Below are 72,089 nucleotides of genomic sequence, written 5' to 3'. Positions count from 1 at the left end.
TTCCGTTGCTAACTTTTATTTAAAAAAAAATCAATTAATCCCACTGAGCAGACACTTGCGTGTGACTCTACGGGCCAAATTGCTCCCCTTTAAGCCGCCACATGTACGCTGGGATTAATTTTCCAGCGCAACTCATTTCCTTCCCCTCTCCTTAATTTCAATCTCTGGTCCTTTGTGTGAGCGCGCGCAACCATCCAAGTTGCAAGCCTTCTTATTACATATACTACATATAATAATTATATACTATATTTAATTGCCAGTCATTTTAATTTTATTTTAAATTAATATTTTAAATTTTTTAATTCATAAATTAATACTTAAAAAAAATAAATGTTATAAAATTTTCACTCAACTAATATATCAGTTAAATGTTGTAATTAATTAATCTCTTAAATATTTAATTTTTATTTGATTAAAAATTAGTTTAATACATATTTGTTATTAAAAATTTTACAATATCATATCAATTTACATATTTTGGTTTGTAAATAAAATACATAAAATTTGCATACTAAAGAATTTTAATTTTTATTTATCCTTTGTTTAATACATAATTAATAAATTTTATTTTTTATTAATTTTTTCTTTTTTAGCGACGGGGTTGTCCCGTCGGTAAAGTTTCTAATTATTAATTTATTTTTTTAATTATTTAGCGATAGAATATTCCACCTCTAAATAATTTTAATTTAATTACATAAAAATTGAAAATTTAGCTACGGGATCACCCCGTGACTAAAAAATAAAAAATAAAAAATAAAAATTCAATGATGGGTCATGCCTGTGGCTAAAAAATAAAAAATAAATAAATAAAAATTAAAAATTTAGCGACAAGGTCACTCCTATCGCTAAAAAATAAAAAAAATAAATAAAAATTAAAAATTCAACAACGGGGTCACTCTCGTCGCTAAAAAATAAAAAAAAAATTAAATAAAAATAAAAAATTCAGCGACGGGGTCACACCTGTGGCTAAAAAATAAATAAATAAAAAATAAAAATTCAACGATGGATTCACTCCTGTTGCTAAAAATTAAAAAAAAATTAAATAAAAATTAAAAATTCAGCAACGAGGTCACTCCCATAGCTAAAAAATAAAAAAAATTAGATAAAAAATAAAAATTCAGCCATCGGGTCTCTTCCGTCACTAAAAAATAAAAAGAATTAAATAAAAATTTAAAATTCAGCGACGGGGTCACTCTCGTAGCTAAAAAATAAAAAAAAAGAAATTAAATAAAAATTCAGCAACGTGGTCACCCTCGTGGCTTAAGAATAAAAAAAAAATTAATTATTTAGTGACGGAATATTCCGAAGCTAAATTTAAAATTTTAATAAAAGAATATTAAAAATATTTAGTGACGGAATATTGCGTTGCTAAATTTAAAAAAAAAATAAAAAAATTTGGCAACGAAATATTCGTCACTGAGACGTCTCTAATTAGCAACGAAAAAATTCCATCGCTAAATCCGTCTTTAAATTAGGAATTTTTTGTAGTATCCAGAGACATTATTGTTAAAATCCCAATTTTATGCGTATGATTTTAAAATTCGAAGACCCCTAAACGATTCAAATCCATGTAAAATTCAATTTAGGATAAAATCCTATAAAATCTCGATTTTACATATACGATTTTACACTTCAGAGATCCCTAAACGATTTTACTATTCAAAGACCTTCATTGATTTAAGTTACAATTTAGAGAATGTTTTCAACGTCTCAATGTCACATAGCATCTGACATTGGAACTTATGCAATAAATTATTATAGTTTGCCTCTAAATTGGAACTTGATTTAACATTGATTGCATAAGTTCCAATGTCACATAGCACCTAATATTAATTGCATAAGTTGCAATTTACTTGATTTAAATTATAATTTTTACCTAATTTAACATTGATTGCATAAGTAAATCAAGACAAACAAATAATTAATTAATGGACCACCAAACCCCAAATCGGGATTTTACTTGATTTAATCAATGTTAAATCAAGAAAAAAATGCAACATAAATCTAATGGAAGACGTTCAAAGAATGCTCTAAAGAATTTAAAGCTATATTTTACCTTTAAATTACCTATATTTTGCCTCTAAATTGCCTATATACCAACCTGCTATTTTTTAGCTATATTTTGGAAGTATATCTTTTGAACTATAATAAGAAATAATTAGGTTATTAAAAGATATTAATTCATTTTCTACAAAATTATGTTATTATAAACATATATTTATAAAAATTGAAGGGTATTTTTAATTATCTCTAAAATTTTACGATTTTACAATTCGATTTTACGATCCGATTTTATGGACATTTTTTCGATCCCACTTAAAATCCTGATTTTAACAACTTTGTCCAGAGACGATAGCGATGAGATGGTGCAGCGACGATCAGTGCTAGGCGACAACAAGATATGCAGCAACGATTGCACGAGGCACTACAGCGGGGTGATGGTAAGATGCAGCAGTGGTCACGCGAGGGGCTGCAAGGCGACGATGAGAGGATGCATCAGCGATCGACAAGACAAAGCTTGCTGGAGGCGACCTTGACAGAGGAGAAAAGAGATGGCCAAGGGCAAGGATAGTGAATTTGCAAATTGGGTGAGAATATTTTTGTCATTTGGCACCTTTAATCATCCTCTTGGTAATCTAATTATTTGCACAAATAGCATTTTTCATAAAAGTATGGCTTTCCTAACAATTTTTAATTGTCGGGAACGAGAAGATGAAAAAATAAATAAATAAATGTGCAATAAAACTAGAAAACACACCATTTTAATTACAAATTAAATAGAAAATCTCTATAAAACTAGATTTCAAAGGCATTCAAAAATAAGAAAAAAAAATGATATATAAAATGAAATTCAAAGAATAATTAGCTAGAAAATAAGAAAGCAAAATGTAGGAATAAACTTGAGAAAAAAAAAATCAACTAGCAAATAGGTAGTAAAGATAGGATGTAGGATATAGATGTCGATACCAATTAGAGGGAAACTTGAGCACAACATCAAAATTTAGTCTTATATATGACATTTTTCTAAATTAACCTATTACCAACAAATCATTGCAAAATTAGTAAAACTCAAAAGATCAAGATCAAGTAGAACTCGAGTGAAAATGCTCCTCTAGTCTGTAAGTTTTAACATTTAATGAACAGGTAAGCAAAATAATCAACATCGATCTAGATTGTGTAGTCAATTGTATGTATGAGTATTAAATTTGTTATTTCTTTTTCATTGCACTTAAAAGTCATTTAAATTAGAACTCTCCATTTAGAATGAATTAAAACATATAGTTATAAGTAATAGTGAAAAAATTATAAAATATAAAATTATAAGGTCTTGTACAATTATCACTCATGCATTGAGAAAATATGCAATAAAAGTCAATTTGACCTCCTCAAAGTTCTTTTTAATGCATATTTATCTATTTATATTATTTTTATGTATAATTTACTAATATATAAATTAAAAATGACACATTCCTTTTAGCCATTCTTTTTTTAATAGAGCCAGTATATAACTAAAAAAAGAGTGATGACCCACTATCCAGAGAAAGTGATTAAAATTCCATCATTTGTGGAATATGTATTAAACAAAAAGAAATCGGTGATCACCCACCACTTAAAGGGTGCAACTCAAATCCCATTCCTCATATAGGATATTCACACACACACACACACACATATATATATATAATTGAACACTGAGCGTAAAAATAAAAAATGAGTGAGCACCCACTACCAAGAGCGAGTGTTTATTTTTCCATCACTCATGAGGTAGCACAATATAGATAACCCAAATTTCATTGCCTCAGCTTTTGCCTATAATCAAACTCAAGACACTTCTGAATCCCTTGTTTGTAAAAAAAGATCTAACTTATTTGATATATGAATCCAAGTGTTATATATCCTCCATACCAATCTCTTGGTAAACCTATTCTGGTAGAAAAATAACTTGTGTTATGTGAGAGTAGTTGATATACTTTTTACAATATTGTACAATGTTTTCACTCCTATAGAATGAGGAAGGTTGTTGTCCCATTCTTGGGTATGGTCACCTCACTACAGCAAGCTTACAAGATCAACTATTTTGAAGAAATTTGACAATATATACCTCCCCATAGTTCTCCACGTACATGACGCTATACTTGAATTACACAAGTATAGGTATGTATCTAACAAACATTAAAATTTAATTTAATTTTAAATTTTTAGCTACAATGAGATCCGTCGCTAAAAAATATTAAAATTAAAATTTAATTTTAAATTTTTTAGCAATGAATTAATTTCATCTCTAAAAGATTTAAAACATGCATAAATTAGTATTTAAATATTTTAAAAAATGGAATAATTACTTTGCTAAAATTAATTATTTTAAAATTTAATTTTAAGGTTTAGTGACGGAAGACTCCATTGCTAAAGTTAATTATTTAATTTCATTTTCTTATGCAATGAAAAAATTCCATCGCTAAAAATGAAAACTTAAAAATTAAATAAATCTGCTTTGAGTGATGGAATTGTTCCATCGTTAAAATAAATTAAAAATATAAATTAATATGAAAATCTCTCAACGGTAAAATAAAAAATTTAAAAATTAAATTAAAAATTTTAACTCTATAATACAAATAATTTTTAATAACAAAAATTTAACTAAATTTAAAATTTTTCATCGACGGAATAGTTTTGTAGCTAAAATAGAAGAATATTTGAATTAATATTAAAATCTTTTAGCGATGGAATAAAATTAAATTTATTTCAAACAATGATAAAAAAAACCCCTAAATTCCATACATTGTATTGAATACCGCGAGTTTCATATAATTCTATGAAATTCACTTTATGTAACTCACCTATATATTTATTATAGTAAACTAATATGCTAAAAACTTGTACGTCCTATTTGATTGGTGGATTAAATAGTGTCACTATAAAATTAAAAACGAGATAAAATAGTGATGAGATAAAATAATATTGTTTCACACTTATATTATAATTATTTTATATTTAATATGTAAATGAGAAGACATTATTTACATTAAATGATAAACAACCAAACTTCTCATTTTCTAAAAGACATAAATATATTTGAATATATTGTATTTTCCTACATCATTCGTAATCTTATATATTACTTGTTGAAAATAAATTATTCAATATATATGGCTACAAATGTATTGTGAAATGTGTAATGCTATCTTAAGGTTTAGCCAATTAAAAGTGATCTATAAAGTTTATTTTTTGGCTATTGGGTATTAAACTATCATGGAATTAATATGTAGAGATATAAGTTATATTTCTAAATTGATGAGGGGCCAATTTGAAAATATTAGAAGTTGTTATTAACTGCTATATAAAGGGGTTATGGTCCCCAATTGATTAAGAAGTTTTTATATCTCTGCATCCCCATCAACAGAGAAATTCTAAGAAACTAGAAATCAATTGGAAGATCAAAAGGATCCATTTTGATCAATCATCACAATGGATACAGGTACGCTTCCGTTTATTGTTTATTTCATTCTTAGTGATTTGACATAAATGTTCTTGAAATTTGGATAATAATTCTACAAGTGGTATCAGAGCGATTTTTGTGTTAAATCATTAAGATTTACTTTTAATATTATGATCTTTAAGTTTTCATCCATTCAATTTGTTCAAAAATTCAGTTACGATGCAGTCTGTAGTCAAGACTGCATCGGTAAAGAATAGCCGCAGCCATATGGCTGCGACATTAAGGAACTTATTAATAAAAGAAATTAAAGTCGCGGCCAGTGGCCGTGGCATTAAGGAAAGCAGCGGCCATCTGGCCGCTGCATTAAAGAAATCAAAAAGGAATTAGCTGCGGCTTCCAGGTCGCGGCGTCATGACAGTTTGTATCCCTAGGGGTTCATCCCCTAGGGTTTCCTGAAACAGTTTTTTTTTATTTCATTTTTTTTCATTAATGTTTCACCAAATAACAGTTTGATTTAAAAAAAAAAAACTATTTTTTTAAAGGAAACAAGGGATTGGGCGGGCTGGTGCAGGATCAGGGACGGGTTGACCCAACCCGATCCAGTTCTCACTCAATAATTATTTTGGTGCAATTTTAAATTCCAATATTGGTTTGCTTATATATATATATTTTAAAATAAATTAATTGAAATAATATGTCGCCAAAGTGACCTTCTTGTGGAAATTAATTTGTTTTAAAATGTAAAAGGTTGTGTGGATGTAACTTGTGTGAATATTTATCGGCCCAAAGGAAGGTAAATGTTTAACATGGTTTTATATGCACTTGTGGTAATAAATGCGTAATAATTGTTCGGTTTACACATGTGACCAATAAATCGGCCCAAAGGAAGATTTATTGTTTGATATGTAATTATTATCAGTGTTTGATTATTACACCAAGAGTACTACTTACAGTTAATATTACTGTCCAAAGACTTGATATTAATGTTGTGCTAGGTATCTTGAGATGGGGCTCACCATTATTTGAATCTATTGATTGATTTATTATGGATATTAATTGAGCATGTTTTTATTTGGTTATTTTGTTCTCTATACAGCTAATGTGTCTGCTACTACAATATCTGCCAATATAAATTCAATTCCCATGCTGAATGGGACAAACTTCAAGGATTGGAAAGAGAACATTTTGATTGTTCTAGGCTGCATGGATTTAGACCTTGCGCTCAGGATTGAGCAACCCGCTTCTCTTACGGATGAAAGTTCACTTCATGATAGGAGGAACTTTGAGAAGTGAGATCGCTCAAATCGCATGAGTCTTATGATCATTAAGCGCGACATTCTGGAAGCCTTTAGAGTTGCAGCGTCCGAAGGGATAACTAATGCTAAGAAGTTCCTTGTCGAAATTGAGAAACGCTTTGCGAAAAATGATAAGGCTGAAACAAGCACGCTTTTGCAACGCTTGATTTCAATGAAATATAAAGGCAAAGGTAACATAAGGGAGTACATCATGGAAATGTCTCACATTGCTTCAAAACTTAAGGGATTAAAGCTTGAGTTGTCTGATGACTTGCTTGTGCATTTGGTATTAATCTCGCTTCCAGCACACTTCAATCAATTTAAGGTCAGTTACAACTGCCAGAAGGATAAATGGTCTCTATATGAGCTCATTTCCTATTGTGTGCAAGAGGAAGAAAGATTGAAGCATGATAGAACTGAAAGTGCTCACTTGGCTAGCACCCCTAAAGATAAGGGCAAGAAAAGAAAGAAATGATATGAAACTGCTCCTATGGGTCCAGCATAGAAGAAACAATAGCAAGACAATAAGGGTTGTTTCTTTTGCAATAAGCCTGGATATGTGAAGAAGGATTGTGCCAAATATCATGCTTGGCATGCAAAGAAAGGTACAATTCTTACTTTGGTCTGTTCTGAGATTAATTTAGCTTCAGTACGTAGAAACACTTGGTGGTTAGATTCTGGTGCTACTACTCACATAAGTGTTTCTATGCAGGGTTGCCTGAGCTACCGAAAGCCAACTAATGGTGAAAGATACATCTTTGTTGGTGATGGCAAATCGGTGGAAGTTGATGTAATAGGCACTTTTAGGTTATTATTAGCAACTGGTTATTATTTGGATTTGAAAGACACTTTTGTTGTACAGTTTTTTAGATGGAATTTGGTTTCTGTTTCTTTATTGGACAGATCTGGATATTATTGTTCTTTTGGAAACAATCAGTTTAGTCTTTCATTAAATTCAAATGTTATTGGTACTGGTTCATTATGTGCATACGATAACCTATATTTGCTTGATACTGTTGCGTTATATCATGAAACCTTGCATGTGGAATCTCGAGGTACTAAACGCAAATTAAACAAAGAAAATTCAGCGTCATTATGGCACAAGTGATTAGGTCATATCTCAAAAGCTAGAATTGGGAGACTTGTGTCTGATGGCACTTTGGATTCCCTTAATTTCACAGACTTTGATGTCTGCATTGATTGCATCAAGGGAAAATAGACCAAAACTAAGAGATTAAGTACTAACAGAACTTCAGACGTCTTAGAATTGATTCATACAGATATTTGTGGACCATTCCCTACGGCTTCTTGGAATGGTCAACAATATTTTATCTCATTCATAAACGATTACTCACGTTATGGGTATTTATATCTCATTCATGAGAAATCTCAATCTTTGGACGTGTTCAAAGCTTTTAAAGCTGAAGTTGAGAATCAACTCAACAAAAGGATTAAAATCGTCAGGTTTGACCATGGTGGTGAGTACTATGGCAGATATGACGGTTCAGGCGAACAACGTCCAGGACCATTTGCTAAATTTCTAGAGGAATGTGGAATCGTCCCACAATACACTATGCCACAATCTCCTAGCACGAATGGTGTAGCTGAAAGACGAAACAGAACTCTTAAGGATATGGTGAGGAGTATGATTAGTCATTTTACCTTACCAAAATCACTCTGGGGAGAAGCACTAAAGATTGCAGCTTATATTCTAAATAGAGTTCCAACTAAAGCAATTGCCAAAACACCTTATGAGTTTTGGACAGGCAAAAAGCCTAGTTTAAAGCCTTTTCACATTTGGGGATGTCCAGCTGAGGCAAGACCTTATAGGCCACATGAAAAGAAATTGGACTCCAAAACAGTGAGCAACTACTTTATTGGTTATTCTAAGTGATCTAGGGGCTACAAATTTTATGATCCCACACTTAGGTCAATTTTTGAAACGGGAACTGCAACATTTTTTGAGGATATTGAGTTTGGGGGGAGAAATAAGGTTAGAGACATTATCTTTGAGGAGGAATCGATTTCGTTTCCTACTGTTATTTTTGATAATGTACAGACTTCTATACCTTTCATTGATCAAGAAAGAAATCAGGAACCTCAACAAGACAATTTTGAACAACTTCCCATTCAGAATGAAGTAATTATTCCTGAAGAACAAACTCAACAACCTCAAGAACTAAGGAGATCCAGTAGAGAAAGAAGAAGTGTTATCCCAGACGATTATATAGTATTTCTTCAAGAACGTGAGGAAGATATTGGAATGGTGGATGATGATCCAATTAATGTCCATCAAGCCATGCAGGATTCTAACTCTCAAAAGTGGATTGATGCCATGAATGAGGAGTACAAGTCTATGCAAGACAATAAAGTTTGAGATCTTATCCCATTACCAGTAGGTGCGAAACCCATTGGTTGTAAATGGATATTTAAAACCAAAAGAGATTCGAAAGATAATGTGGAAAGATATAAGGCTCATTTTGTATTTAAAGGTTTTACCCAAAAGGAGGGCATCGACTACAAAGAGACTTTCTCTTCGATTTCTACGAAAGACTCTTTTAGAACTATTATGGCGCTTGTTGCACATTTTGATCTTGAGTTACATCAGATGGATGTTAAGACGACGTTTCTCAATGGCGACATTGATGAAACGATCTATATGGTGCAACCAGAACACTTTATGTCAGGAGACCCAAAGAATATGGTTTGCAAATTAAAGAAATCCATCTATGGGCTCAAACAAGCTTCCCGTCAATGGTACCACAAATTTCATCAAGTCATTATCTCGTTTGGTTTTGAGGTTAATGCTATGGATGATTGTGTGTATCAAAAATTCAGTGGGAGTAAACATATTTTCCTGATTTTGTATGTTGATGACATATTGCTTGCCATTAATGATATAGGCTTATTGCATGAAACTAAGAGATACCTATCAAAGAATTTTGAGATGAAAAATCTTGGTGATGTCTATTTTGTGTTAGGGATTCAGATACACCGAGATTGTTCTCGGTATATTCTTGGATTATCACAAAAGAGCTATATCAATAAGGTGCTTAAAAGATTTGGCATCCAGAATTGTAAGCCAGGTGACACCCCTGTCGCTAAGGGAGACAAATTTAGTCTCAGTCAGTGCCCTAAGAATCAACTTGAAGTTAAGGAGATGCAGAAGATTCCCTATGCGTCAGCTGTTAGGAGTCTAATGTATGCTCAAGTTTGTACACATCCGGATATAGCATTCATTGTTGGCATGTTAGACAGATATTTAAACAACCCTGGCATGGATCATTGGAAAGCAGCAAAACGGGTTATGCGATACTTGCAGAGAACAAAAGATTACATGCTCACATATAGGAGATCGAATCAATTGGAGATCATAGGGTATTCCGACTCCGATTTTGCCGGATGCCAAGACAGTAGAAGATCCACTTCAGGCTACATTTATCTACTAGCTGGAGGAGCCATTTCTTGGAGGAGTGCCAAGCAAACACTCATAGCATCTTCCACTATGGAAGCAAAATTCGTGGCGTGTTACGAGGCATCCAACCACGGAATATAGCTGCGAAATTTTGTCACTAGGCTACATATTTTGGATGGTATAGAAAGACCACTTAAGTTATATTGTGATAATAAATCAGCAGTTCTGTATTCCAATAACAATAGGAGCTCATCTAAGTCTAAGCATATTGACATAAAGTTCCTAGTTGTGAAGGAAAGAATGCAGAGTGAACAGATTTGCATAGAACACATTAGGACAAACTCCATGATTACGGATCCACTTACCAAGGGATTACCACCTAAGGTCTTTCATGAGCACACTGTTCATATGGGTGTTGTATTGTATAAGGATATCATGTTTTAGTGGGAGTTTGTATTCTCGTTGTTTTATGTTTGTTATAAAGACATTCTTGTATTTGAATATTTTCTGTACAGAAATAAAGTATTCGGTTCATTTCACTCTGATATATTATATTCAGTATTGATCTCACTAAGAAATAAGGTAGGACCAGTTGGAAATAGACATGTTTGGATCACATCACATGTAATTTTCATGCTACACATCCATGATTGATCTATGTTATTTGGTTGTATTGGTATAAGTGACCATTGATGAATTTAATCACGCTAAATGTGACGAAGATCATTTTAATCCTATATCAGTATAATTAATGGACGAGATTGTTCGGAAATACCCTTAATAGTGATAGCAAAAATTTTGGAGCTCATAAGGTTGTGCACATTTGTAAGGTTACATCTGTGGCCTAATAGGAGATTGTTGAAAATAAATTATTCAATATATAGGGCCACAAATGTATTGTGAAATGTGTAATGTTATCTTAAGGTTTAGTCAATTAAAAGTGATCTATAAAGTTTATTTTTGGGCTATTGGGTATTAAACTATCATGGAATTAATGTGTAGAGACATAAGTTATATTTCTAAATTGAAGAGAGGCCAATTTAGAAATATTAGAAGTTGTTATTAACTGCTATATAAAGGGGTTATGGTCCCCAATTGATTAAGAAGTTTTGATATCTCTACATCCCCATCAACAGAGAAATTCTAAGAAACTAGAAATCAATTGGAAGATCAAAAAGACCCATTTTGATCAATCATCACAATGGATACAGGTACACTTCCGTTTATTATTTATTTCATTCTTAGTGATTTGACATGAATGTTTTTGGAATTTGGATAATAATTCTACATTACTTACTCTTCGCAATCTTCACTTAGACATAATATTCTTAATTTAAAATTGAACATATTTATAATAATAAATTCTAGTTCTCACAACCAATTCTATAGGAATAGTAAAGTCCACTTTTTTTTTCTTTACCTTTGTATTGCATATTCTAAATTGGATCAAATTGGTCGTTAGATTGAAAAAAAATTAAATTAAAATTTAAATCTTTTAGTGATGGAATTCTTCCATCCCTAAAATTTAAAAAAATTATAAATTAAATAATAAGTTTTAGTGGCTGAATTATTCCATTGCTAAAATGTGAAATTTATAAAATATTTAAATTAAATTTAAAATCTCATTTGACAAAGAAAATTTTCATATTTAAATATAGAATTTATAAAAATTCAAAATTAGTGACTGAATATTCCATTGTTAAGTTGAAAAATTAATAAAAGAATAAAATTACAAATTAAAATCAAAATAGGGACTGAATTTTTCGCTACTAATATAATAATTTATAAAACTTTCATTTGAATTAGCAACGAAATAAAATTAATAAACATTAAAATTAAAATTAATATCCATTTGAATTAGCAACGGAATATTCTGTCTGCACTCGAATACAAAACAAACAAAGAAACTTATATCCATTTGACTTAAAGGCAATATATATATATATATTCGGTTATAAGACAAACACAGATAAAACATATCCGAATATAAGACACAAAGAATAAAACATATTTGAATACAAAATACAAACATATATTTATATATTCAAATATCATGGAAGACACTCGATCATTGTTTATTTGTACAAAAATTATTAGTGCAAATAAACTTAGAGTTACTTACAAAATAAACTTAGAGTTACTTACAAAAATTATTAGTACAAATAAACTTACAAAATTTATTAGTAACTCTCAGAGATCTTTTTTCTTTTTGGAATATACAACAATGAAACAATCAATTTATTGATATTGGAAGACCTAAATGAGTCTTTCAATATATCATTGATCGTGAAATATCAATTGCTTGTTGAACCCTGTAAATTGCGTGAAAGTAGGATGTTCTAAATTTAGGATTTTGTTTATTATTTATATATATTATTTTATGTTTATTATTGAGTATAAATATATATATATATTTTTGTCTGTATACATATTATTTAGATTTTATGAATTTTTTTAAAACTTTAAAAAAATTAAAAAAAAATCAAACAGCCTCAATAGTTACGCGTAGATGCCCGTCATTGTTTAGCGACGGGAGATACCCATCGCTAATCCCCCTTTCCCCCCGTGCCCCCCTTAACTGAATTTTTTCGCCTTCCCCTTTGAATTTTTCTGCCCCCTTTATAAATCCCCTCCCCTACCCGACTACATTCTATGTCTCCTCTCTTTTCCTTCTCTCCTCGCCCCGTCTACATTGCCTCACTTTCAAAGTTTTGTTTATTTATTTATTTTTTTTTGTTGTAGAGTCTTCATTTAAAAGATACGAGTATCACCAAAATTTATAAGGTATTTTTTTTCTTTGCGCATTATATTTTTAGTATTTTAACTTTTAAATGCATCTTTGAATATTTTTTAAATAAAAAAATCTATTTTAGTTATAAATTACTTCATTTTTTCTCTGTGCATTGTAGTTTTTTTTAACTGTTAGTTATTTTTTAATGATTAACTGTTAATTTTAATTTCTATGTTATTTATATTTATTGTATGTATATTATTGTTTATTTTACATTTTTATAGTTATATATTCTGTATATATTATTGTGTATTGTGTATATATTATTGATGATTTAAATGAGAAATTATTAGAAACTGTTTATTAAAAATAAAAAAAATTATGTCAATTTTTTCAATGAAATATTAATTATATATGAAAAATAAAATAAATATACAATTTATTTTTAAAAAGTGTTTTTAAGTAGTTATTTATTAAAAATATTATAATAATTTTAAATAAAAAGATTAATATTTGTATTTTAATTAGTTCTCATTTGTATTTTAAAAAAAGAAGTACAAATATAATGTTATAAATATATTAAATACAATTTTAAAATTAGAAATACAAATATAATGATAATGATATAAATATTGTTGGTGAGTTAGTTATTTTATTTAATTAAAATAAATTTTTAATTATTAGAAATTTATTTTTATATATTTATATTAAATAAATATAAAAATTTGTGTTTAAATTTTAATTTATATATTTTATAATTATTATTATTTTATTTATATTTAAAATTTTATTTTTTTTAATCAACGACGGAATCAGTGACGCATTGTTGATCTGCGACAGAAACACCCCATCGCTGATTAGCAATGGAAGCATCCTGTTGTTGAAACCATTCATTGTTAAATTTCGTCGTTAAAATTTAGCGAAATTTTTTTTAGTTTTAACGACGGATTTTTTTCATCGCTAAAAACTGAATTTTTTTGTAGTGACTATTATTGTAATGTGTTCATGAAATTATCAAAGTTCCTTACCCTAATTATCCATAAATAATGATATTCATAAATCAAGATGATTCATTTTTTTTTTTTACATAAATCTGACTCGAAATAATAATTATATTAGTAAGTCTATAATTTCAGATTAAAAACAACCAACCATAAAACAAAATTGAACTAACTCAGCCCATACAAAATTCCAGTTTAATTAGGTTGAGTCTCAATTCCAAAATTTATATAACTATACCAAAATTTTATATTCAAAACCTGTAGATGTCCAAAACTGTTTTGAGATCTATAAAAAATAATTTTTAGCTAAATAAAAACACATATCAACTGCAAACAAAACAAAAAAAATACCAAAAACTCATGAGGGCCGAGAACCACCCAAGGACAGTAATTTCAAAGAGAATACCAAAAGCAAGCAAGCAAGGGAAATGATTATTCTAGTACTTCAATTAACAACTATGCCAAGAAAATATAAATTTACTCTAACCTCACAACATTAATTGAATTGGAGTTTTAATACATTACCTCAGAAATAATTGTACAAATTAAGTTTTTTCCTTTCAGCAGAAAGAACAATGGCTAGTTTATGATCTCCCAATTTAGAACAAACATCTCATTATTAGCACCACAAACAATATAGAGCTAAAAATTGATAGAATTTATAAAAAAATTATTAATAATAATACAGAATCGACGGCATAACCATAACTTATGAACTCAGATTTGGATTCCCCCAAAACCCAGCAAACCCACCCAAATCTAGGTTTCCTAAATCAGGGAACCTTAGATGGGTTTGCAAACCATTGCAAATCCAAATGGGTTTACACCATCGGTGCTAGCGATGAATGGAGATGAGAGGGAAAAAAATATATATATATATCATGGGTACCACGAAGATAAAAATGTGGGCTCTAGAGGAAGAGAACGAGTGGCCGACCCATAATTAATTGAAAAATGCTATACCCATTAACAAATTTAACAAATAATTCTCACAAACTAACGTAACACACAAATTTATAATAGTTTTACCCAAATTTATAATAATCATATCTAAAATTAATAATAAATCTACTTATTATTATAAATTATTGTGTTAATTTTGAGTACAACTATTATGAGTTTGAGGAGAACTATTATGAATTTGTGTGTGCCACCTTAGCATAATCTATTTAAAAAAATATAATTTTTTCAAAATCATTGTTCATGTCACATATAAATCCCATAAATATTTTCGTCCACCTTAGCAATTAACCATACAATCTAATGGAGATTTGCCGTATTATAAAATTAAAATTAAAGACAAACCTAGTACATTATTTAAAAATTTAATGAATTTAATTACAAAATTAAAATTAAACGTAAAATTTAACATATTAATAAAAATTAAATATTCAATCGTAAAACTTATGAATTTAAACAGGAAATAATAGTAAGTGACTTTCTAAGTAGACATGGGGCTTATTTGGACATGAGATGAGTCAAGTTGAGTTTAAGTGTGTTGAGGTGAAGAGAGTTTAGCGAGGTAAGGTGATGTAAGTTTGGTCACTACAGTCATTAGACTTTGATTTTTGTTATAATTTAGAGCATTTTTTTTTTTTTATTTCTCTCCAAATTCTGTTAACAAGTGCAAACATAGTATACATTAATAAAAACTTCAAACTTACTTGATTGTGGGGTTTATTTTAATTTTAATATTAAGTGATCTTTGAGTTTATATTAATTAATGTATATTATGTCATTTTTCATTAACAGAATTTGATGAAAAACCTAAACATAGACGAAATTATAACAAAAAATTAAAGTTTAGTGGTTGTAGTAATAAAAATTAAAGTGCAATGACCATTTTGTTATAAGATATAAAATTCATAAGTTAATAGTGTAATTTACCCTATTTATTTCTATTTTCAATGACAAAATGTCACGTTAGTCTTCCTTCTCTTCTAGTTTTAGTTATTGATGAAATCCGTTCTGCCCAACCTTAGAAATATGCATTATGATTAACTCACCGAATATATGTAATATATGGTCGACAACAAAAGCAAATGTGCAAATGCACTCTCTCATGTGAGATTATCTGTGCACGTATTCAATAAATTTACTTTGGTGTGCGCTCAAAGAGTATTGGCTTGATCAAAATAAAAAAGAAGAAATAAAACACAAATGAAAATATGATCGGTGGCCAACATTAGTATTGTAATGAAAAAAATTGGGCTAAGTAGCTAGTGCAACACACTTGGATAAGTGTAACGTATTGTCACGCCCCGCCCATTCACCAAGGTTGAAAGCGCAAGACCCCTAGAAAAAATCCCCCCGTTCGAACAAGACTAGGTCAACTTTTTCTACACTTGCACACCAACTTGGAGGATTGAAGAGACGATCAAGCCCATACAATTCTAGAGAGAAGCTCTCAATTAGAACTCCGAGGATATTTTCTCTTAAACTCTAGATGACTATGAATGAAACTTCCAAGCCCTTATATGGCCCTCAACTTATTAATGAACCATTCTAGAATATTTTATTACTTTCTAACTTCTACGTAACTCTTCATGTAATTACTAGACTTCTCTACATTATACTAGAATACTCTAAAACCTTGTATAATAATATGGAAGATGAAAGAACGCACAAAAGACTTACTAGAATACTTTAGAATAATCTAGAATAGTCGAAGGGATTCCCTAGAATCCTTTGGGACCATTTAGAACTTTCTTAGTAATCCCTAGGGTCTTCTTAGATTTTGCCTACATCATCTCCTAGTAGTTCCCAAGCCTTATCCATACCACTTAGCCAACTAATTGCCTCATGAGTGCTTCCTAGGTCGTCATTGTGCGACAACTATGGCCCTAGCATGCGCCTTGTCTAACTATAGCCGTCCTAGTTGCCTTGCCCAGCCATGCATGCCATTGTGGCCTTAATTGCCATTCTCCTTCAACTTTTTCCCATGGCAGCTCCAACCTCTTGTCATGCATCTTTACCATCTTTAGATGTACTCAAGTAAGGTTCTCAAGGCATTGCCATGCCTTGCCTCTATCATGGCTCACCCTTATGCCTAAAGGCGAATTCCAACTCTTGTCACATGGCCTATTCATTTTGTGCAAACCTTAGGACACTTAGCTCGCCCTTGATCCTCCTCGATCTCTTCAATGCTTGTTTGCCCCATCAACTTACTTCAAGTGATCTATGCCTTGCCCGCCACACAAGCTCCTCTTGGCTTGATCATTCCCTTGCAATTTGGGCCCAACAAATAGGCCAATTTCTAGGTTGGCTTGACATTTTCTCACTAACTTAGCCTAGCACACAAGCTAGCTAGTTCCCATCTTGGCCTAAGTAGCACCATCTTGGCCCTACCAAAAACAATTAAAGGCATCAAAAAAGTCAGCAAATGACACTCTCCTCCACCATCTTCGGATGCACCCAAGCAAGCTACTCAAGGCATTGCCATTCCTTGCCCGATCATGGCTCACCCGGCCCTTTGCCCCACTATAAGTTTATCACATGGCATATTCTTTTTGTATAGCACCCTAGTGCATTTAGCTCGCACTTGATCCTCCTTGTTCTTTCTAAAGCTCGCTTGCCCCATTAGTTTGCTCTAGTTGATCTTTGCTCTAGTTAGATAGTACACTTCCCTTACTTACAGCGAGGTAAATAAGGGAATGCGAATGCGAATCACTTTTGTTTGCTCTAGTTGATCAGTCCTTATGAACATTTACAGCGAATGTGAATCACTTGGCTTAAACGACTTCCCCACCGCAGAGAGGTTGCAGTTGCATGGCCATTCCCCTGGGATGCCAGATTGGTCTGAAACAAGCCAGTTTGTGGCATTCACACTGGTAAGCAACCTTATTGCAAATTTGTATTACATACTTGTATCCATCAATATTTTAGTGCATTCTTGGCATTTCTGTGAAATTTCTACTGTCATAAAAACCACTTCCTAAGAAAACTAGTTTTAGAATCATGTTTCCATTTGACTATGCATAGTGTTGCCCTGATCAGTAAAACTGTAATTGAGGGTTTATGTGTTTGCTTCATTTATCTTCAAATGAATCCTATTTTGCAGATTGACTCTGTGAAGGGAGAATTGCACATTGCCTTCAACAAGTCATTTGCCAGTCACCGTGACTTTGCCGGAATGGCCGGGTTACACATGGGAGAGAGCTGCTGGTGGACACCGGCAAGGCTGCACCGTTCGACTTCCTGTCCAAGGACCTGCCTGAAAAAGATACAGCAATTAAACAGTATGCACTTTTTCTTGATAACAATATGTACGTACCCCATGCTCAGTTGTTCTTCCATCATTCTATTACTCTCCAAATTATGATGCTTAGTTCAAGCCCCTATGCCCCACAAATTAAGTTTCCTAGTAATAGTAGGTCATGTAATTACCGACTATGGCACTGGTCTAGATGAATAAAGTTAGTTAGTGATGTGATATGTTGTACTTAGGGGAAACAATAACATGTTGTACCGAGGCGGTTAGGTTTTCGGTGGGAAAGTTCATGTAATTGGGGGATGGTATAAAAAGACATCGATCCATCTAATGGAGGAATCTAGAAGCATTAATCAAATTTCATTTTTGATTTCCCCCCCTCCTCAATTCTCTCTCTCTCTCTGGATATTTCTTGCGAACCTTGTGACAGTGTGATCTGATCTCCATTCTATCAATACTCAATAGAGACACTACAAAAACATTAATTGTAACAGTGTGATCTGATCTCCATTCTATCAATAGACACACTACAAAAACATTAATTTTTTATGATGATTTTAAAAATCACCATAAAATATGGTATTTTGTGACATTTTTTTAATTTACATTTTGCAGCGATTTCTCAAATTGCTGCAAAATTTATTAAAAAATTTAATTTTGGGCCGATTTTTAAAAAATTGCCGCTAAATTTAAAAAATAATTTAATAATGAAAAATTAAAATTAAAATTTAATTTTATGATGATTTTTTAAAAATCACAACTAAATTCAAAAAATAATTTAATAATTAAAAATTAAAATTAAATAACATTTGCGGCGGTTTTAAAACTCCCACAAAATTTATTAAAAAATTTAATTTTAAAAAAATAAAAAGAAATTTAACAAAAATTTAATAATTTTAAAAAAATATATAAAATCTTATTTTTATTTTTTAATCAATTAATTAATTTAGTTTAATTGAATTAATTTATTTTTAATTTATTCTATTATTCTTTTAAAAATAATCAATTAATTTATGTTTTTTAATTTATATTAAAAAATATAAAATATAATTATGAAAAATAGTGGTTGGATTAGTATATAATTTATATGGGCGAATATATAATAATGAGGCTTTGCAAATCAGGTGGTTTCACGCGCACACGTATAAGGGAGGTTCCATGTTTGAAACTGGGGAAGGGGAAGAAAGAATTTCGGGAAAGAAAGAATTTCTAGTATCGTCACGTGGCGCGCAGGTCAGGTGCGCATTTGCACGTGTGAGCCCACGCTCGTGGGCAGTTGAGCGTGCGGGGACTTCTAAAAATTTAAATTTTTTTTAATTTTAAAATTTCAAAAATTTTTAATTTTTTACGACGGTTCTAAAATCGTCGCTAAAATTTAATTTTTTAAAATTTTTTGTCAAAAATTATTGCAAAAAATATGATTAGTTAGTTCACTTGAAAATTATTGCTAAATACCATTTCTTTTTTAGGAAGATCAATTATTGATCAATTGTCAAATCTCTTAACATCTGACATAATGGCAATTTAATGATGTCTAATAACTAAGTCCAACCTCTGGCAGAGTACAAAAGTTGTAACTGGTGATGTGACTATATCACATACACTTTTGTTTTTCTTTATATAATATATATTTGGGGGATGATATCTTTATCAATTTATCTAATCTGTCAAATATAATGGCATGCACGCTATGTCAATGTTGTGCAACATATTGTTGTTTTTTGGTTAGAAAGAAGTTATATAACCAACCCCGCCTAATAGGATTGGGATTAGAGCTTAAGATTGTGTTGGTTTGGTTGTATTGTTGCTTTTGTGTTATATTTCTTTTTTGTTTGTTGCCAAGCAAGCAAAAGAAAAGGACAATCAATCAAGGCAATTCTCTTTATAGATGTGATTTGAGCCTAAGTAGAGGCAAAATGGAATATTCACAACCCCAAATCACAATTTCAATAAGAACATGTGGCCAATAGCCATATGCAAAATCGTTACTTTCTTTTCTTGGCTTGAGCAGGAATTTAGTGTTACCTTAATCACCTTCATAAGCTTAATTTTTATTTATTTTTAGTTTTTTTGCCAATGGAAAGGCTCAAACTTAAAATATCATGGGTTGGTGAATGTATTATTCTCAATAATCTAAGCAAACCTTGAGAAAGTAATTGGTTCTGGTTAATCAGTGTACTTTATTTAGTATTAACAGCAAATCAGTATTCTTCAATTAAAAAGTAACATAAAAAATTATTTAAGTTTTGTTCAAACTAGAAAAAAACCTTTTAAAATTATTTTTTAATAAAATTTATCGATATGGGGATTTGATGAGTACCCAGTATCCAAAGAGAATGGGCACAGAGATGGGCCTGTGACTATGGGTACCCTCCATATTCGTCCTCAGCCCTTAAAACATATGTGCAGTCATATCAAATGTACTGAAGAGCCAGCATATTGATTAGAAAGCAAAGAACAATTCTGTCAGAAAGGCCTCTCAAACTTTCGCTTTTTGTAGTTCTTCTTTTGAGTCTATCTTGTGCTCGAGTCTATTTTCTTAAATACAACTACTTTTAAATCACATTAAGGCTTCCTGTAATTTTTATAATTTTTATATAAACCCCTTATAAGTTACTTTAACCTTTATAATTTATTTATTTGAACAAATTATGTGAAAAATCATATTTATTTATTTTAACATATCTAAACATTTATGACACAGTTTTTCATCTTAAGAAATAAACTAGGAAAAAAGTTCACACTTATAGCCCAATTAATATTTAACAATATATAAGCCAAAAGAAGATGAAAATATGATAGATAGCAACCACCAATTACCAACTGACGTTCTAGGCTTCTATCCCCCCTGTCATGCTACTTCTCCTTTGATCATTCTTCCCTTTCAATTAGTCCGCAGGAAAAGAAAAAGTCAGCATTCATAGAGATAAGAAAACTAAACTTGTTTTCAATGTTATTTAGGACTTGGGATGTTCTCTGTTTGCTTGGTTTAGGCCCTTTGTTGGGACTTATTGAGTGCATGTATTGGGTAGATAATTTTGTTGGGCCTTTATTTTTGTTGGATTTAGTTTTTATTTCGTTGTTTGTTTGTTTGTTTTCGTAATTCTTTCTACACGTCGGAGTTGTGTGTTCGCCTCTTGCATGTAATCATTTTATATTATCCGTTTAGTTAGTTATTTTAATAAAAGAATTATAACCCTTTTTTTTCTTTCTTTAGTTTTAATGACTCTTACCAACTAAGTACAAAAACTCATTGTGTAAAACCTCTAATATTGTTTTAGTTGTGATTTAAGTGAAACTATTTGGATGAAGAACTAAGATTTAGAGATAGTACACTTCCCTTAACTAAGATTTAGTGCTACTATATTAAAATTCAGCTTTCTTAATGGCTATGTTTTTAAGAAAAGAATAAACTGAGTGCCCTTAAAAGTTGGCCTAAAAGCAAAAAAATGCTACTGAGGATCTGAAAAAAATATAACAATGACCTTTCTTCTCCTTACAAATTTTACATCACTTCCATCTATTATAATTCATCAACTATTAAAATATCCAAAATACCTTTATATGCTCGACAATGATGGCAACAACCCTCCTTCTATCCTTCTCTTCTCCCTCTCTTGTAGATCTTGGGATTAGAATCTAAGATCATGCTAATTCATCATCCAAATGGTTTCACTTAAATCACAACTTAAACAATATTAGAGGTTTTACACAAAGAGTTTATGTACTTAGTTGGTAAGTGTCATAAAAACTAAAGAAATAATAATAAAAAAAAGAGTTATAATTCTTTTATTAAAATAACTAACTAAATGGATAATATAAAATGATTACACACAAGAGACAAGCACATAGCTCCGACACGTAGAAAGAACTATGAAAACAACCAACCAAACAAACAAACAACCAAATAAAACTAAACCCAACAAAATTATCTACCCAATACAGACACTTAGTCAGGCTGAACAAAATTATCTACCTAGCTAATACATGCACTCAATAAGGTCCAACAAAAGGCCTAAACCAAACAAACAGTGAACATCCTAAGCCCTAAATAACATCGAAAACAAGTTTAGTTTTCTCATCTCTATGAATGCTGATTTTTTTATTTTTTTTTCCTTCCGGACTAATTGAATGGGAAGAATGATCAAAGGAAAGTGGGATGCAAGGGGGCTAGAAGCCTAGAACCTCAGTTGGTAATTGGTGGTTGCTATCTATCATATTTTCATCTTCTTTGGACTTATATATTGTGGAACTCCCCATCCGGATCCTCCAACCAAGCCAAAGAACCCTAGCGGTGACCCCAAGGGGAAAAGAAGAAAATAGAGGGAATGATAGACCTGACATGCATGCACACCTTGATTCACATATAACTAAGAATAAATCTAACAGCGGAAACATAACCATAATTCAAGCATGCATCTCAAAACACAATATAAGGTTACAGGGTTCACATCCATACAAGTCAAACTAAAAAGAACAACTCAAAAGAGACAACCCTATCATTCAACTCTGCCTTATGGCAAAGTTAACCTGAATTGCCCTGTACACCATCTACTCAGATAGGTCCAGCACCATTAGACTCACCCTCAACTTTGGCCTTGCCTTTACTTGGAATGAAGAAAAGTAAAAGTGAGTCACAAGACTCAATAAATATATATAAGAAATGAAAGGCTGACAAGAATAAGGAGGCTAAGAATAACCCGCTCCCAAGTGCAAAACTCATGCAAAACATGTTGACCAATCATATTTGAAGTACAAGCACCAATTGCATAACAAAAATATGCACATACTGGATCTTGAGACCCAAAGAAAATGTACTAGCACCCAAGTCTATATCACAAACTTGTTACTAGCACCCACGCATAAACGTCCATAATATAAATCGGGGCACGCATAAACGTCCATAATATAAATCGGGGCACGCCAAAGTGTCCCTAATATATAAACTCAACTCAGGAAACCCGACACCGTACAGTTGTATCTCAGAACTGGTGCCAAAATTATGCAATGCAACATATAAAAGGTGGCGTAATAGACCGAAAGGGATACAAAGCCCCCATAACCCCATAAGCCAAGTATCCTCTCAAGCCTCTTCCACATAGGAAGTCACATGCTAAATGTAATTCTTGTGTCTAACAACAAAAATATTTAAATCGCTGCCATACTCATAACCAAGCACACACTCATGTATAAACCCCCATATGAATAATTCCAAGTCCCTGTATGCATTTAAATGACATAATAATGGAAAATAAAATAAAATACATGAAAAGACTCTTGGCCACAAATCAACCCCCTGGCTCTAAGTTATGAGATCCTATATTCATTTCGCAATAAATTAGAGAGGGAAAGAACTCTTCATAGCCATATAAACAAGACCCACCATATCGGGTATTGAGAGAAATTACAATCTTTCTTTAGATATACAAAATAGTAGGAATTGCTCACTAGACACAACCAAGACAAGCATATGCATTTCCTTATAATATCCAACCAAAATATATAATCCCCTTAAGAACCTTTTAACGCCTCAGCCAACTCCTTACTAGCCATGCATGTACATATATATATATATATAAGGAATTAAAAACCTTGGAGACTCGTCCATACACAGGGTCTCGACCAAATAGCACAATTAAGAGCCCCACCATGAAATAGAATCTTAGCAATATCTATATATAATTCACCCTTCTGTCACTTAACTCAAAGTATACCCATGCTCCTCAGCCATATATATACGTATATATATATATATACACACACACACATAATAGAGAACTAGCCCACCAGACTCTCAAAGGAATCAATGGAAGGAAAAAGGAAAAGAAAAGCTTGTCTGCAGAACTTCTCATTCTTCTTCTTTTTCTTCTTTACTATGCACACCAGACTCTCACTGCAAAACTAATTTAATTCCCTCTTCTCTCAACACCCACTATTTTATATATATGAGAGACAGATGGAAGTGAAAAATTATACGTGACAAGATGGAGAATAAATTCTCCAAGATGCCTCTGAAAAACCAACTTTTGAATCGAGAAAGTGGTCTGGTAATTCAATCTCAAAAAGGCCCATTCGGATGCTATAGTAACTAATTCAAATGAAATGAATTAAACAAAAATGGATATTCTGGACAGATTCGATACCTCTTTGATTTTTTGGCATAATTCTCCCGTTCGAGCTCCGATTGAGGTAATTCAAGATTCTATGGAAAGACAAGAGAAAGAACTACAACTTTCATATTTTGAGTTTTTCAAGATTCGAGCTTGATCATGGTCAAAATCAGGTTGCAAGGTGTAAGTGATTTTTTGGAACGTGGGTCATTCGAATGCTATAGGAAGCCATTCAAATGAAACACTCAAAATCATGTCATTCGAGTGCTACAGAGGACTCCATTCGAATGGAGAACTAATAACACATCTGAATGCTTCACATGCCATTTGAATGAGGCCCAAAACACATACATACACATCCGAACATCACAAACCACATTCGGATGTCACATGCCTCATCCGAATACATCACTACCCCATTCGAATATCTAAATTACAATTCTAATATAACTTTACACACATTCAGATGTTCCAATTTAGACCCAACACTTAATTAATAATTACCAAAAATAAAATATTAAACATCAAGGCTAATCACTCAATCCTCAAAACATGACACAACATTAATTAATTAAATTCGGATCATTACATATATTGTTAGATATTAATTGGGCTATAATTAAGTGTGAACTTTTTTCCTAGTTTATTTCTTAAGATGAAAAACTGTATCATATATGCTTAGATATGTTAAAATAAATAAATATTATTTTTCACATAATTTGTTTATATTTCTATCTCATTAATTCTATGCATCTCTTCTGAAGATGAGATAGAGGAGCTTTGAGTCACCCATAATATGTTCTAAATCACTGCAAGTCTCGCTGGGTTGAAGTTAGAAGATAGTGTGGACTTTTCGATCTACTTTGTACCAAATACGAGAAGAATAAAAGGAAAACTAACTTTAACATAAACCAAAAAGTTAGTGATTGTTTAGACAAGAAATTAAAGTATAGTAATCAATCCATTAAAGAGTACAAAGTTTAGGGACCAATTATGTAGTTTAACCAACTCTTAATTAACAACAGGTACTGAAAGTGTTACGACTGAGTTTGGTCATGTGCTCGATTCTCGATCGTGTGAACTTCGAACTTCTTAATTTGTTTGAGTTTCATGTGATCTTAACTATTAATATTTAACAACACTATCACCTAAAACTTAACGAAGGGTTTACTCAAATTCTCTCTTGGATTGCATTCCGTCATTGCACTGTTCAAACAAACTTGAAACGATAGAGTTAATTATGCTTGGATCGACTTTGGGAATGTAGGGAGAAGGAAAAAAAAAATAAATTAGTAAACCCTTCATGGGACCAGTGAATCTCTAGACTGGAAAGATGGCCATCGTCTTCTTCCTGTTCTTACTCGTGATCTCTGGATCTGATGTTCTGTCGGAACTACTTAACGCTTAAGAAGGATTTCCGAAGGGGGCAAAGGCCACACGTCGGAACAGTGAAGCAAGAAGAAGAAGAAGGATGGGCCACGTTCATAGCTACACACCAGCGCTAATAGTTACAATTTCCATGGATCTACAGAATCAACTTCATTCTCCGCCAAATTTAGTCACAGTACATTGATATCACAGCATCAAAGAAGAAAAAACCCTAGACGACGAGCAAGATGCTTTCATTAGAGTCTTGAACAACAGGAATTATTTAGTAATCAGCCGAAGCAAGAAAGTTACAGTCCATTACACCACCCAGCTTACCTTCTTACGCGACTGACCAGAGTAGCAGATGACCTAGCTGGAGGAAGAGAAAGATGCAGCAACTTCGGAAACGACTCTCTTAATCACCGCCCCTCTCGGCGGCGGGACCCGCTGTCTCCCCGTAGCCCTGCTGGCCGCCTGACCAGATCCATTACCCTGGCCGAACACCGACCCTCTTGTCGGCAGCTGTCCCCGTGTCTCCGTGTCCCGGACGGCCGCCGGACGAGATCCATTACCCTCGCTACTCATGGTTCTGCTTTCTTTCCGTCTTCACGGAGCCCCAAACTAAGGGCTTCTATAAAACACTTGGGGTTTATTGCTCAAAAAATACCATATAGATACATATAGATATATATATATGAATTTTATTCAAAATTTTAGTTTTACATTAAATTAAATTTTTAATTAGTCAGTTGTAGCAATCAACTTTGTAGTTAATTTTAATTATGGACGGTTAATTACCGTTAAACATGACAGACATAACAATTAATGTGTAATGAATTAAATGATGATATAATAAAAATTATTTATTCACAAACAATTAATATACCATACTTTATTTATCAATAATATGGGTTTTAACTCCTTAATCATCATCTCAATCACAGTCTCCTCATTTTACAAAACGAAGCGACCCCTCCATACGCGTGCGCTGACGTGTGTCCCTGCGCCTCTAATAATTGTACCGTAATGGAAGAGGACAAGAACCTCCTTGACCACATGGCAATTATAGAACCACATATATATACATATATATATAATAAAAAATTTAATTTTTTAATTAATTTATATTAAGTTACGTTAATATAATAAATTAAATAAAATAATTATGTGAAGTCTATCCATCTATTTTTTTTAATAAAGTGAACTCCACATCATTATATTTGACTTATCATATCAGTATTATTTAATATAAATTAAATAACGTTATTTAAGAAATCAAAACTCTATATATGATTATATACACTCCAATATTTATTTTTTTAAATAAAAAAAATAAAAATTAATTAAATAATATAAAAAAAAAATTAACATACAAACTTGAGATTTATGTTCCCTTTGACAAAAGATCTTGACTCAGCCACTACATGTGTTTATGTACATAATATTTTCTTAACTTATTCCTATATAAATAAAATATTACATATTTGAGTTATAAAAATAATGTTTTATTTGTTAAATAAAAGCTATTCTGAATGTGTTACATTTGTATTTTGTTTTAATAATGTAGCAAGAAGATATTATTTTTTGGGACAAATTGGACATAAACGGCATTTAAATTCATTTTCTTAAATATCTTTTAAAGTGAATTACGAGCGTATAAGGGGGCGTTTGATATGGGAGAAGTTTTTAAATTTTTGGAATTCATAATTTCTGGGAATGCTCTTGGTAATCTTTGATTCCCAAGATTTATACAATTTTATGTTTTGTTAGATTTAAATATTCTCAGGAATGTTGAGTATTCTTTTTTGCGAATCTTATATTCCTATATTTGGTTTAAATATAATATTCTTAAAAATTCATGTTCTTTTTTTAAAATTACTCTTATTTAATTTTTTGTTTAAAAATGATAAATTCCTTCTACTATATAAAATATTATGACCCACATCTTTAGGAAGTCAAAAAAATGTCGTTTTTATACATTATGTATATATATGCATGTGTGTATATATATAATGTATATGTTTGTATGAATATCTACTTTAATATATATATAATATTTTATAATAAATAATATAAATATATTATAATATATATTTATATTTAATATATAATATATAAATATATGTATATATATAATATACATAATATAAATATATTTTATATATATATAATATATTTGTTTGGAATTATAAAAGGATAAGGGGTATTTTAATTTTTTTTTTATTAAAAATATTTTCAAATTTATAGAAAACTTGAATTCCTAATCTTCTATGGAAATGTTTTTGTAGGAATGTTGTTTAAAAATCATTCTCAGAAATTCTACTTTTTAGAATTTTTTTTATAAAAAAATTATATCAAATATGTGAATATACATTCTCAATCTAATATTCTCATAAATCTTAAAATTTTTCAGTATCAAACGCTCCTAAATATCGAAAATATTGCAACAAATATCGAAAATATTGCAACATAAAAATGACGGCAAATTAGCGGCCGTAGGAAACGTCACCAATGTTTGATGTCACTTCATGCAAATGTCGGAATAAATGGTGGGAAACGTTGATTAGGGTTTTTTTTTTTGGCATTTTTAAATTGCTAAAAATCACCTATATTTTAGTAGTGATGCATTTATCAAAATTCTGTATATAGGTGCTTGTGATGTGCCACTAGATACAAGCTTAATAAATATAGCTTCTGCTGAATAATTAAAAAATATAATATTTAATTTTTAATATATAAAATGTCAAAATTTAGTATTTCAATTTTAAAAATTATTATCTTAAATTCTTATCATAACAGAATATTAGTGTGTGTATGAACGTGTACATTTTCATAAGTAACACACCACTTGACAATATTTAAATAAGTTAACTAATTTAATATGCTCTCTCAACAATTAAAAAATATGACATTTGATGCTTAATATATAAAAATATCAAAATTTTATATCTAAACTATTAAAATATGTTACTTTAAACTTTTATCTTAAGACAGAAATGATGATATAAGAGAGTGAGAGAGCCCTACAACTGAATTTAACATAGAAAAAAAATGGAAATTAATTTTATTATATTTTTATATTAAGCCATATGCGCATGCATTTCACCTATATCAAATGGTAAGAGTGGAAGAATTATCTTTCAATTACCTTTTTGTGTGGACCACCTCCAACATAACCTTTAATAATGCTTTCTATTTACATGTCCCCAAAAAATTCTTATAATATGATATCAATTTATAAGTGTTATTTATATGGATTTTCATCATTAAGTTATTAGTCTCAAAAGAAGAACTACAAAAAGGGAAAGTTTGAGAGTCCTTTCTCACATAATTATTCTTAGAAAACTCTCCCCAAGGCCTCTTTTAGGTACCTTAGGAGACTCTAACAAACTTTTCCCAAATTCAAAAATGTGTCAAACCCATATTCGATATCTCTACTAGAAAATTCGAAATAGATGATCCAAAAGACATGAATGTTCCTTCACCTGTCAACTTTGAGCTCTATAGATAAAAGGTAATCTCTCTTATAAAGGTAAGACTAAAACTTTACTTAGACTATAATATTCTTGTATTTCTATACTCTTTCGCTGAGATTAACTTAAGTATCAGAGAGCCTATGCAAGAGACGCCCTGCAGTTCCAACTGTTGGATATGAGCCCTTAAGATCAATTCCAATGACACAAAAGAGCCCGATGTTGTAATTTTTTAAATATTATTTAAATGACAAGTTCATGTTTTTATTTAAATTGTAATATAGTTTAAATTAAATATATGTTATTTAATAAGTATAATAAAGAATGAATATCATTCTTAAGTGTCAAGAATATGCGTGACGGATAACTCACAATTCGTTGTACTATAAATATATATGATTTTAGTCATAAAGTTCCTAACCTGTATAGTAGTAACTCACAAAGGCCATCATATTGTCTTTCTCTTTCTTCAATATGAGATGCTGAAAGATAAAGTTGATAAGTCTTATATCATTCTGTATGAGATATAGAAAAAAGATAAATAGGTGCTCGTTATAGGAACGAGTTCACTAAACATAACTGTTAACATTGAATCACGTGAATTTTATTTTTACAGGTCAATGATTTAATGTTAACTACTGATATCTAACTAGTCCTTAAACCTAAGATGACATATATAGATATCTGTGTATTGGTGGATTATGATATCAGCGATATTATATGGTTATTCTAATCAGAAACGATTATACGTATCTATGTGCCGAATTCAATAATGCATGAGGTATATATGTCATCTTGAGATTTATGAGGATGATATCCTATGCGACCCAATAATTACTTGACGATAAAATCATTGACCGAGGTAATATGATGATGGAATATGTGTTTCATAAATGTTGTGTCATATTAATCAAAATTGATTTTGAATTTGATGATATGACGAAATTAAAAGATTTGACCTGATAACCATAATCTCATATCTTATCGAGATATAGAATGATGGAAGTACCGTATTGCATGGTATTGTAGTAAAGGTTTATAATACTCGTTTATATTAAATTGGGTAATCATGACATATTGTTAAATGTTACTCATGATTTACGAGAATTAATAATTGATTAATTCTTATTACTAATTTAATTGTGAATCCAGAAAGTCTCACCCAATAAGAAATCACTTTAAAATAGAAGAAGGATAAACCAGTAATTAGGTAATTACTAATTATGGTATATTTATTTATTAGATAAATAATAATAATTAAATTATTATATTATGAATATAATTATTTAATTATTAATAATTAGATCAAAATTTTTGCTAGTACATTAAATCCGACCCAATAGCACTTAGGGTTTTCAATGGTGCTTTATAAATAGGACCATAAACCCTAAATAAAAAACAAGTGAATTTAGATATTAGTTAGAAATTTTCAAAAAAATTATGCTTCTTCTCTTGAGACTCTTAGATCAAAATGGTTTTAGTTAGACCGACTCAACATCCTACACTTGAAGATTTTACGGCAGGTAACCAAACGGTGAAATCGGATTTCGTCAACAAGAATTTTTCCGTCTAGTAGTCTTCGATTTTTGTAAATCATATTTTTTGAAAAAATGTGATACCTATAAAATGAATTTTATTCCGCTGCGCATGATCAGATTAATTTAGCTTTTCTAACACTAACCACTTTCTCTTTCATGGGTCTCCTAGAAACAAAAAATTCGAGACAAATTTATTTTTATATCTAAATAATAACAAAAGTAAAAGCATAAGGACGAAATATGAAGGTATGTACTAGAAAAAAAATGCAGAATAACATTCAAAAATATTTTTAAATCACAAATAATCTCTTTGTAACTGATAAAAGCTACAAAAATTTAGATGTTCCTATTTTTAAAAATGATCTCAAATGATTTTAATTTTAGAAAATAAAAAAAAAATTACGAATTTTAAAAATAGTTGCCATTCCAAATGATAACGATAAGAAAATAATATATTTTTTGTTTTTTAATTTTTTTTCAAAATTAAAGAGAATTTCACTACTCGAATATAAATTTAAATTTTGCATTTTATCTTTGAGTGTATTTAACTAAGGGGTGAGTAAAAATCAAACCCCTTAAATTGATGTGAATCTCCAAATCACATAAATCACTTAAAAGTGATTTTATTTGGGTTTTGAGTTTTAGTAATCCTTCAAACTATCCACCCGTTCAAATTCCAAACAAAACTATGGTTTTTATGGTTTGAGTTTTTTATTTAATCATAAAACTATAAATTTTAATTGAGTATGGAGTAGATAATAAATTTACAATTTTGGGTTTAATAATCTGAAGTAAAGCTTTTGAAATGACGAAAATATCATTAAATGTTTTACATCACATTCAACCATACTAATTAATAACTTGAATGAGTTAGTTTAATGGACAACTCTTAAGTTTTTTTAGATTTTTTATTTTAAAATAAAAAATCATTATTATTGGTATACTACCTCTTTTTTTTATTATTAATTATTATAGTTAAAGCTACTGAGCTAAATTATGATTTAAGTAGTTTCAAACATGTAGTGAACTAATTATAATTTGAAAAATAGATAAATAACTAATGATAATTTAGTCTGAGTAATATTTTCTAAACCGCTTAAACTGATTAATTAATACACACCTATACTAATCTTAATACTTTATATAACAGAACCTCTCCCTAACAAATGATCATTTAAACATCTTAATAATAGCCCGTTAAACTTCAATTAGCATATGAAATATCAATTTCATCACCTGTCATAGCAACTGTTAATCCGGGAGCACTGGAACACACTTATTTAGAATAGAAACACGCGTGAATTGATCAAATATAAAAACAAGAACAACAATAATAAAATTAAAATGTACACAAAATATAAACCAAACCACTCGAGAAAACACCAAGTTTATCCTAGTTCAGATCATTCCTTAAGATGACCTTACATCCATCCTTTAAATCTTCTTGTTGAGACTCGACAGAAAACTTAGGGTTTTGCTTAAGCAATCACAAAATATTTGATGGTCTGAATGGAAACAAACATTCACAGTGCTGGAATCAAAAATATAAACGCAAAGAAACAAAAATAAGAACAGAGACACAAGAGTTTTTACCGTGGTTCACCTCAAACTGAGGCTACATCCACGTTAAGCTCGAGAAAGAAGAGCTCACTGCACTATGAGATGAAAAACGGATTACACGCTCATAAACCCTTACAAACAAAGCCCTCTAACAATTAATGGTTCAAGAACACAAAACTGTCGATCAATCACTTAATACAGATTAAAGGCAAACCTATCGAACCACAAAAGCTATACAGACATGTACAGAAAAGAATTAGGGAACAAACCAGAGAGAACCCTAGCCAAAATGCGAGAGCCTTCAACCCGCAAGAACCAACCCGATAGAAAACCCCTTTCTAATTTTTCTTTCGTCTTTTCTGCCTCTCCCAGTTCACATCTCGAGGCAGCAATTAAAAGCGATCAAAAGCGACTGGGATTGCGCCTCAAAAAGTGTGGATGAATGGACCAGATCAAATTGTGCAAGCACGATTATAATCCCAACAGAAAACGACAGAGGAGTAGAAGAGCAGGAGATGATCGGGCAATGATTGAAGGAGCATAATCAAGCGCCAACTGAGGGTCAGCTGATGGTTGCCACGTGCAGCCATCTAGGGGCTGCCAAATGGCAGCACGCGGTTGCTGCACGTGGCCTTCCAGTCAGCATAGTGTAACGACACCGTTTGGAGCTTCACAATTAACACCTCTGATAGCAGTCTTCTTTCGATTTGAATGAATCAATACAACAAGCCTTTCCACGAGTACAAATTGATCACCCTAAGATTTTAAAGAACTATCAAGATCTAGCTTTTTTTCTCATACAATATTGCACTCACCAATCATGCATCCCACGACTAGCCCCTTCCCTCTTATTTATAGACATAAAGGACAGACAATACAATGTATTTAACTGGGTAAGTTATTAACGATTTTATCCCTTCATATATTAGGTTATTGTTGGAAGACACAACCCACTAATTAATTGCCACTTTGACACTTGACTTGCTTCATACTAACTTCTAAGGGATTTACTCGATGCAAATTAGACAATAAATCTCCACCATTTGCTTTGAATATGGTCCAACCTTCAAATCTCCATTAAGGACCTACATAATTACGTGATCATTCACACAAACACATATGAAGAAGCTTTAAACAATGTTGTAATTTAGATAAAAGAACAACCTTGGTAAACATATTAGTTACATTATCTTCTCATGCAACTTAAATTAGGTTAACTTCTTTCTTCTCAAGAATTTCTCAAATGAAATGATACCTTACATCTATATATTTTGTTCTTTCATTATGAGCTTGATTCTTAACTAAGTGGATAGTACTTTGACTATCACACATAAGATTTGCATTCACATCTCTTCTAAGTAGTTCATAAACTAGACCTTTTAACTATAGAGCTTCCTTAATAGCTTCTTAATAGTTATAGGCAGAGCCGGCCCAACCAATTTGGGGGCTCTAAGTAGAATTTTTTTTTTTTAGGCTTTTTCAAAAGCATTAATTTTTTTATAAAAAAATAAATAATACATATTTTTTTAAGAAAATTTCATTATTTCATTAGATTAAAAAAAAAAGTTGAAGTTCAATCTACTTCAAAATTTACTAATTTTTTATTTCAATCAATTACATAATTAATGTCATTTTTTATTTTTATTTATTATTTTTTTAAAAATAAAATTTAAAAACATCGTTTAATTTTACTAAATTTGTATTCAACATCAAATTCATACTATGGGTAAAAAAATATTATTGGTAGACCTACATTAATTCAATCATTACAATTATTATTTTTAAATTAGATGAGTAATTTAATTAAATATTAAAAATAGCCTAATAATTTTTTTTTAAATTTACATTAGACTTTTAAATTTACATTAGACTCATGAAAAATGTATTATAAATTTATATTAGACTCCATCTCAAATCATCTATGTTAAATAAAAATGGATGGAGATACATATTGGTTGAAAAGTAATAAAAAAAAAAAAAAAGATAGCTAGCTTAGCTATTAATCAATAATCATGACACAATTGTTAAGACAACTTGGTCATATTAATTAAATTTTGATAATTAACAAAAATATTTTTATGATATAAATGTATTTCTTTCTCATATAAAAAAATAAATTTATTTTGAATTAAAAGTGAGTACAAAGAGTAAATTTATTTTGAATTAAATGTGGATTGTCTTTAAACATGTCCTTCTTTTGATAATTTATGTCTCAAAAGTTTATGTTTAAATTTTTATTTATTGATAAATGCTTTTATTACTTATGTAAAAAATATATTTATTTTGAATTAAAGAAGAATTACTTTTAGACATCTTTTCTCTTTCTCATACAAAAAGTAAATTTATTTTGAATTAAAGAGAATTAGTTTTAGACATGTTTACTCTTATTCATGAAAAAGTAAATTTATTTTGAATTAAAGGAAATTATTTTTAGACATGTTTTTTTGTTTTAATTATTTATGTTTCAAAAACTTATATTTGAATTTTTAAATCTTAATTTCTCATGCAAAAAGTAAATTTATTTTAAATTAAATGTGAGACATGTTTTCTTATTATTTGAAAAAGTTTAAACATTTTTTGAATTTTAAACTTCATATTAATCATTTCTTTAATGGCTAAAATGCTTATAAATATCCCCTAGACTCATTTTTTGAGTATCCAAGTACTTTTATTGCATATCTAAAGCACCTGAAAGTTTTCAAACACTCTCAAGAAAAACATTCAAATAATCTGAGGCTTTCGAAGTATTATGTCATATCCATCGAAGAGCTACAAGGCAAGAGGAGAAAAGTTTTCCAAGTCTTCTACGACAAATCCGAACTTCTCCATTTGAGATTACAAATTTATTTATTTATTTAAATATTATTATCTTGTATAATTTGTTCTTAATTGCTTATTTCTGTCCAAGTGTAGACAAATTATTTATAACATTTAAATTATTATTGAGGATTGTATAGGTTTCCTAGATCCGTTAAAATCTACGTGAATCTAGTTTTCAAGTTGAGTTAGGGGGAAAACTTTAGTGTAGTGGTTGCTTAGAACCCATTGTAATCTAGATGTGTATCTAGTTTCTATTGTGAGTTAGTGTGGAAACCTTGGTGATTTTGATTTAGTAGAACCCCAATGGTGGTTAGACTTTGGGAGAGTAGACTAAGTGTGTGTGAAGACACCGAACCACTATAAATTGTGTTGTGCCTCATTGTATTTATTTTTATTATATCTTGTGGTTTATATTTATTATTAATCTCAAATATAATTTATTATATTTATTAAATATATATTTTTCAATAAAATCATTAATAAAAAATATTTATTAAAATTAAAAAAAAAAATTTAATCACTCAATTCACTCTCCCTCTTGAGTGGCCATAGTTAAGGGACAACAACAACAATCAACAAATTAAAACTAGAAAAATATCCACACATGAATATAAAAACCTAAAAACATATGTTATACACCCACAAAAAAAAAGTTAAAGTAAAAAAAAAAATCAAAATTACCGAACACAGAAAAAATATATTAAAAATAAATTTTTGCATTTAATTTTTTAATAAAATATTTATTATTAAAAAATAAAAAATATATAAAGAAATATAAAATTTGAAAAGTGGGGCCTTTCACAATTGGGGGCCTTAAGCAGCCACCTATTTGGCCTTATAATAAGGCCGGCTCTAACTATATACTCAGTTTTAGTGGTTGAAAGAGCAACCACAGGCTACAAATTAGTCTGCTATTTTATGGTTTAATTCCATATAGCTGGAAAAATAGTCCGAGGATGACCTTCTCATGTCCAAATTTGCTACTTAATCTGCATATATGAACCCTAAAATGCATGGCTCTTCTTCTAATTTTGCTCTACCATAAAGCAAAGACATATTGATGGGTCCTTTTATATATCTAAAAATCCATTTTACAACATTCCAAAGAGCCTTACCTGAATTAGCCATAAACATGCTACACACACTCAAAGCATAGGCTAAATCCACCCTAGTACAAACCACACCATACATTTGGCTTCCAATTGCATTAGAATAGGGAATTTTACTGATTTTTCTAATACCCACTTCCTTAGTGAGAGATTGCTCATGGGATAATTTGAAATGCTCAACAAAAGAAATATTTACTTCTTTTGCATCAAGCATATGAAATTTTTTAACCAGTTTCTCGAGGTAAGATTTTTACGACAACAAGAGCTTTCTTTGTTGTTTATTTCTACTTATTTTTATGTTGAAAATCTTCTTAGGTTCTCCTAATTCCTTCATTTCAAAAACTAACTTTTAATGTCAATTTTAATTTCTGAATTTTTTCAACTGATTGACTTGCAATTAGCATATCATCCACATATAAAAAAAAGATATATAAAGATCTCTTTAGGCATATATTTAAAATAGACATAACAATCAAATGCACTCATTTTAAAACCTTGGACTAATATAAATGAATCAAATTTTCTATACCACTACTTAGAAGATTGCTTCAATTCATGAACTTCTTTAGCAAACATACTTGCTCTCTTTTTCTTCTAATTTCAAACCCTTTTGCCTGCTCCATTAGAATACTCTCTTCTAATTCATCCTGCAAGAAGGTAGTGGTTATATTCATTTGATCTAAGCTTAGGTTTAATTGTGTTGTTATAGCAAGTAAGACTCTAATAGATGTATGTCTCACCACAACCGAGAAAACTGAGTGCCCTTAAAAGTTGGCCTAAAAGCAAAAAAAATGCTATTGAGGATTTGAAAAAATATAACAATGACCTTTCTTCTCATTACAAATTTTACATCACTTCCATCTATTATAATTCATCGACTATTAAAATATCCAAAATACTGTTATATGCTCAACAATGATGGCAACAACCCTCCTTCTATCCTTCTCTTCTCCCTCTGTTGTAGATCTAAATAACATTGAAAACAAGTTTAGTTTCCTCATCTCTATGAATGCTGACCTTTTTTTTTTTTTTCTGCGAACTAATTGAAAGGGAAGAATGATCATGACAGGGGGGCTAGAAGCCTGGAACATCAGTTGGTAATTGGTGGTTGCTATCTATCATATTTTCATCTTCTTTTGGCTTATCTATTGTTAAATATTAATTGGGCTATAAGTGTGAACTTTTTTCCTAGTTTATTTCTTAAGATGAAAAACTGTGTCATAAATGTTTAGATATGTTAAAATAAATAAATATTATTTTTCACATAATTTGTTTACATTTCTATCCCACTCTATGCATCTCTTCTGAAGATGAGATAGAGAGGAGCTTTGAGTCACCCATAATATGTTCTAAATCACTGCCAGTCTCGCTGGGTTGAAGTTAGAAGACAGTGTGGACTTTTCGATCTACTTTGTACCAAAGGCGAGAAGAATAAAAGGAAAACTAACTTTAACATAAAGCAAAAAGTTAGTGATTGTTTAGACAAAAAAGTAAAGTATAGTAATCAATCCATTAAAGAGTACAAAGTTTAGGGACTAATTATGTAGTTTAACCAACTCTTAATTAACAACAGGCACTGAAAGTGTTACCACTGAGTTTGGTTATGTGCTCGATTCTCGATCGTGTGAACTTCGAACTTCTTTGTTTGAGTTTCATGTGATCTTAACTATTAATATTTAACAACACTATCACCTAAAACTTAACGAAGGGTTTACTCAAATTCTCTCTTGGATTGCATTCCGTCATTGCACTGTTCAAACAAACTTGAAACGCTAGGGTTAATTATGCTTGGATCGACTTTGGGAATGTAGGGAGAAGGAAAAAAAAAAAAATTAATAAACCCTTCATGGGACCAGTGAATCTCTCTAGATTGGAAAGATGGCCATCGTCTTGTTCCTGATCTTACTCGTGATCTCTGGATCTGATGTTCTGCAGAAACTACTTAACGCTTAAGAAGGATTAATTTCAAAAGGGGCAAAGGCCACGTCGGAAGAAGAAGAAGAAGAGGAGGAGCAGAAGGAGGAGGAGGAGGAGAAGGAGGAGCAGAAGGAGGAGGAGAAGAAGGAGAAGAAGAAGGACGAGGAGGAAGAAGAAGAAGAAGAAGGATGGCCCACGTTAGGAGGAGGAGGAGGAAGAAGAAGAAGGATGGGCCACGTTCATGTTACAATTTCCATAGATCTACAGGATCAACTTCATTCTCCCCCAAATTTAGTCACAGTACATTGATATCACAGCATCAACGAAGAAAAAACCCTAGACCACAACGCGCAAGATGCTTTCATTAGAGTCTTGAACAACAGGAATTATGTAGGAATCAGCAGAAGCAAGAAAGTTACAGTCCATTACATCACCTACCTTACCTTCTTACACGACAACGTCACCCAATATCACACCGATCATCAAGCACAGACATCCACACATCAACAACGACCGCGAACAAGTTATATATATACACAAGTACTGAAGCAGCAACTTACCCAATTAACTAAGAAGCGGAAGACCTAGCCGGAGGAGGAGATAGCTGCAGCAAAGTCGGAAAAGATTCCCCTCATCACCGCCCCTCTCCTCGGCGGGAGCTGCTGTCTCCCAGTAGCCCAGCCGGCCGCCTGACCAGATCCATCACCCTCGCCGGACAAAGCTATAACGAGGTCGTTAACAATTCCCCCGAGGTCGTTAACAATTCCCCTGAACACCGACCCTCTCATCGGCGTCGGTCCCCGTGTCCCACTGGCCCGGACTTCCGCCGGACGAGATCCATCACCCTCACCGGAGGAAGAACCTTTGGCTGCACTCTTGCCAGATTTACTCATGGTTCTGCTTTCACTCCGGCCGGGACAAGGACAATGCTATATGAATATTAACCCTAAGTGCCCAAAAAATATCTATATATTATAGATATATATATATATGAATTTTATTCAATTTTTAGTTTTACATTAAATTAAATTTTTAATTAGTCAGTTGTAGCAATGAACTTCGTAGTTAATTTTAATTATTGACGGTTAATTACCGTTAAACATGACAGACATAACAATTAATGTGTAATGAGTTAAATGATGATATAATAAAAATTATTTATTCACAAACAATTAATATACCATACTTTATTTATCAATAATATGCAAGGGTTTTAACTCCTCAATCATCATCTCAATCACAGTCTTCTCATCTTCTCTGACAAACGACGCCTCTACGCATGCGCTTATGGGGGCCCACTGCGCCTCTAATAATTGTATCGTAATGGAAAAGAATGAGAAGCTCTTTGACGACGACGTGGCGATTACAGAACCACATATATACATATCTAATAATGAATTTTAATTTTTTACTTAATTTATATTAAATAACATTGATGTAATAAATTAAATATAATAATTATATAAAATTTAAAAAAATGCTAAAAATCCCTACGAGTTTATCGATGGAGTTATCGAAAGGGAATAAAAAGACGATTTTGCCCCCACGCCTATTCACTCCCTTCCCTTCCCCTCCCATGGATTTTCCCCATACTCTGTGTGTCTCTCTTGCCATGACCATCGCCTCGCCTCACCACCGCGCCTCGCTATCGTCACCTCATTTCGTCTTCGTCACCTCTCTGCCATCTCAATCTTGTCTCGCCTCGCCGACAGTCAATGTATCGATTGTCGGCGAGGCGAGGCAAGATTGATAGAGAGGCAAAGGCCATGGCAGGGGAGACATACAGAGCAGGGGAATAGTGCCCTGCTTTATAAATTTACAAAGTAGATGGGACAAAATCGTCTTTTTACCACTTTTCTGTGAGCCGCTTGGTAGGCCTATTCGTCGGGCCTGTAAACGACTCTAAAATTTATTCATTTAATTCTTTTTTGATAGAGTAGATCTCACATCATTATATTTGACTTAACACATCAATATTATTTAATAAAAATTAAGTAACATTGATTAAGAGATCAGAATTTTATATATAATTATACACTGTAACACTTACTCTCTCGTATAAATAAAAATTAAGTGATAATTAAGTAATATCAAAAAAGTTTTAACGTACCAACTTGAGACTTCTGTTCGGTTAACACAAGGTCCTGACTCGATCATTGCATGTGTTTATGTATATAATATTTTCTTAATTTAACTTAAACTTTTAATACAGATGATAAAAATTATTCGTATATAAATAAAATATTACATATTCAAGTTATAAAAATTATATTTTTTTGTTAAATAAAGGCTATTCTGAATGTGTTACATTTGTATTTTGTTTTAATAATGTAGAAAGAAGATATTATTTTTTGGGACAAATTGGACATAAACGGCATTTAAATTGATTTTCTTAAATGTCTTTTGAAGTGAATTACGGCCGTTAGCTACAAATATCAGAAATATTGCACCATAAAAATGACGACAAATTAGCGGCAGTGGGAAACGTCACCAATGTTACGTGTCACTTTATGCAAGCGCCGGAATAAATGCTGGGAAACGTTTATTAGGGTTTTTTTTGGCATTTTTAAATTGCTGAAAATCACCTATATTTTAGTAGTGATGCATTTATGGAAATTCTGTATATAGGTGCTTATGATGTGCCAATAGATACAGGCTTAATACATATAGCTTCCACTTAATAATTAAAAAATATAATATTTAATTTTTAATATATAAAACATCAAAATTTGATATTTTAATTTTAAAAATTGTTATCTTAACTTTTTATCATGACGGAATATTAGCGTGTATATTAACGCACACATTTTCGTAAGTAACACGTTACGTGGATGATCAATTGATAGTATTTAAATAAATTAACGGATTTATTGTGTACTCTCAATAATTAAAAAATATAGCGTTTAATTCTTAATATATAAAATTATTAAAATTTTATATTTTAACTATTAAAAATTTTTACTTTAAACTCTTATCTTAAGACACAAAAGACTATATAAGAAGAGAGTGAAATGCTAGAATCGAATCTAACAAAAAAAAAAAAATGAAGATTAATTTTTGTAATATCTCAGAAATTGAGAAATAAATAATGAATATTAATTTGGTGTTTGAAGACATTAGTAAATATTTAGAAATTTAAGAGAAATAATTTATTGTATTTGGGGGTTTAAAGGAAATATTAATTTATTTGGGTATTTGGAGATTTAAGAAAAAAATAATTATTTATGTTATTTTGAGATAATAATTATTTAATTGGGAGTATTTATGGAAATAAGAAAATAAATTAATTTAATGAATTTTTGAAAGTTTTCGGGTGTAAATGCAATAAAGGAGAATTGGAGTTTGGGGGTGTGTGTAGTTAAAGGGAACTGTGGGGGTTAAAATGTGATTTTACGGAATTGGGCTTGGATTGCTTTAAAATTAATGGGCCGCGTATTATAAGTGAAGGAAGCGGCCAGCCTAGCTGGTCGCGTGCGCGCGGGCGAAAGCGAAGGTCGCGGGTTCGATTCGAGCAATAGGCATACGCGCGTGAGGAATTTTGGGCTAATTTTAATCAGCCCTTGACGCCCAAAACGGCGTTGTTTCAGAAAGGCGGTGGTGCCTCCGGCTGCCTCCGTTGCTGCCACGTGGCCTCTCCGCAACCACTCATTTTTTTTATCTTTTTAAAGCCCAAATCGGGCGTCTCCGAGTAGCAAGAAAAAAATGGAAGAAGAATGAGGCGCGAGCAGTGGAGAAAAAAATGGAAAAAGAATGAGGCGCGAGCAGCAAGAAAAAGAATGAGGCGCGAACAGCAAGAAAAAAATGGAAAAAGAATGAGGCGCGTGCAGTGGAGAAAATGGAAGAAATTGAGCAAAAAATCAAGATTAAACTTGGTTTAATCGCGGTTTAATTAGTCAGGTACGTAAAGAATTATGTATTAAATATTCTGTACGGTTGAAATTTCGTTTAGAGGCCAATTTTATTAATTTTGGCAAATTATTGGGATGTTACAGTTTGTATAATTTTTACCGCGTTGGACCAAAACAAGTCTAAGGATATCTTCGTAAAGGCAAGTTCTTTATATCCTCCACGACGTTTCTTTCGTTGGCAACTTATCTAACCTCCCTTCATCTGTTTCGGCTCGTTTATTAATTATGAAATTTTGAATTGTTTGATTTAAATTTAAATTATTAAGCTAGCTTCGAGGATTTTATTAATGAGATTTAATTTAAATTAAATATAAGATTTGTTTTGATTTTATTTACGGTGTGCCTACGTGGGATTTTAGATGGTTAAATTAATTATATTACACGGTTAAATTTAATTAATGTGAGCCACATGTTTTATTAATCGTTATTAAACCTTTTACTTCGCAGCGGGAGTGCAAGAAAGGTCAGAAACGGCCGTGTGAAGGCAAGCTCTTAACACTCTTCTCCTGTTCTTTAATTCATATGACAGACTCCGTGGTTTCTCGTATTTTATCACCTTCCTTACTCTAATTCGGCGCATAGCATTATTTATTGAGTTGTTATCCATTTGTTTTGATTTAAAATTAAATCCGAGACTTCTAGAGTTTTATTTCTTGTGAGCCTACGGGGGTTTGTACCGCCCCCATTCCTTTCGGAATGATGCTGAACCAAGCTTGGGGACTAGGTTCCTAAACGTAAGGGTTTATTTACTATTTTTCTCGGATTTATTTATGGTTTGGTTAGAGCTATCGAGTAGTAGGGCAGGGGTCAGTTGTTGGTGACGTTGGGGTAGACTATTGTACGGCCCTAATGTGGACCGTCGGGTGGACACTCCTAGTCACTGGCCGTTGACCGGTGCCAGGCACTGCTGATTAGCTCTACCAATATGTGATTTACTGCACGTTTAGATTCATTATATTACTGTTCATGATTTGATATGTACATGGGTACGGGTTGCATGCTGGGATATTCATTTATTGAGTATGCTTGGACACGGACATTCTGGCTTGATTAGGTTGCATCCAGCACGGGCATATGCATCACGTGTGGTTTACTATGTGGGCGGAGCATAGCCTGATATCTGGATGTATGGGCGTCAATGTATCACGTTGATGTTCACTACGCTATTGCATTGTTATGTGCATTGCATGGTTACTGGTAGTATTTAGTTCTCGGATGGGAGTACCGTTCCGATAGAGCTTCTGGCTCGGGTGTCGGGAGTACCGACATGGACGGGTGACGGGAGTACTGACCCGGGATGGCGCACGCATGTTTGTTGGAGATTTATGTTGCCTTTCAGGACAGCGGCAGATTGGTATGAGACTTGGGTGCTGTGTGTCTTGTGTGGGCCCCAGGGATAGGTATATATATGCTTTTATTATGCTATGCTATTGTATTGTAGCGTCTCATGACTTGCGTGTACTTGGGGGTTTATTTTAAAAAGAGTTTACTGGATTTATACAGCCTTCAGCCTTTCTTTTCTTATGCTTGCTGAGTCTCTCGACTCACTTTGCTTTCCATCATTTCAAGTAGTGGCAGTGTGGGCCATGGCAAGGGAATCAGCTTTTAGCGGCAGAGTCAGTATGGTGTACAGGCAGTCCCGTCAATCCCTGTCAACTCTGATGTCTAAGTATGATTTATTCTATTATTTTGTATTGTGCCAGGTCTTTCCTCGAGTCTCGTGTATGTCAGCACAAGAGTCTGTGTTTATTTATTTATCATATGATCGCTGTGCTAGTGGGGTACCCGTAGTGCATGCATGTGTTTAGCTTTGCTTCCGCTACTCTCATTTTTGAGTATGCATGCCGGGGTGGTTCTTGTCTCGTATTTCATTCTTTCTCCTTCCGTAAGTGCTCCCGTTCAGGTAGTCCGGATGATTTAGATATCCAGGCGGGGTGCTTACAATTTTATTATATTTTTATATTAAGCCATAAGTGCATGCATTTCACCTATATCAAATGATAACTGTGGAAGAATTATCTTTCAATTAGCTTTTTTGTGGGCCACCTCCAACATAACCTTTAATAATGCCTTATGTTTATATGTTACCAAAAAATTCTTATAATATGATATCGAGTTTATAAGTGTTATTTATATGGATTTTCACCGTTAAGTTATTAGTCCAAATAAATTGATTCTTATATTAAATTAAATTATGAAGGTTAAAGTAACTAACAAGGGGTTTATATAAAAATTACAAGAATTACGAAAAGCCTTTACATGATTGTGTTTAAAAAAAAGTAGACTCAAGCTCAAAATAGATCAAAAGAAAAAAACTACACAAAGGAAAAGTTTGAGAGCTCTTTTCGATAGAATTATTCTTGAGAAACTCTCTTAAAAGCCTTTCTTAGGTATCTTAGAAGACTCCCGAAAACTTTTTCCAAGTTCGGGAATGTGTCAAACCTATATTTGATGTCTCTGCTTGAAAATTTGAAATAAATGATTCGAAAGACATGAATGTTTCTCTACCTATCAACTTCGAGCTCTATAAATAAAAGGTAATCTCTCTAATAAAGGCAAAACTAAAACTCTACTTAGACTACAATATTCTTGTATTCTTACACTCTTTCACTAAGATTAACTTAAGTATCGAATGGCCTACGCAAGAAACATCTTGTAGCTCTAACTATTGGATATGAGCCCTTAAGACCAATTTTAGTAACACGAAGGGTCATGATCTTATAATTCTTTAAATATTATTTAAATGACAAGTTCATGTTCTTATTTAAATTATAATATGAGTTAAATTAAACATATATTCTTTAGTATAATAAGAAATAGATATTATTCTCAAGTGTTAAGAATATGCGTGACGGATAATCCATGATTCATTATACTATAAATATATTCCTAACTATAGAGTTTCTAATATGGATAGTAGCAACTCGCAAAAGCCAACCCATCGTCTTCTTTCTTGTTTAGTATGAGATATTGAAAGATAATGTTGATAAGTTTCGTGTCATTCTATATGAGATATACAAGGAATATGAGTGAGTGCTTGTTACAGAAACGAATTTACTGAACGCAACTGTTAATATTGAATCACATTAGTTTTATTTCACGGGTTAATTATTCAATGATAACTACGGATGTGAAACTAGTCCTTAGACCTAAGATAATATGAATATCTATGTATTGATGAATTAGGATATTAATAATATTATATGGTTGTTCTAATCAGGAACGATCATACGTATTTATATGTCTAGTTTAGTGATACATGAGGTATGTGTGCATTAGACATGAAATCTATCATCTCGAGATTTATGAGGAGGATATCCTATGCGATCTAATAATCACTTGACGATAAAATCCTTAACTAATATAATACGATGATGGAATGTGTGTTGCATAAAGATTGTAAGCACCCCCGCCCGAATATCCCCAACCACCCGGACTAGCCGAACAGGAGCGCCTACGGGAGGAGAAAAAGAATGAACACAAGACAAGAACCACCCCGGCATGCATACACGAAAATAAGGATAGCGGAAGCGAAGCTAAACACATGCATGCACTACGAGTACCCCGTTAACACAGCGGTCACATGATAAATAAATGAACATAGACTCCTGTGTCGATATTCACGAGACTCAAGGAAAGACCTGGCACAGTAAAAATAATAGAGTAAATCCTACTCAGACATCAGAGTTGACAGGGACAAATGGGACTACCTGTACACCATTCCGACTCTGCTGCTAAATGCTAACTCCCTTGCCATGGCCCACGCTGCCACTACCTGGAATGATGGAAAGTAAAATGAGTCGAGAGACTTAGCAAGCGTAAGGAAAGAAAGGCTGAAGGCTACACAAAACCAGAAATCTCTCCCCAGAATAAATCCACAGGTACACACAAGCTATGAGACACTACAACACAATAGTATAGCATAATAAAAACACATACCGGTCCTTAAGGCCCACACAAGACACACGGCACCCAAGTCCTATACCAACCTGCCACTACCCTGGAAGGCAACATGTATCTCCAACAAACCTGCGCGTGCTGTCCCGAGTCGGTACTCCCGTCACTCGTCCATGTCAGTACTCCCGACACCCGAGCCATAGGCTCCCTTAGAACGGTACTCCCGTCCGAGAACTAAATACTATCAGTAACCATGCAATGCACATAACAATGCAATGACGTAATGAGCATCAACGTGATACACTGACGCCCATACATCCAGGCATCAAGCCATGCTCCGCCCACATAGTAAACCACACGCGATGCATATGCCCGTGCTGGATGCAGCCTGACCAAGCTAGAATGTCCGTGTCCAAGCATACTTAATAAATGAATATCCCAACATGCAACCCGTACCCATGTGCATATCAATTCATGAACGGTAATACAATGTATCTAATCATGCAATAAATTACATACTGGCAGAGCTAGTCAACAGTGCTCGGCACCGGTCAACAGCCAGTGACTAGGAGTGTCCACCCGACGGTCCATATCAGGGCCATACAATAGTCTACCCCAACGCCACCAACAACCGACCCCTACCCCACTGCTCGATAGCTCTAACTGAACCATAAATAAATTCGAGAAAAATTGTAAATAAACCCAATAAAATCGTAAATAAACCCGCACGTCTAGGAACCTAGTTCCCAAGCTAGTTCAGCATCATTCCCAAAAGGAGTGGGGGCAGTACAAACCCCCATAGGCTCACAACGAATAAAATTCTAGAAGTCTCGAATTTAATTTAAATTAGAACAGATGAATAATAATTCAACAAATAAGGCTAGGTGCCGAATTAAAGTAAGGGAGATGATAAAATATGAGAAATCACGGGATTTTTCACGGGAATTAAAGAACACGAGAAAAGGGTTAGGAGCTTGCCTTTCTTGCATTCCCGCTGCGAAGTAAAACGTTTAATAGCGATTAATAAAATCACTGCTCACATTAATTAAATCTAACCGTGTAATATAAATAATTTAACAGTCTAAAATCCCACGTAGGCACACCGTAAATAAAATCTCAATAAATCTCATATTTATTTTAAATTAAATACGCCAATAACATCCTCCATTTATATATAATTAATACGCGATACCAAAACGAGTTAAGGGGAGACGTAAAATTCACAAAATGGAAAGAGATCGCAAGGGTAGAGGAGAGCTTGCTTGAATTTAGCTATTTACAGCGTTTCCACGCTTAATCACCACCAAATTAATACACGCTGTAAAATAGATTAAACTCCCAAAATTACTAAAATCATAACTTACATTAAATAAATTTTTCATCTAATATAAATAATTTAGCCAAATAAAATTCTTAAATATATGACGCTTCAATAATTTTTTTACCCACATACCTGGTCGCTTTTCATGCCAAGACAATCCCAAAATAGCCTCATTTTCCTCATATTTCCTTCCTTTTCTTTTCTTTTCTTTTCTTTTCTTTCTTTTTATTTTCTTTTCTCTTCATTTTCTTCTTCTTCTTCCTCATCGAGGCTTCTCCCCTGCCCCTTCTTCCTTGCGCGAACCAACAGCCCCTCGCCGCTGCCCAGCCCCCATCGACTGTCGCCGCCCCCTACCAGCGGCATCATTGGTTGCCCCGCTACCGGCGCCACCACCCACAGTCGCCCCGCTGCTTGCGTCGCCCTCCTTACCCACCTGCAAAGCTCGCGGCCATGGCTGTCATGGCCGTGACTTTGCTTGTTTCCTACCGTTTCCTCGGGCCATCATGACCCAGCTCCGCCACCAACCTCGGCTGCATCTACTCCATCGCCCGCAACCGCCGCCGCTCGTTGCTTCGCTCGGCTGCCATGGCTGAGCTTCACTCGGCCAGTCTCTCCCCCTCTCGAGCTCTCTCTCTCACGCTGCTCTCATTCTCTCTCAATCTCGATCTCTCCCTTCCCTCCTCACTTGGTTGAGCCCCCCCTCTCTCTCCCAATCTCTCGGCCCACTAATCTCTCTCTCTCTCATCTGTTTCTTCTCTGGTTTCCATTTGACAGAAAGTGGCCACTTTGCTTAACCTCTAAGCACACGCGCACAGCCACACAAAATTACAACATATTAATTAGTTAACTAAATTTAATTTATGTAAATTTAATTTACACTTTTATTATTTTTGGGATATTACAAAGATTGTATCATATTAATCAAGATTAATTTTGAATTTGGTCTATGATGATATTAAAAGATTTGATCTACTGATCATGATCTTATATTTTGTTGGGATATAAAATGATGGAATGATCGTATTGCATGTATGTAATAAAAGGTTCACAATACCCGTTTCATATTAAATTGGGTAATCATGATATATTGCTAAATGTCACTCATGATTTATAAAAATTAATAATTAATTAATTTTTATTACCAATTTAATTGTGAATCCAGAAAGTTCCATCCAATAAGAAATTATTTTTAAATAGAACAAAGATAAATTAGTAATTATGTAATTACAAATTATGGTGTATTTATTTATTAGATAAATAATAATAATTAAATAATTATATTATGAATATAATCATTTAATTATTAATAATTAGATCGGGCTTTTTGCTAATATATTAAACCCGACCCAATAGCACCTGGGTTTTCAATGGTACTCTATAAATATGAATATAAATCCTAAATTAGAAATAAGTGAATCTGAATTTAGTCAGAAAATTTTTGCTTCTTCTCTTGAGACTCTTAAATCAAAGTAGTTTTAGGTGAACCGACTCAATATCTTACACTTAGAGGATTTTACAGTGGGCAATCAAATAGTAAAATTAGATTTCATCAATAGGTATTCTTCTGTTTAGTTCTCGATTTTTGTAAATCATATTTTTTGAAAAAACGTGATATCTATAAAATCAATTTTATTCTGTTACGCATGATCAAATTTAACTTTTCTAACACTAACCACCTTCTTTTTCGTAGCTCTCCCAAAAACAAGAAACTTGGGACAAATTTATTGTTATAACTAAGGGATAACAAAAGTAAAAACGTAGGGACCAAATAAAAAGGTATGGATGAAAAAAAAAAAAAAGCACAATATAACTTTCAAAAATATTTTTAAATCACAAATAATCTCCTTGTAAATGATATAAACTACACAAATTTAGATGTAATTTATTCTATTTTTAAAAATGATCTCAAATGATTTTAATTTTAAAAAATAAAAAGCATTTTACGAATTTCAAAAATAGTTGCCATCCCAAATGATAACTATAAGAAAGTAATATACTTTTTGATTTTTAAATTTTCCAAGATTAAAGAGAATTTCACTACTCCAATATAAATTTAAATTTTCCATTTTATCTTTGAGTGTATTTAACTAAGGGGTGAGTAAAAATCAAACCCCTTAAATTGATCTAAATCTTCAAATCACGTAAATCACTTAAAGTGATTTTATTTGGGTTTGGGGTTTTAGTAAACCTTCAAACTATCCACCCGTCCAAATTCCAAACAAAAGTACGGTTTTTATGCTTTAAGTTTTTTATTTAATCATAAAATTATAAATTTTAATTGAGTATCGAATAGATAATAAATTTACAATTTTGGGTTTAATAATTTGAAGTAAAGATTTTGAAATGATGAAAATATCATTAATTTTTTTACATCACATTCAATCGTGCTAATTAATAACTTCAGTGAGTTAGTTTAATCGACAATTCTTAAGTTTTTAAGATTTTTTATTTTAAAAGAAAAAATTGATATTATTGGTATACTACCAGCTCTTTTTTTTTTTTTTATTAATTATTATAGTTAAAACTACCGAGCTAAATTATGATTTAAGTAGTTTCAAACATGTAGTGATCTAATTATAATTTGAAAGATAGACAAACAACTAATGATAATTTAGTTTGAGTAATACTTTTTAAACCGCTTAAACTGATTAATTAATACACGACTATACTAACATTAATACTTTATATAGCAGAACCTTGCCCTAACAAATGATCATTTAAACATTTTATAATAGCCCGTTAAACTTCAATTAGCATATGAAATATCAGTTTAATTATCACTAGTCATAGCAACTGCTAACCCGGGATCACTAGAACACACTTATTTAGGATATAAAAGACACACGCATGGATCAATCAAATAGAAAAACAAGAACAACAATAACATAATTAAAATGTACATAAAATATAAACCAAACCAACTCGAGAGAACACCGAATTTATCCTGGTTCAGAGCATCCCTTAAGATGACCCTACATTCAGTCTTTAAATTCTCTCAGAGCACTCTTCTTTTGATTTGAATGAATCAATACAGCAAGCCTTTCCACGAGTACAAATTGATCACCCCGAGATTTCAAAGAACTATCAAGATCTAGTCTTTCCTCTCATACAATATTGTACTCGTTAATCATGCATCTTGTGACTATCCCCTGCCCTCTTATTTATAGATATAAAGGGAAAACAATACAATGTAGTTAACCAAGTAAGTTATTACCGATTTACCCCCCCAATATATTAAGTTATTGTTCGAAGACACAACCAACTAATTGACTGTCACTTTGACACTTGACTTGCTTCACACTAACTTCTAAGAGACTTACTCGATGCAAACTAGACAACAAATCTCCACCATTTTCTTTGAGTATAGTCCAACCTTCAAATCCGATCCCGCTCTCCTTAAGGACCTACATGATTACCTAACCATTCACACAAACACATATGAAGAAGCTTTAAGAAATGATTTAATTTGAATAAAGGAATAACTTTGGTAAATATGTCAGTTGCATTATCTTCTCCTGCAACTTTAATTAGGTTAACTTGTTTCTTCTCAAAAATTTTCCTAATGAAGTGATACCTTACATCTATATATTTGGTTCTTTCATGGTGAGCTTGATTCTTAGCTAAATGGATAGCACTTTGGCTATCACACATAAGATTTACCTTCACATCTCTTCCAAGTAGTTTACAAACTAGACCTTTCAACCATAGAACTTCCTTAATAGCTTCTGTGATACTCAATCTCAGTGGTTGAAAGAGCAATCGCATGTTGCAAATTAGTCTTATTGTTTATGGTTGAATTCTATAGCTAGAAAACATAGCATGTGGATGACCTTGACATTAAGAGGGATAGAGAGAAAGGTATATTAACCTTGAATCAGTCCAGTTATCTAAAGAAAGTGGTGGAATTATTTGAAATGCAAGAATGTAAACTTGTGTCTATTCCTATGTCTCCTCAGTTTAAGCTAAGTGCTATGAAAGGTAATTTACCTAAGGGAGAAGAGGAGTACATGAAGAATGTCCCTTATTCCAATGTTATAGGAAGTTTAATGTATGCAATGATAGGCACTAGGCATGATATTGCATAGGTGTAAGCCTAGTAAGTAGCTTTATGAGTAACCCATCCAAGGATCATTGGAAAACTGTTAAGTGGATATTTATGTATCTTAAAGGAATAGTAAATAAAGGTTTAGTGTTTAATTCAAATGCTAGGAATAATAGTTGCATAGAAGGTTATTATGATTCAGATTTTGCAGCTGATTTGGATAAAAGAAGATCCTTAACAGGATATGCTTTTACCATAATTGAAAATTTGATAAGCTGAAAAGCAAATCTCCAACAGATGGTGGCCTTATCAACCACTGAGGCTGAATATGTGGTTCTTACAAAAGCCATGAAAGAAGACATTTGGTTGTAGGGAATAACAAATGAATTAGGCTTAGGCAGGCAGGTCCCTAGGGTGCTTTGTGATTCACAAAGTGCTATTCATCTCTCTAAAAATAGTGTGTTTCATGAGAGAATCAAGCACATAGATGTGCTACTTCATTTTGTTAGGGATATTATATTTAAAGGGCAGATTAAGGTAGAAAAAATCTCAAAGAAATTAACCCAGCAGATATACTAACTAAACCTATACCTGTAGTCAAGTTTGAGCAAGCATTAGGTCTGCTCAAAGTGCTCCCAACGTAATTGTGGGAGAGTTACAGGGGACTCAAGTCAAATCCATTATCATTCTATTCTTGAATCAATGTGGAATTTGTTGTGATATGTGATTCAAAATTACATGATGTCAGATTGCATTTCGTTTACGTTTCATTTACGTGACATTTGGATTTAATTACAGTTTCATTTCAGTATTATTTGGTTGTGTTTTAATTCTAACCATTGATCTTCGTGTGGCTAGCATTCTTTCACTCTTGATATATGAGGCTGCTATCCAGATCTCAATCATCACTTTCTCACTGTTGCAATCAAAGAAACCCTAAATCGGTGCATAGAGAGGAGACACAACTTGTGAATCCTCCGATCGGTAAGAATCTATAGTGTATTGCTCTATCTCCAGTGTTAATCGCTTTGTCTTGGGAGGTAAGATCAAGAGACAATAGTGAGTACGGTGTTTACTCAGTGTTGATGCATTCTTATACTTGTTTTCTGATTTCTATCTTCTTGATGCAATACTGTAATTGTTTCGTTCTTTGATGAATCGGTATAATTGATTTGTAATATCTGATTTAGTAGATTGATTAGAGGTGAAAATCTTTGTCTGATTAGAATCTATTTATAGATCTAAATACGTATATCGTGTGTACTATGTGTATTGTGTTCTTGGTGCGATTGTCATTTTTCAATTCGATTTCTTGACTTGATTCTTGATTTGGTTTATTAGCCGGTTAAATTGATTGAGGGAAAATTAATAATTTGTAATATATATATATATAAGATTCGGCAGCCATATGTGACTTTTCTCCCCCTTTCTCTTTCCTTAGTAGTTTTCTTAATAATAATACATATATAATATAACATATAAGATTCGGCAGCCAAGTGAGACTTTTCTCCCCTTTATCTTTCCTTAATAATTTTCTTAATAATATATATATATATAAATATAACATTTGGAATATATATATATAAGATTCGGCAGCCAAGTGAGACTTTTCTCCCCTTTATCTTTCCTTAATAATTTTCTTAATAATAATATATATATATAATATAACATTTGTAATATATATATATATATATAAGATTAGGCAGCTAGAGGAGACTTTTCTCCCCCTTTCTCTTCCCTTAATAATTTTTTTCACCAGGGTCCCATGCATCATGCGCCTCCAGCTTCACTTCCATAGTCTCCCACTCAATTCCCATTGCATTTTTAATTGAAGCTTTAGAAGCAATTTACAATCGCCACTGCCATGTCCCATGCGTAAACCATCTCCACCAATAGTCTCCCACTCTATTGAAGCTCCTCGAGGAAGCTTTCCCCTTTATTAATTAAATAATTAATTTAATTAATTTTTTTATAATATTATATATATAACAATTAAACATATAATATTATATTTGAATTAATTATATATTAAAAATATTTCTTCAAAAATAATATTTTGCTAAAAACATCATTAACTCTTAATGATATTTTATTAATCATTAACTCTTAACGATAATTTAGTAATTTAGTCTCTGTTAACTTTTAATAGTGAAAGTATAGTCAACCAACTCGGATTCACTAATCCAACACATTATCTACTTAGGGTGTGACCTTCTAAGTTTACAATCATATAACAATTAGGACACGTCAACCCTTGATGCCAGCTAAACCATTTGACCTATTAAGATGATCTCTCCAAATCTCCAAAATATCTTGAAAAATCTTGAGTATTCTCTAGTCAGAACTCAAGACGATCCTAATGGTAATGAAGTTAAAGCTTTTTGCAAACCCATTAAGGTTCTCAATTACCGTGCACTATAGTCCCTCTACTACTGACATCCTGACCGAGTAAGAGCCATAGACTAATTAAACTCATAAGACTCGATAATTATGTCGGATTTAGTCTAGGGCTATCGAGATGACATATCGAAATTCTTTCTGACATTAGAAACTCCTTTCCAATCATACGTGCCTTGGCCAAGGACTCCCACAATCACCAACTGACTCAGAATGCATAGGATGTTCACCCCCATCTGATGGAGGACAATAGATCCCATCAACGAGTATCTACCTCCATACACCACTGCACAAAGACCACACAGAGAGCATTCTCACCTCTCACATCGGATGGTTCGCTCAACAATAAATCTCTGACACCAATGCATAAGATAACTCTATCGCTTCCGATCAAAGGACCAGATACACAATCGAGAACCAACAACAGATTATTAATTCCCAAAGCCATGTAATCTATCGCAGGCGTTACATTTAGTGCATGTTTAATTAACACTCACCCACATGTCTACTATATGCATCTCATGCAATGTGGCGTGTGACTCACCACCCCATTCCATTAGCATCCCATGCTAAACAATGGTAGTAGTCTATGTGTTAGTCCATTAAATCTAAGAACTGAGAATACTTTTAAGAAATCCTAAAATAGAGATCCACATCACAGTCTCAACTCCTTAGCAGAAACTCTACCAAAAAATCTAGGAACTCATTCATAATAATGAGAGGGAAAGTTATGAATGAAGATATGATCATACAAGATTTTATCATTAGGCCCATTACGCATATGAGATGTCATCTAAATCTATCATTGGGGCATTAACACTAATAGAAAAATCATGCATCTTACTCTCTCTAACAAGGTCTTATTCATCCTTTCAGTTAGGCCATTCTGCTTTGGATTACCTGGGGTTGTTAGGTGCCTAAGGATTCCATTTTCTTCACAAAGATGAGTTAATTCTTTTTACAAAATTTCAAATTATTATCTGTCCTAATGATTTTAATTTTGTTATCTTTTTTATTTTCTACCATAGTTTTTCAACTTTTAAAAACTTCAAAAGTATGGTCTTTTGATTTTAACACATAGACCCAAACTATTCTAGAATAATCATCTATTATAGACAAGAAAGACCTAGCTCCACCATGGGATAAAGTTTGGGCGAGGCCCCATAAATCCAAATGGATATAATCTAAAGGGGCCTTAGAGGAATGGATAGCCTTTTTAGAGAATTTCACTTTTACAATTTTTCCAAATATGCATGATTCACACTTATTTAATTCTATAACTTTTCCAACTCCTAAGTTCCATTACTTAGATAATTCCATAAGTCTTTGCTCACTAATACAAGACATTCTAAAATGCCAAAGCCTAGTTTGATCATAGGACCTATCTTCACCAACTATAGCTTCATCACATAATAATGCGGATGCTTGCAGTACATAAATTCCATTTTTAAGGATTGTTTTCATACATATAAGTGATCATCTAGACACTTTAAGGATTCCACCATTTCCTCTATAGGACTAGCCATTTTTATCTAACTCTCTAAGGGAAATTAGATTTTTTTTTTTTAATTTGGAACATACCTTCCAGATGTCAATGTTTTAATAGATCTATCATGCAATTTGATTTTTATATCCCCAATTCCCTTAATCCTACATTCTTGGTTGTTTCTTAACAAAACCTTACCACCACCCATGTCTTTAAAATTCAAGAACCAATGCCTATGTGGTGACATATGAAAAAACAACCTGAATCTAGAATCCATACCTCTTTATCTGTTTTTTCATAAACAATTAGGTTATTCGCACTGTCATAATCAAACTCGCAAATAGATGAGGAGATTTCAAGATTATTTCTTTTTTTAAATTCTTTCTATCTCTTAGGGCAATTCTTTTTAATATGTTCTTTCTCATGATAGTGATAACATTTTATAATATTTATGCCATTCTTAGATCTAGACCTAGATCTCCCCTTCCTCTAGGGTTTCTCCTATTCGGTCTTAATAGAAAGAACATCTCCAGCAGTGTTATTTCCCTCTACCTTATGCTACAACTCTTTTGAGTTTAGAGCTCATATTACATCATCTAAGGTTAGAGTGTCCCCGCCATGTTTCAAGATATTCACAAAAGTTTCATATGATTTTGGTAAGGAATGCAATAGTATTAAGGCTTTATCTTCATCACCATATTTGACTTCAATGTTTTCTAGGTCAAGACACAGTTTATTAAAGCCATCTATGTGATCTTGCAACCTCTACCCTTTATACATTTTAAATGTGAAAAACTTAACCTTTAGATACAGCCTACTAGACAACGATTTGGTCATATATAGACTCTCTAACTTAAGCCAAAGTTATGCTACAGTCTTTATTTTGGAGACTTTTTGCAACACCTTATCACTTAGGCTTAATATTAATATGTTAAAGGTTTTCTTACCAATTTCTTTCTTCTCTCTTGCAGAATATGAGGCAGGCATTTTGGTTTCTCCTTCTAGTGTTTCTTCCAGTTCTAGATTCCCTAACAAAGCCCTTATTTTCATCTTCAATAACCCAAAGTCATTTTGCTTGTCGAATTTCTTTATGTCATATCTAGTGGCAGACTGTAATATCCCGTATTTTTGTAAATCTTATAATTTTGGAGATAAATCGTAATTATTGATTTTGGTATTTGGGGTTATTATGGAATATTTGAGAAAATAGGCAATTAATTATTTTATTTGAGAATATTTTAGAAATTGAAGAGAATATCTCTTTTCATTTTTTGATGTAATTGGTTTTGAAAATTGAAGAAATATGAATGATGACCCTTGCAAATTGAAGGAATAAGCATGATGATATTCCTCCAAACTTTACAGAGAATAAATTAGGTGAAGTGTAATAAATTGAGTGCAAAATTGAGTATAAATAGAGAAGAAGACATGAAATTGGTGAGAGTCTCGAGATTGAGCTAATGATGCTGGAAGCAATCAAATCGAAAATAAATTATGGAATAATTTGTGTATAAGCTCGAATGGATATTGGTACCGAATGGTCGTAGAAGGCCTCCGAAAAGTTGAGGGGACCCTAGGGGTGGTTCGGGTTTGCCAATGAGGCAACCCTAAAATATTTTCAGGTGGAATAAAGATTCCATGTAGGCGCACAGACGAAATCAACCTTTATCGAGTAAACCTTGAATTATTAATCTTGAAATTTTGATATTTTAATCTAAATAAAATTGATATTGAGGATGTAATTGTAACGTGAAAGGTTGAAGTGAGAGTATGAATATAATTTATGAATTTATATATAATTTTTTATTATATAATAAATTATATGTGCGCGTGTGCAATAAGGTATATGGTATATGGGTGTGCAAGTAAGCTTTATAATATGTATATGTATACATGGTCAATTTTGTGGGTGAATTCAGTGGGTTCACTTGAGGAGTATTATATAATATAATATACTATATTGCAAATACTCTTGGAACTTGGGGAGAAAATGAATGATGGACTACCAAATGATGCCTAAGAAATTGAAGGAATAAAATGATGATGTTTTGCAGAGGCATAATTAGTCTTGTATCTTGTGAGGATAAAATAGTGGATGAGACCATGGATTTGGATGTGGAAACAAGGGGCAGCTAAGGCTATAAATAGATGGGCATGGGAGTTAAATGGAAGGCATGAAGTAAGGGAAGCAAGAGAGGTGACTGAGAGCTTGGAAATGAATTTTCAGCAGTGAGGTATATTAATTTCAAAACTAATTTATAGTTAAGCTAGTTAACTTGATAAGCTAGTTAGTTAGTAAATTAACCTAGTAAAATAATTTAGTGGTATTTATGGGAGGATTTCAGTAGAATGGTTGTCATGGATTTATTTAATTAATTTTGTTATAGATATAGGGATTTTGAGTGCGTCAACGATACAAACTATCAGGCGGCACGTATCTCGAGGTAAGGGTTTAATATATTCTATGCCTAAATTTCTTTTGTCATGGCTTGCATAAGATGTTGATGGAGTGCCTAGGCATGAGGTAGTGGATTTCTAACTGTGAGAGTCTCGAGATAGGGTCTTGGAGGAAATCACTAGGGGCCACCTAGAGCCTGAGATAGGTGCGGTGGACGGGCTTGCATGCATGTTGCACTTCATATTCATCTATTATGTCATGCTTAATAATTTACTGCATTACATATTACCTTCACTGAGTCCCAGGACTCACCCATTTCATTTCCACTAACCACACAGATAATTCGGGGTTCGGTAAGAGGAAGGCGGTGTATGCCAAATACCAGCTAAATGATGAGAATGGCAACCCATGATGGGAATGCAACCTAGTAACTTGTGTCTGTCATTATTTTGTGGTTGTGTTGAACGCTGTTTGTATTTTTCAGTTGGATTTGTTACTTTTAATGAGTATTTTGTGTGAGTAAGTTGTGATATACCCTAATAACAATTTATTAATTTGCTCATAAGGCTCAGGTCAAATTCGAGACTCGAGTGTCTTTCTGTTGCAAATGAGTCTTAGACCTCGAGTTCTCGATGGCTAGAGGTGGTGAAGCCTGGACCCCACCCAGGGCGCCCACTTTATTTTTATCCCCTCGTTATTAGGACATAGCCAGCCTCCGGAGTGGGACTTACTGACGTAACATTGGGTTACGGTGACACCCAATAATGGGGACGGGGCATCACATAGACGCGGTAGAAGCCATTACCGTGACTGAGATATGACCCTAATCTTTAAAGTTTCTTGGCTTTCCTAATTTATTTACCCATGCTCTGATACTATGTTGTTAACCCATGAACACTGGAACACACTTATTTATGATAGGAAACACAAGCGCGCGGATTGATCAAATAGAAAAACAAGAATAATAATAACATAATTGAAATGTACAAAAAATATAAACCAAATCACTCGAGAGAATACCAAGTTTATCCTGGTTCAAATCATCTCTTAAGATGACATTACATCCAGCCTTTAAATCCCCTAAGAGTAGTCTTCTTTTGATTTGAATGAATCAGTATAACATATTTCCACGAGTACAAATTAGTCACCCTAAGATTTTAAAGAACTATCAAGATCTAGCATTTCCTCTCATATAATATTGCACTTACGAATCATGCACCTGTGACTACCCCATGCCCTCTTATTAATAGAGATAAAAGATGAACAATATAATGTATTTTAATCAGGTAAGTTATTGCCCATTTTATCCCCCCCCCCCCCCCCCCCAAAAAAAAAAAAAATATATTAAGTTACCGTTGAAGACACAATCGATTAACTGATTGTCGCTTTGACACTTGACTTATTTCAGTGATTTCTAAGGAACCTACTTAATGCAAACTAGACAAGAGCAACCATGAGGTACGAGGTCATTGCATAGCTCATAACATTTGCATTTTTGAGGGTGAATAATTCTCACGAGTAACGACAGTAGGGTGGCTAGTGGCTGCTGTCCAACTTTTCTTAACTTTTGAAGCAAAGCGTTGACCAACTTCCTGGAAATGCCAAACGCAATGGTGTGAAATTTAATTTAAATATTTAAGTTTTATAATTTTAATGATAAAATGCCCTTTTCTATTAAATATTAATGGTATCTAAAAACATGTTAAAATAATCCACATTTAATCCTTATAAAAAGATCCAAAACTCTAACTAAGAAAGAGTTAAAGATATTTTATTTCTCTTCGTGCCTAAAACATTATCACTGTCAAGTCTTTGTGAATCCTCGTAGTAATTATACAATTGTTTTCTTATAATAAAAAAATTCATGAATTCGAATAATAAAAAAATTCTTTACACAAAAACAAGAGATATATCTGTATTAATATGATTTTTCCTAAATCCTTACAAGATTTAGAGTTTCATGTAATAAGAAAGCTCATTTTATACGAAAATTTAGTAAAAGTATTTATTTGTCCTTGTAGGTCTACAGGTACCATTATATATATATATCTCCCAGATTTTCAGCTAGCTAGGTCTTCTGTGCATAGAGAATGGCATCATTACCATTATCATCATTGGACAAGTACAGATCTCACTTGAATGGAGAGGAAGAGCAGAACACACAGTGGAGGTTTGGTGCTCCTCCCAACTATGACACTGTGAACAAGCTCTTTGAGGAAGGCAGAACAAAGGTAATTAATTGTACATATGAAATTAAACTTATCTGATCGTATGCTTCAATTTCATCTTCTTGTGTTGCATAAACACTGTCTACAAGTCCAGGTATGGCCTGCTGGTTCACTTGAAGAGAGAGTTCAGAACCTTGTGAAAAGCTGGGAAATGGAAATATTCCACAAGACAAGTTTTGATGATAATAAAACACTTGATCCCAACAAGTACACAGTCAGCCTCAATGGTATGTAATATAGTATAATCCCTGCTAAAGCAAGCTAGCTAGCTAATGTTTCTCAGATCATAGCCATAGCCGTATCCACCATATATGAGAATCTAATATGTGTTTACCACTTGCTAAGATCGGGCCACACACCAGGCATTCGAACTAGATTTAGCAGATTAGATCACATCAATCTTTATCTGGTTTGAAGAGTTGTCTAACAGATTGTTAATCATCCTAAGGAAGGAAAGCTATAACACTGGAAGAGAAAAGGAAGCTGGGGGGAGGCTACAATTCACTGCTCCAAACCTCTCTGCCGGAGAAGTTCAGGTGCTATAACCCGGCTGAGGAAACAGAGGATTCTTCACACATAGCATTCACAACAGCTTTTCCTCGGGGCTTTGCCCTCGAGGTTGTTCAGGTGTATTCGGGGCCACCGGTGATTGTTTACAAGTTCAGGCACTGGGGCTTCATGGAGGGACCTTTCAAAGGGCATGCCCCAACGGGGGAAATGGTAGAGCTTTATGGAATGGCCATTTTTGAGGTATCTTTCTATCCCATGTCCCTTACAAAGATAACAAATTATCGATTCTTCTAGCAAGTTTTTTTTATTCTAGTAAGTTTTGGAGCAGTTGGATGAACAATCGAATAAGATCGTGAAAATCGAGTTCTTTTATGATCGCGGAGAGTTGCTGGGAGGACTTACTAAGGGTGAAGCGTCCGATGACTCCACGAAAGAGGTTCCTTCAAGCTGCCCCATACTGAAGAACACAGGGTAGTTAGTTCTGGACATGGAACTGCAAAACTTATTACAACAATTACAGTCGGTGAATGTAATTTAAGCTTTTGGCAATGATTCTCAGATCCAGTTTCATCTAATAATTAAGCCAATGAACCTTCTTGTTCTTAGAGCTTGCTGGCTTGAAAGTTCAATGTTCCTTCTGTCACAACCGCAAGGATCCCAGGATATAATTGTTATTATAATAGTAGTTAATTTACATGAATTACTATATTGTACTCAAGATTACTAAGAATAATTGTATTTCTCAATTAGATAGGTTGGAATAACCTATAAATAGGCGAAGAATGTATACTTTTAAATGGATAATAATTCAATTCAGCTTTTCCTCTCATCAATTTCCCTCTGAATCATCTCCTGTTTTACTCTGCTCTCTCTATCTCTTCCTTTCTCTGTTTTGATCTGCAACTCTCCCTCTTTTCTGTTTATTATCTTCTCTCATTTCTGTCTAATTCTTCGTCCAATCCCTCTGTTCTTAGTCTTAATTTTCTCAGATTTTTTCGATTTCCAATCCAAACTCTAGGCTAAATCCTAGGTACCTTAGATGAAAGTCTGCATTCATTGAGTTCAACCAACTTCTGCCGGCTCATGTTGACTTGACCACAAATCAAAGATGACTTCGCGGCTGAGGTTATCCACATAAATGATGAATGGTTATGCCAAAAGTATCCAGATTCAATAAGATAATAATCCGCTTTAGATCCATTTTTATCTGAACCAGATTTCACAGATTTTGATCCGTGCTACAAGAGGGTACTCAACCAATTAATCCAACCTGGCCACTGCCCAGTTTTTTTCTCTTAATCGTCCATGTTTGTATGTTGAAATAAACTTTTGAGAAAAAATAGGGAATCAAAACGATACTAAATCTATATAAACAAAGTTTTGTACACAAATCTGAAAAAGAAAAATGACGGTGCATTTATATCCCTATAGTGAAAACTCACTCAAATAAATAATAATGGCAAAAATGCCACTTTCACATTATTTTGTGAATTTTATATTTAGAGAATCTACAAAATGGCAAATGAAGGAAAGGAGGTTGGTCGTCCCATGAACCCAATGTTTCTTTTGGCATTTCCGTGACGCTTTATCATTTTTCAACACTTACTTTTGGCGTTTCTATTATAGATTTTGGTGGGTGCTCTGTTGTGGCTCATTCTTTTGGTTTGCGGCAAGGAGGTCTTTATGGGATTTACAGGTTGGTTTAGAATAGATTGACTCCAGATCAAATCCAATCCATTGATAACCCTAAACCATGTATCCACCGTCTTGTTTCTGTCTATTGTTAGCAAAATGAAGCAAACCAAACCAAATTAGCTTGGTGAAATCAGTCCAATTCCATCCCAAGATCGATTAGGTTATAGGAGAAGAAAAGTGTAACCAGCGAGGATCAGTTCGGTTCTATATGACATACTATATGAAACAGTGGCGTTAGAATGATGGATCAACCTTCTTAAAATGAGGACTAAGAATCAGGGTAAAAAAAAAAAGTGACATAAAAGAACCTTTGCAAGCTCATAACTTTTACCATAATTGCATGCGCCAAAAAAGTGAGAGATTCAATTCAGAGAGCCAACTCAGTGAATAGTCCATAAACATCTCTTTCATAACCAGACAAGGGAAATCAGTTTCATTTTCTCATTTGCTATACAACGATGAAAATTATTGTTGGGTAAAGCATCTAATTGGTATGATTTTGAGGAGATATAAGCTATGCTGTGAATTAAAAGAAGAAAGAAAAAGAAAATGTTACCAAATCCAAGGAAGGGACCCTGTATATGGGGCTGCACCACAATATCTGAACAATCCTTCAATTTCAGGACAGCCATCAGGATAAGGAATTGACCGGTGAAAAGGATCCCTTCCTAATTTCTTGCGGTGAAGTGAACCTAAGCACCCATAGGGGTCTTGTTGAAATTGAGCCCTCACGAGTGCTTCACCTTTCACAGCTGCTTCTCTTGAAGTTGGAGAAGCCGGTGTGCCCGAATAAAAGAATCTTGCCTCTGGAAACCGAATTGCAGAGCGGTGCAGATGTGCAAACCTCTCCTGCTTGAAATCGTAACTCACAACCTGGTACCCATATAAAACAAAATTATAATGAACTAGGAGACAATTTGATTCCGGACAGGATCAAATTAAGTGATAAAAAACAGTAGCAACAAATAGAATAGAACTATCATGAGATTTTCAACTGTGTAGATGATGACTATGCAGGTTTGAGTAAAGGAATTTTTTAAGGATGCCACATTCGGAATCACAACATACTGGCAAAAAAGGTAGCTGAGGTGCGACTAGTTTTATGTTGCTATGCAGGTACATACAACATATCCAACTTTTATCCCACTATGTGGGTCGGTTATATGAATTCTAGACTTTTACGTGGGTTACGCTCCAACAAATAGTTTATCTAGAATTCATATTTAGATCCAACTAGGTTTTACGCTGGCTGTCGGCTACCTACGCAAGTAAACTAGTCAAATTCCAAAGAATGTATTATTCAGCAGTGACAGGGCAGGTCAAGCAACTTGGACTAGGGTTGTGTAGTCAACAAGGTTTATAATCTAGCTACCTGATCTTAGTCAGACACATTACAACACGAACAGTTTGAATTTCCATGAAATTCTGCTAAGCAAGGCCCAACATGCCATTAGGCAGTGCTGCAATGGCACATGCAGGAAGAGCCAGAAAATGAGAAGTCTGACATAAGATAACAAGAAAAGCCACATCACTAATTAATGAGGTACATAGTCTTAGGGGGGCAAGAACTTAGAATGAAATTTTGCACATCTAATCCCAGATAGTCGGGCAGAGCATTCTATAAGCACATGGGTGAACTGAAAAAGAGCATATATATATATATATATATATTAGTAATTACATGATATCATTGTGGGGAGAGAGAGAGAGAAAGATAGAGGCATAATAATTGGCTTGGCAAAAACCAACACAACAATGAACTAAATATAGATCTGGTGTTAGTCTATTTATAAACTGTGGGCCAAGTTGGGAATAACGTTATATCTCGAACTATGAATCTTAAGTAATAAAACTTATATGCAAGAATTTGTTTAATGTGGAGACCCTCTATCATGCAGAATACTGTGAACATGTTCAGCCTCTACTGAAATATAAGGAATGCTAAAATGACTAGACTTACAGTTATGTTAAGAGGATATGTGCCAGTAAGTTCCCGGAACCGGCAAACACTAAAAAGAAGATTTTCAAAACTGTCTCTCGCATGTTCTTCTGTGAGTGCCCTCCATCTCACATTTTCTTGGTTGCCTACACAGACAACATCAATGGTCAGATTCAGAAGGAATAAAAGAAGTATTTCAAAGAATTGATGGGGAAAATTTAGGAAACAATTCATGGTTTTCTTTCTTTCTTTTCATGTAACTCTTATGTAGTCATCGCAGAACTATTGCAGCAGGAGAACTCAATTTCCAGCATAGGGGCCTAATCTCTAACAAACGATTTTATGTACAAGGCATGGATTTGCTCTGCCACATTGACTAACCCCATAAAGTAGTAGATATTAGTAAATTAAAGGCACTTTTTCAATAGCTTCTGAAAGCTTTTGCCAGCTTAGTGGTGTAGGTACTAAGAAAACCAGAAGCCAACTGATATATTTTACATGTAAAAGTCTACGTTTTTAGTCAAGGAAAGAATCTATTATTTCAACGCCGTAGTTTTCCTTCCACTTCATACAAATCCAAGTGCCACCTGCAGATCTTCCAGGATTGGCATAAACAGAAAAACTACAACAGTAATATGACTACAGAACCAAAATGCCAAATTCCATAGACAATATGCTGCCATGGCACTACTTCCTACAGCAACACCATAACCATGAATCCATCTAGTAGTACATGATAGACTTAACAGCTTTGCCCCCATCAATAGGAAACATCCTCTACCACCTAAGCCACTCATACTGTTGCCACGTACTCCTCTACTCACATCACAACTAATTACCAAACTAATCATACAACTGTTGTCTGCTGATCATTGTCAATCTGTAATCAGCAGCATAAAGTAAAACATTTTCTTATGATCATGTATGATTCTAGGATCCAACCGAAAAGGTGACACAAAGAGAGGATAGTGAGCAATTTTTGTTTTATTCTGTGATGGAAGGAAGGCTACATCAAGGTAGATCTAGTATGAAGCTAGTAGGTATCCAATGATTCTATTTTGAAGTACACATGATGATAATTGACTCAAGACTAGCATCTCTTGTCCATTCTTTCCTTTCTTTTTTGTTCCTCAAAATGCTCAAAGAACAACCATGTTGCATGCAAAACACAAACGTCATTGGAGAAAGATGGTCCAGTCCTTCTATCTCTAGGTTATTGAAGTTGACTGTCATTCAATTATAGTTCCATGTTATCTTTCATCCTCCTTAGGTGATGTCATCAATGAAGCAACATCTATTCTTTACCCTTTTTACACCTTGGAAATGCAAATAATACAACTGATGCCCAAGTTGTTGATTTCTGAATATCAGCACACTAGCTGTAATTTATTCTTTAGTCGACATAGGACCCCTTTTTCATGCCAATCTGAAATCAAATGAGATATGGCATTACTATCTAGTAGTTAAGGACAATGTGCAGCAAACATGATTGAGAAATCCTGGTTTTATCACATCAATAGAGGGAATAAAATATATATTTCACATTTTCGAGCACTATAACAGTACAAGACAACTACAAACGGGGATAACAATCCCCTCTTCCAAGTTCACTCGACATGGTGATGTGCTGACATATTTGAGTTATCCCCAATAACCAATAACCATTAACCATTTTCCTCATTAGGACTTCAGGGTTCAACTCTTAACTTCAGAATATTGATGGACAACAAAATTACTCAATTATGATGATAAACACATGCAAATGCATGATCCCAATATCAAAAGTAATGGACTTGGAGTTCCTAGTATAATAAAAGTCTTCCTAGAATTCATCAGCGAACACATTTTTTCTGTTCTAACAAGGTAGCTAAGTAAACACAGCAGCGAAAACTAACCACGGGGGAAGGGCTTACCAAACCATCCTCGTGATTCAGCAACAGACCAGTAGCTCTGAGCCTCACTCCGGGGCCCTGCATCTTTCCGAGTCTCGCCACCACTGAACAATAGCAAGGCCTCACTATCTTTAGCAGCAATTTCCACTCCCTCTTGTATATGTGTCACAAAAGTAGCAGCCTGGCCTGGATGCTTCTGATAGGACTCCAGAAACCAAGAATCCTCCTTGTCAGCCTTCTCACAACTGTTACTCGTATAAATTGAATGCCCGGCAACCATTACAAGATTCCGAAGCTTGGCAAACGGATATGTATCAGAAACCACATCTAATTTCCTATAGTCACTCACCACTCTGTACTGGCTCTCATAAAGGGACAGAACTGTGAGAATTGTGATCCCAAACAACAGGGAAATGAAGAAAACCAAAACTGGGTGCAACTTGTAATAGTAATAAACACGGTTTATGAGAGATTTAAGCATTCTGAAAGGAAGAAACAGGGACTTTCTTGGCTTCCTGGCTTTTTTGACACTCCCAGCTTCTAAATCAAACTCACCTCTTCGGTGAGCAGCGAAGGACTTGGGATTGGGACTGCCTAGATCAAATGAATAACTTCTCATGATACAATGAGTCCAATCGATGGGTTGGGAAGTTGGGGCAAGTGAAACATATCCACATGGGGAATTTACACGCAACAATCAGTGGGATCACGAGATCTGATTTCGAGAAGGAGAACTAGAAAAGCCAAACCAACAAATCATGAATTTCTTCGGAAATCGACTGAGAATCAAGTAAACCCAGATGGAATTTAAAGAAAGACTGTAGAAGCGTTAATTAAAAACCCAATTACAAATTGGATTCAGATATTGAACCAGAAGATCTTTGAAGATTGAACTTACAGAAAGGGAACGAGAAGGTGAGCGAATTCGAGGGATTTTCGGAACTGTCCGTGAAGGGCCACGAAGACCCCAAGTTTGCAGAGACTGAAGACTCGTCAATTTCTTTTTCCTTATTTAGCTGCCATTTCCAAATCCCAACTTCTTCTCTCCCCCTCCACAACATTTCTCCACATGGCGATCACTCCATATTCAATGTTCCTTTCTTTCCTTCTCTCGAACTAATTATTATTCTTATTAATATTAATTAATAATAATTAGGAACGACAAGCTAGTAATAATTATATTAATCAAGGTTTATCGTGTTATTATTTAAAAATAATATTTTTTTTTTTATTGTCATTCTCATGGATAATGAATTTATACTCATCTTTTTAAATTAAAAAATTCTATTTATTCTATTTTTTATCTCAAATTCTTAATCAAAATTTAGAATTATTGCATTTTTAAAATAAGACCATCTTTGAATATGGATTTTATTTAATTAAATTTATCCTAATTGTAAATTTTTTTTCTTTAAATAAAAATTTTATTAAATAAAATACTATAATAAGAAAAAATATTTTATATAGTAGTTCTATCAAACACGAACTACTAAAAACATTATCATCAAACATCTCCAAGCCCAAAAAACAAGAATTAAGGCAAACTTTGAGAGACTACAAATAAAATCAAATTCCATTAATATCTTAACTTGAAGCATTAGAATGACAATTCATGCTAATATGGGCATTGATATGAGATTTAAACCAAACATATAGTTAATAATTAAGTTAGATCTAAGCATTATTAAATATAAAGTTACTTTAATATTGTTCCCGCGCACAAATCAAATGATTGGGTCACGATAAGTTAAGATTTGCATTATTAAGTCGTAAGTTCAATTTCTTGTCTTGTCCAGTGAGTTAAAATCTCTACCTATAATTTACCTCTTCTACTACTAAAATTGAGTACACAAAGCTATGAAAGCCGCACAAATATCATCATCCCAAATATCATTTGTATTAGAAGATGTCTCTTTTGAAACATGAACATAATTATACACGTGTTCCTATTCACAGGAAAGGAAAATTGGGTCAAACTCTACATAGCAAAACTGCATACATAACTAATATATATATATATATATTTGTACATATATCTCAGTAAATTTCTTTTGGCTTCTTATGTATAAAATCACGCCTGATTGATGATCAGGTGGCCTTTAACCTATCCAAGCCATGGGAGCTCTGCAAGATCAAGAGAGGTCGTAATATATATTAATAGATCATTATTAAGTTAATGACCAAATTCTAATTGAAGAAGAAGATAGAAACTAGGTAGGGCTCACCAAAATAGAGTGATTTTGCTCAAGAAGAGGCACAAGCAGTGAGATTAGGCTCCGCATTTCCTCCTTCAGACCATCAACACCTTCTTCATCTTTGGCCTTGAGTATGTTGATAAGAGTTTTATTGTCCGGCACCAGTTTAAGAGCAACCTACAAGCGCTGTATTAATTGGCCATAGATAGGAATCGTTTTGCGAACAAAAATTGATTCATGTGGCCGACCCCAATTACAAGATTAGATTTTGATTCTTAAGGGATACATATATATATATATATATAGGGTTCGTGTGTTCTTGCTGTTATTTCTGTTATATGGTGTGTTTTGATACGGGTTTTTATTAAGGGGGTTAGTGTGTACTTTGTAAGCAGCGGAAGAAATCCACCCGTGCCATGGTCTTAGAGCGACATCGTATGCTTCTTCCACAGCTTCATCCATATTCCTTTCAGAATCCTTCACCAGTAATTGCAGCAATGCTACAGTAAAATCCAGTGATCTGCAGTGTAAAACTCAATTTAGGATTCAATATTAACTGTGTCAATTAATTAAACCGAAGAATACGTGATAAAACCTGCTATGAATTAATGTTCATTTTATGAAGTTTTGGATGTATACAGAAGAAATTAACTATATGGGTGGTTGTTAATTGAGGAAGGTGCAAGAATTATTAATAAATGGTGCAAATAGTAGTGCAAGAAACAAGCTCAGCATTTTCTCCTGCAAAAATGAATAATTTTCTCTCTGCTTCTCTTACTTTCTATTTTATTTTCCCTGCGGCCAAACGTAGCTTGATCAATCAATTAATTACCTGGTAAGCCAAACAAAGCCTCTGCTACAGCTATTGCTCTTTCTGGCATTGCCTTCTGCGGCCTCTTTCTTCAGTATCTCAACCAAATTTGAGTACATCGAAGGATCAGATTCATGCACCTTCTCTAATCTCTGACCCACATCAACATAAGAAAAAAAAAAAAAAAACTTTATTTTTATTAAAAATATTTAACATTTTTTAAATTACAAAACATTTTAATCAGTGACTTCTTTTGACAATGTTAATATCAACCCATCAATCAAAACCCTTAATTGTCAACAAGAAAGTAACTGATTCATGAGACATAGTAAATGGACAAAAATACCCACACATTACTGGGACCATAGAAAGAAAAGGAAGCAAGAATAAATGCAACGAATTAGGAGCTTTATTGCCTTGAAAAAGAAGTCCAACATGAACATATGCGGGTGTAGTTTTCTGGGGTGGCTTGTGGCTTGTGGCGTGCACATATCATGAAAGTGACAGACACATAGAGTGATAGATAGATAAGATAGATAGATGGATAGATTAGCTTGAGCTCCAGTTAAAGCTCATCTCTAATTTGGTTATATATATCCCTAATTCCATATGAATTTATACCTGGATGTTCTGATCCATGTCTTGCCTCAGAACCGCCATGGTTGGCCCTATCTTATCTGCAACTTCAAACGCACAATTCAGTAACCACACACGCATATATCACCTTTAATCATTCAGATCAACATAAAACTTCGTAAACGGGGAATATTGCCACCTATAAATACGCTTTTGACATATATAACCAAATCACTGTAGCCAGTTATAGAATAGTAGAGACTCAGATGATTTCTAATTTTTTTCGTGTAAAACTATGTTTAGTGGAGTATTCGGTCTTAAGAGGATCATCAACATAGATATTAACGTCGGACTAATTCTAACAAAATTGTAAAGAGAGAGAAAGAGAGAGAGAGAGAGAAAGAGACCGAGAACTTGGAGCAACAAGCTACAGACGTAGAGGAAAGGCTTGGTGGGGACATGGGCAGCATCATCGTCAAGCACATGATCTCCGGTTGCATCAGCAGGTTTGTTGGCTTTGGCAACAGCCATGGACAGCTCTTCAATGGCGGACCTGATCTCTGACTCTGAACCCTTCTCCATCTCCCTCCTCTTCATTTCAATACCTCCTCTTCTCTCTCTATCTCTCTCTCTATATGTGTGTGTGTGTATATATATCTATCTTCCTCTCCTCTCCTCTCTTGATTCTGCAATATCCTCATTATATAATAATGGCCAACTGGGCTCTGTCTGATCCCCCATAGATTATCAGAATTCCACTGTTTTGACTCTCTAAGCGAGAGAGATAGAGAGAAGCTTCGATGGAATGGAATCTTTAATGGGGAAAACTCTGAAGCTCTCTTATCTAACTCCAAAATTGAAAATTGAACAACAATTGAATTGATTAGAGATGTATATGATGGTGACGTTGCGTTGGACTTTGGGGTTATCGGCTGTGAGAGGCAGCCCCTTGCTACCTGCCACATATATTTGATCGTCGGTCGCCCGTCCGAGCTCAAGTGGGGCCGGCCGTGCCGGAAAATGGCTCGTCGGTGGATCTCAGCCGTCTGTTCTTCATCCTTCATCATTCATCATCTGCGATTGATGGCGAATATCGAACTTCCAAGATTCGACCACCCCCCATTTACTTCTCTCATATTTTAAGAGTCCTAATGATTTTTGAATTGAACAGTTGGCTATTAATTAATCTTGATTTCTAGTAATTTAATATATCTTCTTTTGTATTAGATATATGTTTCCCATTAATTCCATCATTTAAATTTTAACATGATTCTATTTTTATGAAATATTGTCCGTTTTAATTTTAAAATATATATATATGTGTGTGTCATTTTTTATGTTTTGTAAGTCATAATTTACTATAGACTCATGTTAATATGATATTATTATAAATTATATTCAAATTTTTTGTGATTTGAAATGAGAATTTGTCTCGTATACTTTCAAATTAATTCTTATAATTTAATTTTTTTCTTAGACACTCATTCATTTTTTATTTAACTCTATTACTTAACTTTAATTAAGTTAATTAAATATTAAATAAAATAAACTAAATTTATGAAAACAAAATTAAAAAATTAAAAAATGATACCGCTTGAATGGATAAAAGAAAACTCATCCTAAAAGAGAGAATTCGTTCTTGTTCTATCTTTTTCTTTTTATTATTTTTTGTCACGATAGTCAACCATTCTCTTTCCTTTAACTATCCTTTTCTTTTTTCTCTTCGTCTCTCTCCGACGATGGTTGATGGGTTCCTTTAAAACCCATTGTGAATTATTTTAGCAGAAGATATAATTTTTAATTTTTTGTTATTTTTATTTTGTTTATTTAAATTTTGTTTTAATTTTACTTAATTAACATTTAATTTAGGATTCAAGTAACAGAGTTAGTCACACACAGGATGTTTAAACAAGAAATTTAAACCACAAGCCCTTGCAAAGCTATCTTTAAAACATACAGGTCTCTATGCAAATAGGCTAAACTATGAGGAGTTTAGTGCAATTTACCCTATTATTATATATGTTAATAATATTTTTTTAAAAAGTTATATAATTATTTGCTTCTCATATATTTTTCTATTTTACATTTATAAGGATATTTTATTTATATTATATATTATATATTATATCAATATAGAACGTGAATAAAAATATTAAATTTAAGCATTCAACGAACCCACTCAATAGATAAATGAAGGAAATTGGAGCAGAGGGGAAGAAAAACAAAAACTTTCCATATTGTTGAAAAAAATAATCTTTTATTTCTTTTATTTTATTTTGATATTCCTTCTGCTGCCTCTTTGCTTATTAGCTTTTTAACTAACAAATAAACCTAAATATTCTCCTAACTACCATCATCACAACTCTTGCAATTTCTGTTGGCAGTTGGATTTGTCACCTCCTGAGCTCACTGAAAATGCTATTTCAAAGTTTACCTGTGATATTTTTAATGACATTTATGTATTTACGTGATATATAATATAATATAATATATCAATACGCGAGAGTAGTATAAATGTTGCAAATAAGTGTCGAAATAATTAGGAACAGATGTACTAGTGAGTTGTCATAGGCTAAAACTCGAGGCCACTACCAAATTCAATTTTTTAATGTAAAAAAAAAAATTAATAACAGTCCAACTCAAAAAAAAATTACAACCCACTTTAAAATATGTCATGTACAACTCTCACTGCTCGTCATAATCCATTTATAGATAAAAAAAATTATAAGCTCAAGATCAAAACCACTCAAATTCTATCATTAATTTTAAACAAATCCAAATAATAACTTTTTAAAATTAACTTTTATCAT

At 32.8% G+C, this 72,089-nt stretch overlaps 3 protein-coding genes and 1 long non-coding RNA gene across 5 annotated transcripts; 1 reads left to right on the top strand and 3 right to left on the bottom strand.

Annotated features, from left to right (window-relative positions):
* Nucleotides 1–22,486: 22,486 nt before the first annotated feature.
* On the bottom strand, nucleotides 22,487–26,734 carry LOC127808383 (uncharacterized). The gene is made up of 2 exons (XR_008024936.1): nucleotides 25,904–26,734; nucleotides 22,487–25,799 (listed from the first exon to the last, which is right to left on the bottom strand). It is a non-coding gene; the product is annotated as an uncharacterized LOC127808383 (long non-coding RNA).
* Nucleotides 26,735–59,494: 32,760 nt separating this feature from the next.
* On the top strand, nucleotides 59,495–60,776 carry LOC127808779 (pathogen-related protein-like). The gene is made up of 4 exons (XM_052347389.1): nucleotides 59,495–59,664; nucleotides 59,756–59,888; nucleotides 60,110–60,411; nucleotides 60,500–60,776. The coding sequence occupies exons 1-4, from the start codon at nucleotides 59,524–59,526 to the stop codon at nucleotides 60,644–60,646; spliced, it is 723 nt and encodes a 240-aa protein (XP_052203349.1). The 5' UTR covers nucleotides 59,495–59,523; the 3' UTR covers nucleotides 60,647–60,776.
* Nucleotides 60,777–62,202: 1,426 nt separating this feature from the next.
* On the bottom strand, nucleotides 62,203–66,781 carry LOC127808778 (uncharacterized protein C57A10.07). The gene is made up of 3 exons (XM_052347388.1): nucleotides 65,719–66,781; nucleotides 63,827–63,951; nucleotides 62,203–62,739 (listed from the first exon to the last, which is right to left on the bottom strand). Exons 1-3 carry the CDS (start codon nucleotides 66,314–66,316, stop codon nucleotides 62,419–62,421), a joined length of 1,044 nt encoding a protein of 347 aa, XP_052203348.1. The 5' UTR covers nucleotides 66,317–66,781; the 3' UTR covers nucleotides 62,203–62,418.
* Nucleotides 66,782–67,570: 789 nt separating this feature from the next.
* Nucleotides 67,571–70,191, bottom strand: LOC127807284 (glycolipid transfer protein 3-like). 2 transcript variants are annotated; one of them, XM_052344998.1, is made up of 6 exons: nucleotides 69,687–70,191; nucleotides 69,325–69,380; nucleotides 68,725–68,792; nucleotides 68,277–68,412; nucleotides 67,923–68,069; nucleotides 67,571–67,821 (listed from the first exon to the last, which is right to left on the bottom strand). In XM_052344998.1, exons 1-6 carry the CDS (start codon nucleotides 69,874–69,876, stop codon nucleotides 67,786–67,788), a joined length of 633 nt encoding a protein of 210 aa, XP_052200958.1. In that variant the 5' UTR covers nucleotides 69,877–70,191; the 3' UTR covers nucleotides 67,571–67,785. The 2 variants fall into 2 exon arrangements, with proteins under 2 accessions (XP_052200958.1, XP_052200957.1); XM_052344997.1 differs by having other exon boundaries at nucleotides 68,725–68,855; nucleotides 69,687–70,186.
* Between the last annotated feature and the right edge of the window lie 1,898 nt (nucleotides 70,192–72,089).

The sequence above is a fragment of the Diospyros lotus genome, chromosome 8, assembly GCF_014633365.1.
Source record: "Diospyros lotus cultivar Yz01 chromosome 8, ASM1463336v1, whole genome shotgun sequence".
Taxonomy (NCBI): domain Eukaryota; kingdom Viridiplantae; phylum Streptophyta; class Magnoliopsida; order Ericales; family Ebenaceae; genus Diospyros; species Diospyros lotus.
This window is presented reverse-complemented; position numbering and strand designations above follow the sequence as displayed.

Bases quoted from the DNA above. Each gene is read 5' to 3' on its own strand.
- LOC127808779 (XM_052347389.1), top strand. From the start codon at position 59,524: ATGGCATCATTACCATTATCATCATTGGACAAGTACAGATCTCACTTG. The intron at 59,665-59,755 runs GTAATTAATTGT...CTACAAGTCCAG, and splicing joins TTGAGGAAGGCAGAACAAAG to GTATGGCCTGCTGGTTCACT. The intron at 60,412-60,499 runs GTATCTTTCTAT...GTTTTGGAGCAG, and splicing joins ATGGAATGGCCATTTTTGAG to TTGGATGAACAATCGAATAA.
- LOC127808778 (XM_052347388.1), bottom strand. From the start codon at position 66,316: ATGAGAAGTTATTCATTTGATCTAGGCAGTCCCAATCCCAAGTCCTTC. The intron at 63,952-65,718 runs GTAAGCCCTTCC...TTGTCTGTGTAG, and splicing joins TGAATCACGAGGATGGTTTG to GCAACCAAGAAAATGTGAGA. The intron at 62,740-63,826 runs GTAAGTCTAGTC...TATGGGTACCAG, and splicing joins CATATCCTCTTAACATAACT to GTTGTGAGTTACGATTTCAA.
- LOC127807284 (XM_052344997.1), bottom strand. From the start codon at position 69,876: ATGAAGAGGAGGGAGATGGAGAAGGGTTCAGAGTCAGAGATCAGGTCC. The intron at 69,381-69,686 runs GTCTCTTTCTCT...TTGAAGTTGCAG, and splicing joins CTTGTTGCTCCAAGTTCTCG to ATAAGATAGGGCCAACCATG. The intron at 68,413-68,724 runs GTAATTAATTGA...TTTACACTGCAG, and splicing joins GGCTTTGTTTGGCTTACCAG to ATCACTGGATTTTACTGTAG.